Below are 72,089 nucleotides of genomic sequence, written 5' to 3'. Positions count from 1 at the left end.
ACGCGTTTAATGAAATTCATGCAGCACCCTAGACATCGAAAGATCGTATTTATTAATTCGTATTACGTCAAAAAGGGGTGAAATTCATACGTATCTCCATACAGTATATTATTTATGCGTGCGTATACGCATACCCTCCACGCATTACGCGCGCGCGCTGTGCACCTCTGTCTTTCTCTAATGGCAATTCAATGGTTATAAATGCCTAGCGCTAGCCGTTCCCTGTCAGCCGTTTATTAGCATAATATATATATATCACCATATGTATGAGTAAATGTGTGCGTGTGGAGCGCATTTTTCCCCTTTGTATGTGATGTCGACGACAGTCAAAAAAAAAAAAAAAAAAAAACAAAAAACAATGAGTTCTGCGGTAGCCGAATGTATTGTGACGACCCTGGGGCAGGGGAAATAGAACGTGACTTCGATTGCGGGAACCCATTCATATATATATATATTTATATATATACATTTTTATCACTCCCTACTATTTATAGGGATTGAAAAAACACGTGTTTTACGCACAGAGGGTAGATGGGGGCGTTCGTGGACACTATATATGTATACACATGGTAGTGCTACGTCACGGAGACGCAATTCATTGAATTACAGCGTGTAATTGCGTAATTGATCGTTTTCGGATTGACGTTAACGAGGCGGCGGACTGAGTGCTTAGGGTACTAAGTTCGACTATTCGATCTGTTACGATAATCTATAATGGTCCAATGTCTAGTCGTGTGGCTTTATGGTCGGCGGTATGTATCGCACACGAATTATCAATATTTCTATCATAATATAAATTATAGTATATTACAAGTATACGTACTGTAATCACGATTAATAATCATAGGCGCAACTATAAAGGGCTTGGGGAGGTTAGCACCCCTAAATATTTCAATAGCCCTCCCAGATGAAAAATATTGAAGCACTTCTTAGCAACCTTAAGTATAGATTCTCCAAAGAAAGTTTACTCATGGCAAGCTCAGTTGACTGTTTTATTAAAATGGATTTTGTTGAAAGCTTATATTTTATAAATCATTACAAGATTAATATTATATTTTTTTCTAAATTAATTTATTGTAATATTTAATTTTTTTTAGTATGTTTTAATAATAGGTATTCATGCTTTAATATCAGAAATGACTATAGCAAGAAACTGCATGGGAACTATTAAACCTGATTTCAATATCAATGATATTAGTAAAGTGATTGAAAACCATGTTTATCCCATTCTGAATAAGTTGTGACAAGTATCAATAAGTATTCCCTTAATTAAGCTCAGCTACGTGCAAAAGATCATTTTCTTTTATGAGGCGTATCAAAAATTGGTTACGAACCAGCTACATGAACCGTTTTACAAATTTGGCTGTTCTGAATATTGAGAGAGATGTTGTTAACTCAATAAATAATGCAGATATTTTAGAATTGTACTGTACTAAAGACAGAAAATTTGTTAAATTTGTTAAAAATTAAATTTTAATTTTAGAATTGAATTTGTATATATGTGTTATTAACTTGTGAACTACGGTGGATTTGTTTGAGGGGGGGGGGGGTGATAATGAAAACTAGCCTTGCTAAAATATAAACGGAACCTATAATATTTAGTATTAATAAATTTTGTCTGTATTTAAATTTATTTGACGGGGTGGGAGCATAATCACTGCGGGTCTGTGTTGTCTTTTCGCTAAAAAGCCCCCCTCAAAAAATAAACCCTAATTGTACCTATGTTAATAATATGTTAGCCGAATAATTATACAAAATTAAACTGAAAATGAAAATAAGTAATCGTAGAGCAAACATTTTCTTCAAACGTGTCTTTAGTTAATAATTGAAAAAAAAAAAACTGGAGTGAAATTTTCTAATCAAAATTATTAAAGTAAATTTTTTGGTTTCTAATATAACTAAAATGAAACTGATGGTATTTTAGTATCGTTTTTTTATTTTATTTTATTACCTATGAATTATTTGGATATAGTTCTAATGATATTTAACTCTTGATTATAAATTGAAACTAAATTGAAACCAGTTAATCGTAAATATTTAATATAATACATCCACAAGAAATTTATTTTTATTGATATAATTTGGAATGTTCTACAATACTTCGCTATTATTCAATTAGCATTTCTGTTAAATTCGTATAAGTCAATTTATTTAACACCTTTTTTTTTTTCATTAATTTGTAAAATTTCAATATCGAGTTATTATCAATATCTAGTTATTTATTCACTTTTACTTTATAGTAATGTTCTAAAAGCAAGATTTTTTAAATAATTTAAAATCTTTTAAGCTTTTAATTTATTTTTAAAATAAGTAGTACTCAAAAAGTTACTTGAAAATGAAAACAAAGCAGAAAAAACGTAAATATAGTGAAATAGAAAAACTAACAAATCGAAAACTTCAACATTCAAATTATAATGCAACTGAAATTCAAAATCAATTATCTGATATTTCCTTGAGTTCATCGTCGTCATCGTCAGATTTTGAATTCACACAATGCACTTGTATACCAATGACATTATCAGAAAAAAAAAAGGGGCCGCACAAATTTCATTTCTCTAAAGCTTGTTGCTGCATTAGATCGATGTAAATTAAGTGTACGGGACTCAGTTTATATTATTCAAGCAACAGATGAAGCATTGGGTAACAATGTTGATAGTTTGGTTATAAATAAATCATCTATACATCGATGTCGTGATGCTTTACGAGTTGAACGTGCCAATAAAATTAAAACCAATTTTCAAAGTTCTATTCCTAGTTATATAACTGTAAACTGGGATGGAAAAATACTACCAACGTTAAATGTTAGAGACTCAGGTATTGATAGATTTTCCGATTGTTTTAACCAGTAAGAATCAAGATTTGTTTATTGGTATCCCAAAGTTAGAAAAAATCAACGGGAAAAGAACAAGCTAATGCTATATATTATGCATTAGAAAATTGGGGCGTAACAGATATTGTTCAAGCTCTATGCTGTGATACCACCGCTTCAAATACAGGGCGTTTAAATGGTGCATGCGTTTTATTGGAGCAAAAATTGGGAAAAGACTTACTTTACCTACCATGTCGCCACCACATATACGAAATAATTTTACGTGGCGTTTTTGAAACTGTACTTCCTCATACAACGACAAGTCCTGATAACCCACTATTCAAAAAGTTTCGAAACAATTGGAATAAAATTGATATTAGAAATATAACTTCTGGTATAGACGACCTTGAATGTTGTACTGCTTTAGAAGATGTACGAAATAATATTCTCCACTTTTGTCGAGCTATGTTGCAAAATAAATGTTAAAGAGATGACTATAAAGAATTACTTGAGCTATCTATAACATTTTTGAATGGTAATTTGGACAACAAATTTAAAATACGTCCACCTGGAGCAATGCATCAAGCTCGCTGGATGAATAGAGCTATTTACTGTTTAAAAATATATATTTTCCGAAATCAATACTCTTTATCAACCTCTGAAAAAAACGCTATTCGTGATATTTATGGGAAAGAAATTGCATGCTCGCTAAATGTAGTAAATGACACAGCGGAAAGAGCAGTTAAACTTATGGAAGATTTTCACGGAACTTTAACCAAAGATGATAAGAAGTCTGAGTTGCTATTACAATGTATACAAGAACACAGAAGACTATATCCTGATTGTAAAAAGGAAACATTGAAAAAACAATTTTAATTAATAAAAATTCATAATATAATTTTGAGAAAATAGTACTTTCATACACAAAATTCAATATATCTTGTAAATTATAATAAATAAGAAGAAGTATGTAAGAACATAATTTATAGACAATTTTATTATATTTAAAATATATTCTGTAACAAGTTTTAATTTTCCTAATTGTAAATGAGTTATATATGAAAATGTAAAATATATCATTAAATTATTAATGAATTAATATACTCAAATTTCAAATTCAAGTCGGCACGGGTTAACCTTAATAGATTGACTTAAAACTTTTTGTAGTTCGTTTTTGTAGGCATATACACAAATTAAGTGGGTGAGACCAACAAAAATGCAAAAAAAAAAAAATTTAAGGAACACCCTAATGAATACTTAATAATAATTAGTAGTTATATTTTCAATATATTTGCATTATAATATTTTTCAATTACAAATTGAATTTTAAGTATATAAGTATTATGGAGGTTATTTTAAATGATTAATGACTGACAATATACAAGCACCTTAAAGTGAACGACATGAAATGTCATGACAGTTTATGAAAACCTGCTGAATATTACCGAAATGAGCAAACGAATAGAACAAACATATTCAAGTTCCCCTCAATATCGTAACGTTTAAACATTTGAAAACAACAACGTCCGATTTAAATTTTTATGATATAATCTTAACTTATTTTCTATGTTCTATAGGAATGGACTTCCAATTTTAGTTAAGCTATTTAATAAAATTAAGATATAAATTGTTTGTATTTTAAAAATATTAATATACGAATTAATGAATAATTAAGAAAAATAATAAAATTGTGATTTTTATAAAACTTATGGTACAGAAGCCTAGAAATTTAAAATTTTTTTTAAAACTAAAATCGAAGGACTAGAATTAGGTTAATTGTATTCCTTGATATTGGTCTAAAAACGTGAAAATAATAGGCTGCTCAAACGCCCTTAATGCTATTTTTTCTATAAGTACTCTTCATATTGAATTTATTACTAAATAAACATTAAAAGATTACAAAATGTGTATCGCAATCCTATTGTATTGTTAAATAATAATTGTATAGTAAAAGGTTAAAAAATTATTGTATGGAACTATCAATAATAAGTATACCAATCCATTTTTAAAATGTATGAAAATAAATATAATAAAAGTATTTTATGCCACCTTTAATCGTGTATAATTTGTTTATAATATCTTACCTCCCTTTTTTAGAGAGAAAAGGAGAAAAGCTGTAGAAGTTTCTTTTATACTTGTTTTTAATTTTTATTTGAAATTTAATGTCTGCAAACAAGGCTAATCTGGGAGGTCTAGGGTATCTGGACCCCCCCCCCTGAAATTTCTTCAATATTTTACGAATATTTAAAATACTTATTTATTTTTAATAACAACATAAATATTTTCAGTCAAAAATGACTTAAGCTCCAATTAATCATTGACTGCTTTTAATTTTATATCATAATATCATATGAAAATATGATATTAATTTTAGTAAAAGAAGATTAAAACTTTTTCTCTGTATTACATTAATGTTTTAACTGAAATAAATTGTGCCACGCGTTGTTTTACCTCCTTGTTGATCAAAAACAAATTGAAATCGTGACTTAATTTTGATCCATTAAAAAAAAATTTAAAAACATATTTATATAAGATGTTACTATAGGCGAACAAGTTTAGTTAACAGAAATATACCTATTAACTCTTTCTGTATCACTTGAGACATATTTTGTTTTTAATAATTTATTTGTTTTTTTTGTTTTCTTAATGACTATTATGGTGCACATTTGTACCTTTGTATGGATTATCTTTGGCGAAAAAAAAAATCAAATAATATTATTTAGTATTTACACGCAATAGGTTAGGAGTACAGGCCTATTTTATAATATTATATCGGACGTAATTATTTTAGAACTACAGGCTCAACTCAAATGATTTGGGTTTGTTAATTGCTTTAAGTAATCCAAATACCCAATACAATGTCACGGCTGTAAGTAAATAATATAAAGACAAAAAAGGAAAAAAAAATATAGTCAAGTACCACATTTAACTATCGTAGTGATTATCACATAAACAATATGAGCTGCCGAGTACCGACAAGCAATAATTCATTATTTTGTCTCTATTGTGATATCGCACAGCCCGTTATTGTACAATAACAATAATAGCGTCAATAACCTGGTATTATCACGTCACTGTTTCGGTGACGGAAACTCATGCAGTGTACAGCAACTTTATTATAACACTGTCTATCTAAACCGAATAATGGAATCGCGTTATAATCAAAGGTGATGTCATAAACCTGCGACTTTCCTGGACAAAAATAATAACCGCATAATTTAGTCTATATTATGCATCGGTTGGAAAGACAACATTTCAATTTTCTTATTAAAAGAAAGGTATTAAAAGAAATCACGGGATTTGAACTTGCACTCCTGTCCATCACAGATGAAACCACTACGCGCTGGGACACGAACAAAATGGTCCTTGGAGCGGGAATAGGAGGACTATATAACGCTACTACCTAGTCAACTTTGTACGTCATTAAGCGATGGGCAGACGTATCTGAACATCTTCTGTGATGGGAGAAAGCTATGAATACATCGAATATGCTGTTTCGAACCATATCTGGTGGATCCTCTTAGTTTACCGAACTTTGAACCATCGATCGCTGCAGTCGCAGCGAAAATCTGGTGGTCGGTTGATACCGGCCGATGGATGAAAATATGACTGGATTCGTCACCAAGGTCGTCGAAGACGTTTCGATTTAATCTTGACTGTACCTTTTGAATCGATCTCTAGATTGGGCGAGCCCTATTTTCCCTGTAGTCTCTAAGGTGCGATAGAGAACCGTTCACACGGTAGAGCGGTGTCATTACTTGCAACCATCTCGATCTTTGTCTAACCAGTGATGGTTTATGAATGGTACACCGGTAGATCGGTCATAGAGGCGTGTCAAGAGATTCATCTGCACGTCGGCCGATATTGTTTGACTCAGTCAAATAGGTTGAACTCGTCGGGACTCGTTCAGAGGTGCGGAAAATCCGGACATTACGATGTCATTGTGATATTAGCCAAACGGCAGGTTGATGTTGGCCTTAAATAAAGCGGTGCAAGAGTGACCCCGGTCTGTCGGGGGATATTCGTGAACTTCTGCGGCTCGTCAGTAGCTCTCAGAGCTAAATTGCATAGCACAAAAATCAGAAATATCAGATTTTTTTATTCTCGGTTAGGTAAGTTAGTTGATTCTAAGCGAATTTTACCAGCAGTTGGACAATTTCAAAAGTAGCATTACCCTCCACGGGTGCTTAAAGAAGTAAGATGTGGTGTATCCATGGTTCAAGACATTGATATTGACGAAAAATATTTGGTGTTCTGTAATCGCGGCGCCCCCAAGATATCAGACGTGTTTACAGGTGCCTCGTCGGGGTGGTCGTTCGGCCGATGACAGTGGGGGTGGAGTGCGTGATGAAGTCGACGCGGCCGCGAATTCAATAAACGGCGAGCGCATGACGGTGGCGACAACGGGACGGTGCGAACGAGGTGGGCATTAGTAGCACCTCGAGGGTCACTCGCACTGAAGTCGAAAAGCCCCGCGGCCACGCGCGCGCCCCATAAACGGCCCGATGTCTAAATGTGCCGCGCGCGTGCGAATCAATCGCGTACGGCGTGCGTGCGATTAACCGCCACGCGCGAACGCTAAGGCGGCCGCGGTGACGCGCGCGTGTACGATCATTATTGTCGCGGTCGTTCGAAAACCGCGTGCGATGTGCTAGTACACAACCGTGTCCGTTCGCACGCGGTTTTGTTCCTCGGAACCGGTACAACGTTTAATTGCCCGGGCGGCGTTGCAGCGACGGCCGTACGATTAGCACCGGGTAGACCCGCCGCCGTCACGTTTATGCTTGCGATGCATTTACTCGTATACCGACGGTTCCCGAACTCGGGGTCGCCTATATTTCCATTGCGGGTCGCAAATAATTAATTAATTGACATATTTTTACGTTTTTTATTTCATTATTAGTTTTTTTTTTTAATAGTGTAAAATTTAAGTTTAATTGTTGGAAAATTTAACGTCGAAATACTGATTGTTATACGGAATATTTTATTTTCACTGTTTTATATTTTTTTTTATTTTTTTTTTTTATAAAACGTTTAACTTTAACAAAAACTGGCGAACATAATTTACCTTTATGAAATCAAGATCTTTTGGTTCTCGAACGTTTAATGCGATGCAATGTGGTCACAGTACAAAAGTTTACTTTAACACTTAGGTGTCCAATAGCCTACTAATAGAAAAATCCTTAGTCGAGTTTCTTCTATCTTATACAGTCGATACATCACTGTGTTCAGAAATCCTATTCTGAAGAAATACTGAAAATTATTTTCATTATGTTTTTAAACAATACAATCCTTACACATTTAATATTTTTCGCCAATTTTATTATAAATTAAATGTATTTATTTTTTAATTAATTCATATTAATTTACAATTTATTATTTGATAATCTTAACTTGCCTATCCATGTCATATTATTTTTGGAAAATTAGTAAGTTTTGTGCGTCATGTGTTTGTTTAGAATCCAAACATTAAACACATGTTCTGTACCTTAACTGATGTGTAGAAAATTTGTTATGCATGCGTTAGTATAATTAAATCCCAAATTCAGGTTTTTTTCTAAATATTACAAGTACTTTATAGAATGACATTATGCTAGCTAATAATTTTTATTTTTCCACTCACTTGTCATAATCCTGACGGCAATAGAGTTTTGCGTTCCAAACAAAACACGACCGATCAAGCTTCAACGCACACGTCGAGCACTTGAGGCATCGTTCGTGGTAAGACCGACCGGACACTCTCATTATGTATCTATCTACGATTTTACATTCGCATTTAGCGCAGACGGCAGACACTGTCGCCGATTCTGATGCGTCGTCTCCGTAAATTGGTTCCATTTTCATTTTAACTACGCCCAAAGCCGTCTTCATCTCGATCCCTTCGAAAAAAGAACAAAAATATTAATTTAAACGTTGTCGAATAAAATATTATTTTATGTTTTACACACCCACAAAGCACTATTAAAAAAAACATACGCGTACCAATAGGCTTAGTCTAAATTCTCTAAATTCTACATGAATTAAAAATAATTTCAAAGATTATCAAAATAACATTCAAGTTTCAATGTTAGTTATTGTAATTAATTTATAAATACATATATATACAGTTGGATCACCTTAATCCGAACACAGGCTGATCCGAAACACGCGATAATCCGAATGGGCTTGAGAATTATCGATATATTATATGTACATGTACCTATATCATAATAATAATACATATAAATTGTACATCACACGTTTATATACGATTAAATACGACGAATATGTTCGATAATTGTGTGTCATATTACATAGTGAGTAGTTCACACCTTGTGTTTCAAATTAATTTGTTAAAATGGCCCCTCGTAAACATGTAACGTTAAAATTACAAGATAAGTCAGAAGTGATAAAGCTGATAATAAAAAGACCAGCTACAGTGCCACCTCAAGACGATTTGGAATAGGTGTATCTACCATCAGTGACATAAAAAAGAACAAGAACAAAATAGAGAAATTTATCAGTGAAACCGAAAATAGTCAGGTAAGCGTAAAAAATTGAAACAACCAATATATCCGAATGCCGAGAGTGCGGTTTTCATGTGGTTTATTCAATAAAGACGTTTACACGTTTCACTGAATGATGAAATGCTTTGTGAAAAATCCCGATGTTTTCACCACCAGTTCTCAAAATCACCATGCTTATAATGCGTGCAAAGATTAGTTAGACAATGTCAAAAAGCATAATTGGATTAAGCGTCTAAACAATTCTGGCAAAATAACTTTTGAGTGAAGAGGACTCCATTAAACCATTTCAGGAAAAGCTTGAACAATTTATCATTCAAAAAAAATTTTAAATCAGAACAAATTTATAATGCTGATAAATCTGAATTGTTTTGGTGATTGTTGTCTGACCACATTTTAGTGTCATTTATAGAAAAGATTGCTCCCATTAAAAAAATTATGAAAGAACGGATCACTTATTTAGCTTTGCACTAATGCAACTGACAACCGTAAGCTTTGTTTAATTGTTGTGGGAAGAACTCATAAACCTCATGCATTTAAATCGGTTGCACTTCCTGTGTGCTACCGTCAGTGTTGGAAATAAATAATGCTAATGTTATCAAGATAAGGATGAAATATAATATGTCCAAATTCATCTAGATAAAGATAAAAGATAATTTCATTTTTATCTAAATAAAAAAAAAGATACTTTCAAAAAATTTTATTTTTTGGTCAATATTTCATATTCTAATAATATCTATGAAGATTAAATTATAATCAGGGGCGTATTTAGAAATGTCTTATAGGAGAGGGGGCACAAACAAAAAGTTCAAAGTATACATAGTTATAACTTTTCCATCTCAAAAAACTATTGTTATTCATATACAAATAATCAAAATACAAGTGTTTAATAGAAACATAACATTTTATTACACAAATTCATAATAAAACATATTTTTAAATATAATTTTTGTAATTACAATAACTGAAGACGTCTGGGGTGTTTATTAGCATATGTATCAACTACTTCTTCAGGTTTTATAATTATTTCAGGGCGTATATTAAGCAATGCTAATCCGTTTAATCGGTAGTATCATATTAACATGATATATTGATATTCCAGTATTTCACCATGTGTCCGTGCGTAAAAAATAAGAGGGCCTACAATAATAAATAAAGCATAAAATACGGTGAATGAGGGGAGGGCATGGGTCCCATGGGCCCACCCCTTAAATACGTCTCTGATTATAGTTATTATTATTAATAGGTACCTAGGTGTTTAATGTTTATTGTAGTAATGTAGTGTACCATTAAGCAATATTTATATCTATATAATGTACAATATTTAATGACAGTTAATCACTAAAATTTTACCACAAAAAAAAAATGAAAATTGCTCTGGATAAATATACATAAAAAATTATTTTAAGTTAACAATATTGTTTTCCATATAGTATTAATTTAATGATTTTCATTATTTTATAAGTAGTTACGACATTACGGGTTTCAAGAGTGAAGTAATAACTATTCAGCGTATAAGTTACATGTGTATACTAAATTCAAATACCTGCTATATTTGAAACTTCCATGGAAAAATATTAAATTAAGTTTAAAAATACTAAAAATATTTTCCAGACATGAAAATACAAATAAAATGTCATACCAAGAAATAATAATTACTTATTAATAATAAACAAATTATGATTATGAATACAAAATGTATTTGTTCTAATGGACTGAAGATAACGTGGAAATATACAAAGAACTAATTCCTGTTGATGGAGTTCCTAATGTTGTTTAGACGTTTGAAGGACAAGGCGATACGGATAAGACGTAAGGAATCAGTGTTAAAAAAATAACTCAATATTTTAAATAACTTGGTATGTAATTGTATACACTTATAAATTAATAATAGTTATAATTGTATTCATTGTCTTTTTCAACTATTTATAGATAAATAAAAATAAATTTTAGAATTCGATTGCACAAAATTTTTTTTTTTTTTTATCACAGGTAAATGATGACTCTTTATCTCATTTGGATTAGGGTGACCTTACTGTATATAATATTATATATTATAATATATATTTATATTAAATGTATCACACCAAATTTACATAAATAATGTTGGATTATTAAAATTTTTATAATAATATATCAACTGTCTTAGTTAAAATCTCAAATATTTAGTACTGATTATTGACAGTGTCAAATTTAAATAATTCTTATGATCAGGGCTCGGGAATTAAAGCATTTGCTTATTTCTATGGATTAACTTAAAATGTAGCAGAGTGCTATAGAAGTGTATGTCTAGTTATAACACATACAATTATGAAATTTGAAAGTGCCTTTTTTAGCTTTTTTCAGCGATTTTTCAAAAAAAATGCTTATTTCCAGCTTTTCTGATTATTTTTGCTTATTTGAACAGTTTTTTTTACGTTTTTATAGTTTTCTCCTTGATAAAATTAAAAATTAAAAATAATTCTCATCTTATCTATGTTGTCACGTAGTTCATCGCCGTTCAAGGCATCGGTGTATGGTTAACAAAGATATTCCAACGTTGAAAATAGAACATCAAGAACAGAGAGAACAGTTTATATTTTATTTTTCAGAAAATGCCTTAGAAAATTCATAAAATCCTTAAAGTCTTGAAAGTGTAGATTTATTTTGATTGCGTTTGATTTTTTAGTTAGAATTTTATAGTTTTTTTTTTTTTTATAAATATTTTTGCTTAATTTAAAATTTTTTAAATGCTTATTTTAGTGCTTATAATAAATAATAATATAAAGCGCTTTTTTAAGTGCTTTTATTTATGATTTTAAGTGCTATAAGTCCCAAGCCTTGCTTATGATTCTTCAATTTCATTAATTTCTCTGATTAAATGGCTAAAACTTTTATCGAATTTCATAAAAAATTTTCAAACCTTTAACTTTAATTTTTCTTTTTTTTTTTCTTTTGTTAATTATTTTCACACATCTTAAAATATGAGATACACGATCATTTAAAACAAAAATAATTTGGCATAATATTAAATAAAAAATAAGTAAATTAATCAATTACACAAGTACCTATTAGTGATGGAAATGAAATCCGGATTTTGAATTTTAGAATTTAAAAATCGGAGATTTGGGTTTATTATTCCGAATTTCTGTATTCTAATTATATAACTTTCATTACACCTCTTATTAGTCGTTATTTCAATTATCGGACAAGATGATGATGATCTAAATAAGATTTCTTAATAATTGGTAAACACTTCAAGTCTTACGTACCATTATTTTTGGAGATACAACTAATAGGTAATAACTAAAATTAATTTTATGATATCCGACTTATATATTTAACATTACACAAAAACTTGTATATGAGATTCTTAATTAGTTTAAGTCAAAATATCATTTAATTTTGAGAATGTTTAATTATTTTATATTTACTATAAAGAGTTCTTGAAAAAATACTAATTCAATGTTTGCAAATCCAAAATCCGGATTTTAGAATCCGAAATCCGGGTTTACAGTAAAATCCGGATTTTAAAACTTTAGTGAATCCGGATTTTTCCCATCACTAGTACTTATATAATACATAATATATAAATTACCTTATGATAACTCGATTGATTCATCAGTCCAAAGTCAGTAATCAACTAAATTTAATATAAATTAAAAGTCATCATACATACTAACAGTAAATATGTGTAAGATTATTTGAAGATAAAAATTATTTAAATTGTTATGCAATAATACAATTGTATAATTGTCCATTATATGAATGGAAATTAAATAAATTATAAAAACTAAACTTAGCAGCCACTAAGCATTCAAAAACCATGCATTATATTATAATTAATACTTAAATCAATTTGAAAATAAAATTTTAAAAATCCTTACATTATTTTTTTATTTGCAAGATTTTTTTATAAACATTATGTATTATTATTAATAATATTTATATAAAAAAAAAAAATGCATGTCAACAAATAATAAAAATATCTTTACAGTTTTATTTTTAAATTATATTAAGTATTGATTTCGTATTTTCTTGCATTTCAAAAGTTGAAACCATAATTGTATTTAAATAAATTATGGTTGTACATAAAATATGAACTTTTTTTATTATAAAAATACTTTTGTTTATATTTAGAATCTTTACTCTAGATTAGTACAACGATAAAATTATATATATTTCATATCTTATTTTAAATAATCATGACCCAACTAACAGTTTTATTAAATTTCGTACAACTAATTAATTTATAGGTATGTTCGAGTGCATTTGCCACATTATTGCTTGAAATTCTTTCATGGTATTTTTGGTTCATGCTGATGATGGCAATAAAATTCTTATTTTATTATACTCACGATGATCGTTATTGTAATAGAAAATATATTCAACTATGTTTTGAACACACGTGGCAAACAGTGCACGTGCGGTCCCCCCTTGTAATCCTTTAATACAGACGTCTACCCCTTGTATACATATGTGACTTTATTAATTTCATGCCTGCCTAAAGCTATGGCCGAATTTCCCCTCAAATGGTGATTGACATTTATTAAGTATTAGAAAATCAAGTTCAAAAGTAATTTCATCCGAAAAAATGTATAAATAAATACTAACCTACTTAAGTAAAATGGTTTTTTTCACGTTAAAAATGTTCATTGATAGAAAAATTAATCACATAATGTCTATACATATTTTTATTTTATCTTATTGAAATATATAATATTTTCAACGAATTATATATCATTCTGTATTCTATCCATATACCTAATCCAAAATAAAATATGTTCTAATTATAAAAATTGCCCAAAAAATAAAAATATTATTATTCAAAGTTAAATCCAAACATTAATTTAATGATAAATCTATCGATTTTAATTCTTAAACCATAAGCACTTTCTTTACTTAATCGAACCTAAACGTATTATTTATATTTTTTTTATTTATTTATTTTTTTTTTTAATGTATATTTATATGCATAATAAATATTTTATATTAATCGTTTATTTTCGTGTTAAAAAATATTTCAATGTAATCACTTTTTTCTCTTAAGTTATCAAATGAACTTTTAACTGAATAATGGATACTTATGTTTAACATTTAATACAATATATGTCTAAAGCTAATTTAAAATAAATATATTTTACTTCACAAAAAATAATATTTTTGAAATTTAATTTAACCAAAATCATTAATAAAATTACTATAATAATTTATAATATAAAAGTTTTAGTAATCTGTTTTTCATTAATCGATTTATACAAAGTTTTAATTTAAAATCAAAAATTGAAAAATGTTGAAAAAGGTATTTATAAGATATTTTAACAAAACCTTTAAAACGAAATATGTTACAATTAATAGACTTTATATAAAAAATCAGTGTAGTCTAGTTTTTTAAATAAATTACATGATGATTTATTTGAGTAAGTGTAATTATTTCAACAACTTATAAGTGAGTAGTATATTCAATTTGTGTTATAAAACTTAATTATAATTCAGTATGGTATAAAATAAAAATGAACCAGTTGTTTATAAATTATAGTTTTTTATATGGAAACTATATTTTGAATACTTTATATGCCTTTATTCTTAATAACCCTAATTTAATTTATTTAATCACTATATTAAATATATCGTTGATATTAAATCACATCAATATATTTCCTAGACTTTTTCTAAATTCAGTTTTTAAATCTATTCGAAAGTCAAACGCTTGTACTGTAACCGTAATATCTAATTGAAAAAAAATGTCTTCTATTTATCTATAGAAATATATATTTATATGTTACATGTGTATTCTAAGTACCTAAATCTTACAATAATTCAAAAAAAATAAATCGGAGATCAGAACAATTGTTCTGGTAAATAAAACGTAGACATACTCAGAAAATAAAAACACAAATCGTAGTAAATGATTGATAAGCAAATTAAAACTTCCTCCCTTCGCTCAGAATCTAATATAGTATAGTGTTTATCGAAGATAAATGTATTCAATTCGTGCGGTGTTATATATTAGTACAGTCGAGTTGCAATAACTCGAAGTTTAAGGAGGATAAAAATTCACTTCGAGGTATGTATTATTCGAGATATCTAACTAATTTATAGAGGAACAATTTTCTAGGGGAATAAAACACAATTTGAGTTGTCAAGTTTTTCGAGTTATCATGACTCGACTGTATTTGTAAAACCAAAAGGCAATTATATTTCAAGTGTAAGCAGCATATTGTATACATTCAGAAGGGGCCGACTTTTTAAGACTTGTGAGTTTTTCTAAGTTGTCACGATAGACAAAAAAAAAAAAAAAAACATTGTCATTGAGAGGAGCAAAACTATGTTTTATATACATGCATATTGCATGTTACACTTCCTTTATTTCTTCTATATAAAATATTAATAAGTCATAATAACTATAATTTTACAATTTTACATATGTGTATTTTAGTATATTTCTCATCATTACAAACGAACGCGATAAATATCATTATTTAATACGGAATATCCATTAGATTATGTACATATATCTACATAGTTACTTGCTACATACATTACCTACTTGATCTCGGTGTATAATTTCGTTTTTCATAGTTATTTATTACTATTGTTATTATTATATATTTGCTGCATTAATTTTTATTAATATAATTATTATATTTGTGGGTTGAACAAAAATATAATAATTTACAAAAACAAATAAATATTTAAACTTTTTCCTAAAACTAAACTGTACTGGTATATTAAAATTGTGGAATAGTGTGATCGAATCGCGGGTACATATGTACAATTATTCTTATTTTTATACGGTCAATTATTATTTTACTCATAGTCCGCTTAAGAAAACTGCAGCACACTTAGAGTGAGTACCATGCAAGTGATAGTTTTTGTTGTATCACAATAATACGGACGAACGATCGAACAGAACGGTTGTCGGTGTGCAGACGTACTTGGACATGTAGTTTCAGAACGACCGACTTGTGGTTCGAACTGCGTGCCCAGCCCTAAAATTGTGGGTAGTGTAAAAAATAAAATATGTGTTACAACATTTGAAAGAGTGTGATACAATCTTATCCAACGAGACCACAAAATCCGTTACTTGTACATGAACAAACGTTATAAAATCGTTGGATACAGAAAACTGTATGTCATTTCCAAAATACGTTCAAATAAAATCACAGAGCTATAAGCTCATGTATAACCGCATAGCACGCCTAGGGATACAGATAATCGTTTAAAATCAAACGTGTGGAACGAAAAACTTAAAAATGTGTACATCCTATTCTGCGCAATACGCGCGTACTCGCGTTATGCTGTAGTACACAACAGTGCACAACATTATACATGCAAAACACGCATCGTCGAACAGGTATACCTGCTGCTGCACGTACGTAAATGATTTTTGACGTTCGTTAATGTTGTTTTTTAAATGTTTTTAGTCCCTAACGATTTCTAATGTTTACGTACCTTTTTTTTTGCTCAGCGACGTGTCCACTATGCTATACGCTCGTCAGCGGAGTCGGCACACTGTTGTAAATACAAACGGAAAGCCGATATCAAATAATGGGTATTACTCTAGCGGGAAGAGTACGGCGTTGTGTAAAATGTACCGCGGTATATAGCGGAGCACGACTTGACGCGGCCGATGTACACGCGGGGTGCAGAGGGATTTTTGCGCGTGACTTCGGCGCTCACGGGGCGTGTCCCTGATCGGAGGAGGCGCTTACGGAATGTAACTGGAAAAAAGAAGACGGATAGTGAACGTCTCCACCCGCCATCCGTCCGACGTCGATCCCCTGACGCGTATGACCCTTGAGCCTTAAAAATGGAAAAAAATAAAAGAATTACTAATATATATGTCGGACTTCGTGGAACGGACACACACACACACACACACACACGCTGATGACGTCCACTCGTCTCGCCTAGCTCACCTCAACGTGAACCGATGCAGCTATTGTACTACTGTGTATCGATTTCAATATCAATCAATTATATAATAAATGTAATTAATGTAATAAATAAATTATTGTCAATCGTTGATATCACTTTTCAGTAAACCAATAAAAAAATTTGAAAAATGTCCACATCAAAATCGCGACTTTTTAAAGTAATTCATAATCACTATAATCTCTAATCGTTGTCGATTATTATAATTGTTATGGCTTATGCCAATAATTGCTAGTAGGTTATCGAAATTATTATATTTTTCCATTTTTTAGTCATTGAACGTATAATTTTAATAAAAATGCATTTAATATTGATATTTCTGCAGACAACCGTGAACCGACAATATATCATTGACAAGGATTTTAATTGTATATTAAGATTATCCATCTGCATAATATATGTTTTACTATCATACATTTAATATGATATAATATATCATGTATAATATGTAACGTGGTATATAAAACATATTTAACACCATTCACTCTAGTGACCGAAGTTCGAGCTATGGAGTATAATTCAAACATTGTGTAAGCTATTACACTATACGTATGTAAATATAGTTACAGATAATAACGTTTAGATCGCCAACTTGGTAGTGTTATTCGAACACTTTTGAAATCAACAATATATCATTGCAAGTTAAAAAAAAAAAATTTGGATAGTGTAGTCAGGATGAATCTTGCCATGCGTGTATTTCTGTTAAACTTATTTTTTAAATCTAATTTTTACATTAGGTTTTTGTATAGGTACCTACTAAATCAATTCTTTTTTTTTTCAAACATTTTTACAATTTATACAAATATAATTTTTAATCACAGTGTTATTCAAAATAAAATTTCTGTACGGTTGTTCATTTTCATTAAATAGATATTAATATAATTGTTTATTTTTTAAATTTAAATTAAAAAAAAAATCTTCAGACATTTGTTATTATTATAATTATTATTATTAGATATCAGTATATCTGTAACTAATTAATTAAACATAATAATATATTATTACTATTTAAATTAAAAAAAAATGTAAGTACTCGAGTATCTGATGAAGATTGGTGATTTTACTTGAACATTCATAATAAGTATTAGCTACAAATTCTATAGATATCTTACATCACAAGCTGAACACAAATTGTACGAGTTGAAAAGTAAAAAAAATTGCATTTTAATTTTTTCGGTGAAAATTAAAATTTATAAGTCTAAAGCCTTAAGAGTATAAATATAGATCTTGAGTATTTATTATTTTTTTTTTAAAAGATTTTGTATTGAAAATGTAATAAATCAATTTATTTTTAATAATAGATACTAGTGGTGGCTCGAAGGAAGTATATTTATATATTTAAACATTGACGTTTGACAGCAACTGCATGAGAATAGTCTAAATATACACATAATAATAAACTCCCAATACATTAAGACACATCTATGAACTGCACTTTGATACTTAAGTAAAAGAAGCCTGTCTGCCTAACAGCAAAGGACCTTTTTGAAAACCAAAGCAAATAGAACATATCAGCGGGCACTACCCGATCCGAGATTTCAATGAAACAATTAATGATATCCACAGCGTTTCGAATGCGACTCTGGTATAATTGGGATCACTTGATATTCTCCTATAAATGATCATTCCATCATACAATAGTTACCGAAAGTTTGACCAAAAAATTTCACTAATTATATTATATCTTCATTATTTTATTTTATTTTTATGTTCTATTCTAATAAAGTTTATTTATTTGTTAATAATTTGTTATTGAATTGAATGCTTGTTGAATACCATACTATAATAATAATAGAGGTGGCTTGAAGAAGGTATATTTGAATCACGTGATTCACAGAAATGTAAATGAGTGGATCATATAATATAAGTATAATTGGTTAAGGGGTAAATACAGGATTATATATTTAATGTTTTTACCAATTTAATACCCATTACTTATCTACTAAAAACTTATGAAATCATTTTTTGAAGGGCGGTGAACATTTTTTTAGGGTGGACAGTGTAAAAATATTAAATTTGAGTCAAGAAAAAAAAAGTTCAAGCCGCCCATAACAAGTTAACTATACCAGTTCAATCCTTTGGGAGTATTGGTGAATCGCCCACCCTTGGCCTGTATTATATTACAACAACAATTATATACCTATTAATATATTTGATTTTACATTATTTTAAGTATTTTATTATAAGTCCGAAAAATTAATTTTATTTTATAATATTACATGAAATAAAATTTTAAATTTAACAAACTACTTTTTTTTTTTGTGAATATTATTTTTAAGAATTATATTTGATCACCTCCCTCCTGGAATCTTTCAAGGACCTCCACTGCTCTATATTTAAGTAAATTCAAGGGCGTATTTGAGGAGGTAAGGGGGGCATTCGCCCCTCCTATGACTCGTATTCTTTTTGAATATAATACATTGATTTATTTAAAAAATGTAATGAATAAATAATTAGGAATATAAATTACTAGTCTATCATTATAATATGATAATAAATTTAATAATATATCAATTTGATCGCAGGTATCAAATTTTGTTTATATTCTTATATCATAGACAGTGCCGGATCTAGTATATTTTTTACCCGGGGCGAAGTATAAAATTAGTGCCCTCTCCCTTTGTTATGCCCACAGTTATACTTATGTACCAGTTAAACTCTAAAGAAAAAAATCGAAGAGAATAAAAGAAAAAATATATCTATTTGCTAGATTAGAAAAAATATGTATTAAATAAAAAACTTTAAATACAAATTATTATAAAATACATGAAAATAATAATTATACAATAATCAAACAAATTATCATTAAATTTTGATTTTTCTTGCTTTTCTGGAGGCAAAATCGTTAATTATATCGTCATAATCTAAATTTTTGGCAATTTGATTTTCGATTGAAATAATTGAATTTGATAATTGTTACATGTCGAAGAAAAATTAATTTATCAGTTTTTTTAATCGGGTTTTAACATCATGTGTTGTCTGATTATCGTAATTTATAGTTTGTAGATATCCTATTAGCAATAAAATATACTACAATGAATCACAGAAAATATATTTGGTAGACAAATAATATCCATTAGGTTTTTGAGTTTTTCCCATTGTTGTTATAACCATAAAGTCAAATGGAAATAGAAATTGTAATTTGTATAATACTTTTACTATAAAATGAATAAAAACTATTAATATATATATACACAACTTATTTTGTAATTTAGCGCCCCCCGATCAAAACTTCCAGGACAAGTGCCTCGGTTCGCCCCCCCCCCCCCCTAGATCCGGCCCTGTTCATAGGTAACATTTTTGGTTGTGGAACGAATAGTGGTATTATCTTCCACGGATATTGCTACGGTTATAGTCATTTACAACCATAACTGAGGTATTTATCAAATAATATAAAGTAATTTAAAGTAACAATTTTTTTACTACATACCTATTTAATAGTCATTTTTTGGTACATTTCTGAATATTGTATACATTTGTATTTATTAGAGCTTCACAGATAATGTATTTTTACCGCCATCTTGCAGTTGAAAATACAACCAATTTGAAGGAAATTATTATCAAAATAATTTCAATATTAAAAAAATATTAAAACTTTCTCAAGTTATGAACAATAATCAATCTATTAGAACCCAAAATCATACTATTTATACTTTATTTGGAATCGGAATAGTTTTTACTTTATTTTTTTTTTGGTAATTTAAATATTGGTGTTGAAAGATTTTTCATTCTACTTTAAAAAATAAATAAATATTATTATTTCTTACTAAAGAATATAAAAACATATTACAGTTCAATATTAGTTCATATTACAGTGTATAGCAGTATAGGTAAAAATTTTAATAATAAAATTTCAATAGAAAAATTGGAAATAGTTTTAAGGCGTTCTTATCTATTTTAACTTGTGTTATCACTTTTCAGTTTGGATTATTTTATTATAATTTTACACATTTTTATACGGTTTACATGCACGATTATACCATTGGATAGTATTTAATTATAAATTAGCTTTAAATTTCATTATTGATCGTAAAATTCACAGCAATGAGTTTAATTGCAGCCACTAGATCTTTAATACTTATGGGCCGATGTGTTCCATCGGTGAAGCAGAACGCATCAAAAATTATTGTAAAAAAATTGGAACTAGACCAGAATCTTTTAATGGTGGGTTATTATTCAAAATATATTATAATTACCATTACTTCTATCGATTTAAACATCTTTGTTCGACTTTTTAGTATTTCAATAAAGATGAAGTATATTATGCTCATGATCCAGAGCAGCAGTGTAAAACAGGTGATGTGGTCCTGATACAAGAACTACCTGAAAAACTTACCACGTATATTACTCATAAAGTGCTCAAAGTAGTTTATCCTTTAGGCGATGTAACAGATCCTATTACTAATAAGAAAGTAGCTGGTCTCCGTTGCGGATCAGTTCGTTATAGGTTTGTCTTATCACTGATTATTAATTAGTATCTAAAAAGTTATTTAATTTTGATTCCATAAATGTAATTCGCATAAAATGTAAATGGAGTTATCAAACTCTAATAATGTCTTTAAAAATGATTTAGTCAAATTGCTACAGACATAATCATTTACAGTTATAATACAAAATGCATGTATTACTTATAATTAGTGCTGAAATTTTAATGTGCTTAAAAATAGCGAAAAATGACCATAAATAATGCAAAAATGGTTTTAAAAAAATTCAAAAAATGCATTGAAAAATGGCTTTAAAATTTAAAAAAATTACATTAAATGTACATAAATATTTTATTTTACTTTATATATTAATAAATAAAAAATTATTCTTTGTTGTTACAATAAATCACGAGAGCAAGCCTCCTGTTGTTCCTCGATAAGTTTTTGTAGATATACATATTTTTTTCTCGTTCTTCAATTTGTTCTATTCATTGTACTCCATTAATATGTTTGTCTCTTGATATATGTTGTTGTATGGTAAAACAATTTTTTACAGCAACTTTTACATTGCATACCTTACATATTAAAATTAAACCTTCGGTAGAAAAAAATCTATAATCTATAATTTTAAATTCTAAAACACCAATAATGACTTAAAAACCTCTAAAATGCTCTAAAAAATGAGAAAAATTACCTTAATATTAAAAATTATCATATAATGCAAAAAACGCAAATTAAATTTCTTATTTTAATTTAAAAATACCTATAACATATTTGTAACAAAAAAAGAATTGTACAGAAAGCTTCAGAAAAAAATGCAAAGTGCATCGAAATCCTAGCCCTACTTATAATGTAATTATATATTAATAATAGGTTTAACATATTATAATTTTATATAAGTAAACTATACCTAACTTATCAAAATAAGTTGCAAATGTTTTTAATTGTATAAATATTTTGACACATTTCAAAACTGTTTTTAGTTAACAATATTATTATATATGATTTAATTACATAAAATCAAACTTATTTTATTGATCTAGGGATGATTTGGATGAAATTGATCAACTTTATGGTCCAACCAAAGAACGTTTTGATTATAAAAGTGCTCCTGAAAGGGGTTGGCAAGAAGACAACAAAGATTTTAGTCATAAAGATAGCTACATCAAGTATCATGAATCAGGAGAAGAACAACCTTACTCAGTTCCAAGATAAAAGTTTCACTCGATTATCTCCTAATTTTTGTTGTGCATATGTAGGAAATGTAGTTAGTTAATAATATTAAAATAATTAAATTTGATCACAATTTGGTATTTGATTCAACTAAAAGTATGTAAAGTATGTATTGTTTTTACTAAGTACTAAATATTTTTTTAATAAAATGTTTTTTTTTTTTGGCTTATTCCGGGCCTTGAAGGTCCATCATAAAATGTTATTGATGTTGGTAATTGGTAAGATACTAGATATCAATCAAAGAATTTCAGTAAATTTTATGGTTATATTTAAATATTTATTTTATCTTAAAATTGAAATTTTAGTATTTAGTTGAATTCCAGTTTTAAGGTTTACCAAATCAATATATAATTAATTTTAAATATTTGTTTTAACTAATCAAAGTTATTTTTATCCAATTCTTCCTATATATGATTAGAATCAGACCTAACTTTTTTAGAAATAAGATTAGGTTTACATTGATTACCGTGGTGGCTTTGCAAATAATTCAAGCGAGTTAGGTGTGTATCATCAAAAGTTATATTTCATAATATGTTTTTCTTATTAATTCCTATGTGCTTAAAGTATTTCGAGTAAGGAATACTTCTAATATTATTATTAGTTTGTGTGTTTTTTTTTCTACTTGAACATTTTATAAGTTAAATTATTTAATAACTAAATAAACTTATACCTATAAGTTCCTAACCTATACCTATTATGCTTAATATCAGGGCCGTTCAGGAGGGGGGCAACGGGTACATTGTGCCCCATGCCCCCGGAATATTTTTTTTTATGGGGCCCCCTTAAAGTTTTGATGTATAATAATTAATAATGACGAGCTGTCATCGACCGGCTACCACTGTTATTGAGACAAAAATTATTTTCTTTGTGTCATCCACATAATAATATACAATTCTATTAGTGACATTATATTGTAATACCATTACAAAATAATTGACACATTTTTTCATGTGTTTACTATACAGTATACATTGCCCAGCCAAGACAATTTAAAGTTGAAGTGTTTGTAACAGCATTAAATAGGCTTTTATCTGATATTTATGGTATTCATGCAAGTATGAAGAAAATATCAAACACATTTTCTTCAATTATCAGCCCACCAGAAGAACCATGTGATGAATTTTTGTAAGCTCATGCTGAAATAATTTCAAGTTTATAATCTAATGATGTGTGTGCTAGTGTATTAAAAGAGGAACTACGCATTTATTGTAAAATACACAAAGTATCAACAATTATTTTTACTGATAGCGAAATTGCATCAATTTCTATTCTTAATCAAATATATAAGAAAGGACTTCAAAATACACTATCTCAAATATGTATTTGTCTTTGAATACTTTCTACCATTCCCACGTTTGTGTCAACAGGAGAAAGATCTTTCAGTAAACTGAAATTAATAAAAAGTTATTTACATTCAACTACAGAAGAGAACCACTTAAATCATTTAATACTTCTCTCCATTGAACACAAGTTAACAAAGACTTTAGATTATGATGATGTTATAGACAGCTTTGCTGAAAAAAAAAACAAGAAAATAATTTTTTTTTTTAATTTTCTTAATTTACCTTATCTATTTATTTAATCCAATAAACATCCAAGTTCATATTTTCCTTGAATAAACATAATTATTTAGGAATAAATTGTACTTTTTAGTATAATATATGGTGATGCGTTGTTTAGAATTTATTGAAAATTAAGTGTGTAATGTAGCACATGCATTTAAATAAGCTTGATTGGTTAAGGTTTGAAAAAATATGTTTGCAAGAATTTTTTAATTCTCATTGAGTATTTTGTTAATCATATCTTATTATTAAGGTCGCTGGAGGGCCCCCAAATGAATTTGTCCCAGGCCCCGAAAAACCTTTGAACGGCCCTGCTTAATATGGAAAAACAAACTTGGTCCATTAATAACCTCAATTAAATTAAGAAATCATGTTTTGTGAATAATTTGTATTATTAATAATAGCATTGATTATAAATATTAGTATTTTATTTATATCAGTGATAAATTATCACCGTGTAGTACTGTTAATTATTGCTAGGGGAGAGGACTTGTAGCATTTGCATATTTGTTTTGCACAATCAAAAATATAGCAAAACACGAAACAAATATGTTTCATGCTTTCACAAAGCTAGTCTTGAAATTTTATTTTATAATATAAACGCATATTTCGAGATTTTTTGTTTTAAGGGCATATTTCTTCAATTTTATACTTATAGATTTATATTTCAAATAATTTATCATCTCATCAATACTTTTCTGTCAACGTTCTTATTTCAAAAATTTGAAAAGATGAACAGTCTTTTAACAGTGAGTTAAAAAGTTATTTATCGGAATTTGGTACTGATGTGTTTACGACATAACGTAAAGTAGTGTGATGTTAAAGTATGATATAAAAAAACGATTAAATGCTACACAATATTTAAATGATTTATATATTTTATAAATAAATCGCTTTTAAAAATATAGAAGCCAATTTTTAGTGCATAAGTGCTTGCATATTTAGTGCTTAGTTAAACTAATATTTAATTTAATAATTGATTACTAATAACTATCAAACACATTTAACGTTTTAGTTGAGATTAATATTTCGTTGTATTTCAAACCCCAATTGTATGAGTTAAACGGGAGACATTGGAATTATATTCACACAGTTTGTGTTGTATTATTAATTTATATATTTTATTATTAATTATAAATTACAATTACTTTATATCTCATACATACGCCCTAAAATATAAACCATGTTTCTTAGCCTCTGTCCCTCTCGGTAAGTATATGTTAATTTATTGAGCTAAGTCGAGGAATAGGTGAATAAACATTCTCCCATCTTGGATTATGTCGTCCAAGCACATGATTTTTAAAAAAAATCATATTAATCTATGTATAAATGACATGAACTCAATATTATACAATGCAATATACATTTTATTTGTAGAAAAAATAAACATGAATTACAAGGATATCATTTGCACAAAATATATTTGATCGAATTTGTCTATAAAATGCACATAAAAATTTTGTACAATCATTCAGTCGTTCAAACGCGTACATAATAGCAAACGTTAACATTTAACTACACAAGACGGTGTGAACATTATAAATATATTACTATAAAAGTACTTCACAGTAAAACTATGAAAAAGGTAAGTAAAGTATTTAAATCATACTTGGAATCAAATATCAAAATAAGTAGATGAGAATTTGAATATCTTAAATACTTAAAAGCACTATCACGAACGCAGACTGACGTAAGCGCTGAACTCTCCGGGCGAAGGCGTCACTCCGTCAACGCCTAGAGTGCTGGGCGGTGCTTGTCCAGCGGGTACTGAGAAATCAAAGTTTTGTAACAGGCAGGCGGAAAACAAAAATATGTTTGACCTAGCGAGAGTTTGTCCCATGCAACGATGTTTTCCTATAATATGAACACATAAATATTTGTACATTATGTAAATAATTATTTTGCGGTTACATTTTAATAATCGAAAAGGTAATTTTTCTTTGCGTTCGAAACGCATGACTGATTATTTTATACTAATTACCGTATCCGAATGGCAAGTATTCGTCCGGAACAATTAGTTTGCCGTCACAGCCGATGAATCTATCTGGACAAAATCTGTCTGGGTGATCCCAAACATCGTCGTCGTTGAGCAAAGCGGCGAAATTTGCGATCACCATTGTGTCCTAACAAATAATATAATTTTACATACATTATTCCGCACGTTTTTAAAAACACGTCTACCATACTTTAGGAATATGATAACCCTGCAATGTTGTATCTTTGAGTGCCCTGTGCGGTATGCTAAAAGTTCTTCCCATGAAAACTCTGACCGACTCCAATACGAGGGCTTCTAAATAGGGCATGCTGTAACAAAATTGGAAACAGAGTAGTCAAGCGTGTCCATTGTAATTATGCATGGATATGCATAAGTATACGGTAGTGATGGGAATGAAATCCAGATTCTTCGAAAATCTGCCAAATTTCGGATTTCGGATTATGAAATCCAAAACTAGGATTATCGAATTCAAAATAGAAGATTTGGGTTTATTATTGAAAATTTCTGTATTCCAATCATATAACTTTCATTACACCACTTATTAGTCGTTATTTCAATTCTCAGACAAGATGATGATGATTTAAATAAGATATCTTCATAATTGGTAAACATTTCAAATCTTACGTACCATTATTTTTGGAGATACAACTAATAACTACAATTTATTTTATGATATCCGACTTATATATTTAATACTACACAAAAACTTGTATATGAGATTCTTAATTAGTTTAAGTCAAAATATCATTTAATTTTGAGGATGTTTTATTATTTTGTATTTACTATAAATAGTTCTTGAAAAAATACTAATTCAATGTTTTCAAATTCGAAATCCGGATTCAATGCAAAATCCGGATTTTAGAATTCGAAATTCGGGTATACAGTAAAATCCAGATTTCGGATTTCGAACTTCAAAAATCCGGATTTTCAAACTTCAGCGAATCCGGATTTTTCCCATCACTAGTATACGGAGATGACGGTACGCGTACTTGGGCCTGTCATTTAACGTGGGCAGTCTATCTCGACCTACAACTCTATCGATTTCTTCTTGAGCCTTCTTCTGGACTTCTGGATTCAGAAGAAGGTACAGAAAACCGAATCCCAACGATTTACTCGTAGTCTCGGATCCAGCCATAAACATGTCCATACAGATCGCTAAAAGCTGGGACTCTACGAGAATCATCAACACAACGCGACGGTTCAGTGATATATTATGATACAGTAATTAATATTTTACAGAGTAAACGTGCAATATTTACCCGAATAACTTTCTTTTTTATCATCAGAATGCAGCATTTGTAAATACACGTCCATCAGATCTCTGGGTTGGTTTAAAATAAACGTATCTTTATGACTGTCAAGTTCGGCTCTGAGGAACTTCCACACTTGTTGATGTATGTTTACGAACGTTTTGTACCCAGACGCTTCGGGAGCGATGTACCGTAAAAACGGAAATTGACTAAACAGAGCACCTACCATGTCGATGTTGGCGAACAGTTCGGTTAACAATGCTTGTAAATCCTTTAATTCTTTATCTTCCGAGTTGTATCTCTTGCTTGCCATCATTGACCACAGCGTGTTCAACACACCTACGCTGAAAGCGTCTCTCATCTCCATTATTTCTCCTTTGCCGTCTTTAGACTTCTTGATTTTTTCCTTGAAATCTTCCACCAACTGGACTGCTTCTTCTTGTACAAGTTCGGCCATTGTTCTTTTACCAAAACCGAATTCTCTTAAATGGCGCAACACGAACCGTCTTTGTTCCACCCAGAATTCTTCATCTGTCAGCAAAAGACCTGTGAAATAACGAATAAGACGTTCCAATCAAATCGTTTTGAATTAACACCAAATAAATGCAGTTTATACCCCTCCGTGTGCCCCATGTTCTCGTCTCATAGAACGGTCCTTGTGGTCGACCATCAAACTCTTCTTTGGTCAACATTTCTTTGATCGCGTTGTAACCACAACACACTACTTGTCTGTCTTTTCCTACTTTCAAACCAACAATTGGACCGTACGATTCCGCCAGACAAATAGTAGCACGGTACAAGTATCCGGTTTGTTTCCGAAGCGAACTAACGGTTAAAGCACTTCCCAAAATCGGTAACCACTTTGGACCTAAATTAAACATAGGAGGTAATTTTCTAGAAAAACAATCAAAAATTATCGTGTATATTTATCATGTAAAATCATAAAAAAAATACCTGGTGGATAGTTTTTTGGTTTTCTCATGTCCATGTACGACAAGAGCGCTACTACAACGCTGAACAATACTATTGCGAGTATCCACATCCTGCAAAAAATGTATGTGTAGTGGTAAAACTTATAAATTATTAAATCAATAATTCATAATATTTTTCTAAACCATATTCTGAATACTTTTGAAAATATTTTTCTTTCGTTTTTTGAATATTATCTATCGTTTTAAATTTATTATTATTTTATTAATTTTTATGATTTTAAATAAGTTAAAATGTTAAAGTAAATTGACCAATTATATATATCTGATCCGTAACACATTAAAGTTTTTCTTATTACTATCCAAAATAGTTTACATCATCCCATATAATTTTCACTTATTTTATTTTTTTGTGTTTTCAAATATTTTACAAGCTTAAAATCATGAACTGTATACACTAATATTACTATAAGGATAATATGAAGAAAATTAAATGTCAGACGTGTATTAAGAACTTGTTAAAGAATAGTTATTATAATTTTCTTATTAATAATTTTTTGAATATGTTATGAAAGTACATTATTTTCAAGTCTAATAATGGTGTTAAATACGTATTATTAAACTATTCAACTATCGACGAGTTCACGCATATAAAGTTTGACCATGAAAAAAGCATATATGTAAGAAAAAACCGGTAAAATACTTTACGACCTTAATATCATATTATGCACTTTATGCACCAGTACATAATAATATAAACATCAGTGAATAACTATGTTACGTATGTCAATTACATAAGTGAACTACGAGTAATGGAATTTTCATTGCCTGCTACTTTCGCCCATCGGAAACAAACGGGGGAACCGGTCATTCACTTTCCTTTTCCGATTCTCTCCTACGGTCCGACGAGGTATAAAACTGGTCTGGTCCGAACAAATATTGTGTAATACATATTACATCACATATCCTTTTTGAATAATCCATTTTGACTTCCCAGTTTAATTTTGATTACGGACAAAAATCGTGTGTTTAAGTTACATAAATAATATTATAGTATATTCTATAATGTAAATCACTGAACTTTCAAAAACATAACCATAAAAAATGTAGTTACAGATGTACCTAACTTAAGTTTTTTTTATTTTCATTAAATACTCGATTAAATATTAAAAAAACATTCTTAGTGCGTTAATATGATGTTTAATTATTAAACTATTATAGGTATCCACATATTTTTCTATAAACCGGTCCTTATAAAATAATTTATAATTCATTATCATATAGTTAATTTTCTATATTTTTAAACACGATGTTTTTTAGCTTATTTCTTAAAATGTGTTTTTAATAAATTTGTCTAAGATTAATACTTCTGAGATGTAATCAAGTTAAAATACATATAATTTAAGACATAGCATTTTATTTTATTTATTTGCAAATATGCTTTTTTATTATATTTCTGAACATTAGGGAATTATAACTAACAAAATATATCAATAAACAGAAGTGTTGAATATGTATGAATATTATTTTTATTGTTTAACATAATTTTTACTACAATTATTATTTTTAATAGGAATCTTTACGAATATTAAAAATCAACTTTTTAATTTTTTTAATTATATTTTGATTCAAACCGATAGTTTGTAATTTAGTGTTTTATTACGTTACAGTAAATTATTTTCTATAAAAAGTTTAATTTTTTTTCGAATGTTTGTATACAAAATTAATATTACTTGATGGCTTATGTATAGATAATCAATCATAATATCTTAAATAGTCATTTTATTGCAATTTAAAGTATAGTTTATAATACATATGCGTCTAATAATTTTATTAAAATCGTTAAACTGTAAAGTATTGAAAATTCTTGATTTATTGACAATATTCTTAAGAATATTAGACATTTACGTCGGGCTGAGAGTGTATAAAAACATTTTAAGTTGATATTTAAATTAAAAAACATGTATTTTTGATAGTACATTAAAAGAATATACTTCTATTATTATTTATAAAAGGTACTGAGTTATAACAATCCTTAACCTAATGGAAAAAAAATGAAAAACCATTCACAATGTACACCAAAAATATACTTAATGATAAAATACAATTTTAATCTACCAATAGTATAAAAATAAAATTACCTGCTATTTGGAGTCCACTTGTTCCTGAGAGCTGTGCAAGAGATTTTACTTTCACTCACTTCCGACACACTGATTTTATAGTCAATCCCACCGTAGTGGTTCTGTGATAACACACAGTGGATGTGGTTTTGGAAATGGCAATATATGAGACATGCATGTCATCACGTTTACCATTGCTGATGGAAAGAAAATAATTTTTTTTTATTTGTTGTATAATTTTATGTAATGCAATGCAAATATTCGCATTATAGATCGTAAGTGGAATGAATATAATATTTATTTTACAATCATCATGTATTATTTTGCGTTTCATTTTGGATTCTGAGTGAAACGCGGAATGTATTGGTTCTATTCAAATGTATATTTTCGTATATTTTTTTTTTTTTTGTGTCTTGATTTCGACCAGAAGGATTGCTATGATCATCACAATCATAAGAAATTTCTGAGAGGCAATGTTAACTAGTTGGTATTTAAAGGAATGTAATTACGAATAACTGACGAAATGTTGAGTAAAATTTACAGCACACCAGTTGTCGATTAATCAAATTTTTGTTTTCGTCGAAATTCAAAAAATAATAACAGTAGAGACTTAAAATTTTCATTGATGCCTTAAATATTGTTAAAATGTTGCTTATATAATAGAAAATATTGTTCGTTTCAGGTTCTATGATTTTCAAAAGATTTTTATGATATAAAATGAGAATACCATGTTTTACTAATTTCTTTTCGAAAATGTTGATAAAATCATTTTGGTCTGACAAAAGTCTCGATTACAAAGTTCCTCGTACGTATCTATTACTAATTAATAAAAAATATTGAGCTTAATTAAAAAAAAAAAAAAAATCAGTTATTAAATATTGATTAAACGATAAAAATCATGTACATTTATGTAATAAATAGTTTTATGAAATTTGTGTTGTTCTTAGGCACTTGACATTTTAATTAAAATTTGTGGTTTTCGATGCCCGGTGCAGAATTTTGCGGCACCCCAAATATATATCAATTTATTAATTATTTATATCATTGATTATATATTACTAATATAGAGGAAAGTAATATATAACCAATGGTGCTACTAAGACTATATTATTAGGCTTAAAGCCTGATTCACACCTGTCCGGCACGGCACAGTACCAGACTGAACCGTAACAGCACGGTTAATTCACACTTGTCCGGCACGGCAGAATACTGGACTGAAATGTAACGGCATATTATCATTCATGTGTTAGAATTTTGTAATTTGTTTTGAATTTTTTAGTAGGTGTTGATATCTGGTAATAAGAATGATAAAAAAAAATAATATAAGCATAGTAATAAGTTGATATTAAGATCCTTATTCCTTTAATAAATTCAATGAGTGAATTAAAATGTTGTATTTTTGGTAAATTAACGTGAGGATTACAAATTGTACTTGAAAAGGAATATAGAAAATCTAAATATTTTCAGTTCTAAATAAAATTATGTAAATTTGAATAGTTTTTCACCGATGTTTGTCGGTTTCTACGTTCACACCGTACCGACACTAAACGTACTGACACAGACCGGCACGAACCGGATCGTCAAAACATTCTTTCGAATGATGTATTTTTTCGGATTACACGAGTTGTGTCCGGTGGATTTTTTTTAGGTTACACGAATTACGTCCCAAAAAATAAAATACACCTACATAAGTCGTATACACAAATTTATACATTTTTCAATTACAATATTACACATATATATGTATATGTTAGGGCTAAAGTCTATACTGTCCGGATAATGTGCACATAATCCATACTAGTTGCATAAAGTAAACACTTAACATTTAAAATCATAGTTTCGTATATTTTTATGATATAAAAACTGTATAAATATAGTATAGAACTCTATGGAAATTGGGACACAACTCGTTAACTATGGTGGGGTACCAAACAAGTGCGGGACCCGGTGCGGTCGTACCGCTGGCTCCCCCTCCCCCATTCCACCCCTAGAGTCGGCACTGCTAGAATCCATCTCATGAAGACATTTTTTGAAAAAGTTCTAGAAAGATTTTGTTAATGTATCAAACATAATTTAAGTAGTGACCGTCAGTCACATACTATCCAATGAGTATGATAAAAAAAAAATGTACTAATGTGAATATTTATTGCCAATATTTTACTCCTTAAAACCTTTTAATTAATAAATAATTGTGTACCGATAAATCTAATAATAAGTACTAAACCGTGACGCCGAACCCTATATTCAGTTAGGGCCATAGGCGTGCGCAGAATTTTATGTTGGGGGCAGTGAATATTTTTATTGGTCCATTTTTTTCATACAAACGGCCTATACATGACTATTTAACTTATATTTGTAAATTTTAAGTCAAAAGACAAAATTTAACCTTTGACCTTTGATTATATCAATGTTAATAATTGATATAGTATACTTTATAACTCTGTAGTCACTGTGTTTTTTTTTAACCTATAACCTATTTAAACACAAAAAAAATTAGTATGGTAGTTCAATACACTTTTTGGATAAACAACTAATTTTTTTTTATTGATCATTATACCGTGGTCCAGCTTAGACTTTTCGGTACTTATAAATATATTTAAACCGGTATGAGGCAGCAAGAGCATACCCTGCCGTTTCTGTGCGTACGCCTTTGGGTAGGGTATATGCCCTATCTGATAATATTTCAGTAGTGGGTGAGTTGATTAAGTCTCGAGTGATTGGATCGGCTAGTCATTAGTTATTGTAAACAATAAACAAACAGAGTTAGTACACACTGCCTGGTAGATTAATCCACGTGTCTTATTTGTATAATAATATTGTTAATGTAATATAAATATTATTTGACTCTAAATCCTGTCGTGGCTCAATGGTTGGATCTCATCATTTTTTGAATACATGTCCTACCTGAGTTGTTTAATTTTAATACCACTGGAAATAAAATATAAATTTAACTTAATTACTCAAACCAATACAAAAAAATCCGATTTTACTTTAATACTTTTACAGCGAAGTATATTGTACATAAAAATAAATATTATACATATATTAAAAATAAATATAAATAATAAAATAAAAAATAATAAAAAAAAAAAATAAAATAAAAAAATAAAAATATAAATAATAATTTAATATAAATTTTATATTATACATTTATAATTTTTAAACTGTATATAACACAAAACATATGGAAGTATAATATACAATTTTTACTTCAGTAGATAAGTATAAATTTCATTAATTTTTTAATAAGTACATTTTACTATTGAATAAATGAAAATAAACAATTTCTTTTAATAAAAAAAAATTTCGATTTTTGTTGAAATCTTTTGCAACTTTTTCTTAATTAAATATTAGGAAAGCTGTCAATATATTTAAAAAAATTTTTTCTAAATATACCAACAAGACAACAATTTTAAAAAGTTATGAATTAAATTACTAAATTTTTCCATATAATTCCCTATAATTTCCCTATAATATGGTATAGGTACTATTTAATAATGTACCTATAATGTTATGTTATAATTGGTAATAAGAGAATTAATTTTGTTGTGTTATAAATTTATTTAATCTGAAAGGATAAAAGATGTTCATGTAACCAATCCCTTCCTCTTGAGATATTATTTTACAAACACTTTTATTGTAATTTTCATGCATTTTTTTTAACAGGTTTCAGAAATTGTTCGACATTATAAAGCATAAAATAAAAAAAAAAAAACTGTAGGTGTCAAAGAAAAGTATCCTCAGCTCTTCTTAGTATAAAACCTTGAAAAATCAATAAAAAATGTTTATGAAGAATTATCATATATGATATACTATTTGTATTCATTTTTTTTATCATTCATAGAATTTTATGCCATCTCCATGGAGGGATGCATCCTCGCTAAATGCAAAAAATCGATTTGTTATACACCCATCACCCAAAATGTCATATTATTTTTTTCCCCAACGATTTTCTACATTTTTTGTATGATACATATTCTTCTAAGTGTTTTTTTCTATGGTTAAAATTATAGCAGCTAAATAATATCTCCATTGATAAACATTTATTTTATTGATTTTTGAAATAAAGTAAATTATGCACTAAAAAATAATCTGATCTATACCACAATATGGATCAAATTCAATTGACTCAATGGATTAGGACAAAATATATGTTCAATTATATAAATGTTTAACGTAAATATACCGATTTCGTGTAATACTGAATTTACTTTTTAATAGCTCATTCAACTTTACAGAGAATTTGTCATTTTTCATTTGTCAATACTAACTAATTAGTTATTATTGGTTATTGTTAGTTCGACATCAACCGATTAACAGATATTTTAGTTCGGCGTATATCGAATTTTTGTCGATCAACAAAACATGTCAATGATCGATGTCTACTCAGTGTAATACTAGAATTACTCTCATTCGTCATCAGTCAATCGAAAAATATATCCGTATAATATTTGCCAACATTTTTATTTTGAAAAACTAGTATAATAGCTACCTAATACCAACTTGAGATACCAACAATTTGTATTAATTCTTAAAAATATATAGAGATATTAGTTGATAAATGAAATATAATAGCAGTAATTATCAAACGAATGTACGGTTATTATAGCCATATGTCGAAATATGGTTGAGTTTTAGTAGTTCTATGAGTCATTATTTTTACAACAATTTTGATATACTTTAAAAAAAAAATATTTTTGAGATAATAAAAATTAGTAACATGATGAATAGTGGTGATAATTGATATATTATCTTCCGCTTTATATTGACACAATTGTTGTTTTGAACTGCTGTCACTAAACAAAATGTATTTAAAACATTGCGATGTAATAATAATTACCAGTAGGTATTGTTTCAATGCTAATTACTGTATATAACATATGGATGAAAAAAATTATAACTTTCGACTGTTATAAATTTAAGACGTCACCATCGAACACCATCAAAACATTACAAAATAGTGTTATTCGAAAATAATTGAATGCAGTGGCTATATGTTTTAAGTGATACTATTGTTTAAAATTATAAAATGGCTAGACAATATTTTTCTTGCCAACTTTTAATAACTTTGTGTGTAGTGATTAAATCGTAAGTGCTTGAAAATTAATTTTTTATGATACATTTATAGGTAATAAGTTTAACATTAAAATATGATATTTAGGATTAAAGCCGAAAACCTTCACGATCTAAATAGAACTAATAAGGTACTTGGTCAGTTGCCGATAACTGAAGATTATGATGAAGAATCCGAGTCGCCAGAAATTAAATATTCGTCATCATCTTCGTCGTCATTTCCATCGAGATTATCTTCAACTAGTAATGATGTTTAATAATAAGCGCATATTATATAATAAGTACTTTAAATATTATGTTATTTTTAGTACTCTCGAATAGTTCTCCGAAAAATCCAGAACGTATAGTTCCTGCAGAGCTTAGTCAAAATAAAATTTCTTTGAAAAATTCTAACTTAAGGGGATTGTCAAAGACTAGAAATTCTAGAAATTCAAATGATAACAGTGTTACAAATCCGATTCAACCAAGTGCAAGTTATCTGCCTCAATATCCGAATTTTCAAGATAGTGGCTTTCCCATAATGCCAAATTATGAAACCAATCCTTTTGGTGGTATTTTTAGTAGTCCCTTCAGTAGTACACATCACGGCAGTCCATTTGCCATGAGAGGTTCGATAACAAACCCATTCGGAAATGGTGGTTTTGGAGGTATGGTTGGTGACAGAGTCTTAGTATTCAGAAAATGTTGTGACAATTTTAATAATTGCCGTATGCTAAAAGAAAACGAAGTTTGTGGTCCCGAAATATTCTCGTCACCACCATCATCACTGCCGTCTTCACCGGTACCACCATCATCTAGTAATTCACATTTTACAACCTGACGCTTGACACAAAATTTATGTATTACATTTATATTTCCATTCCAGAATTTCTCAGTCCCTATGACTCACCGGAAAATTCAGATCATAAACGTGATGAAAATATCTCCCCAGAAAGTTTAAATCGCAAACACGACAGAAAATATAGTGGTCCGGAAAACAGAAACTCCAAAACACAAAGTATGCCATTGAGTGCTTTTCCTTTAGATTTTCTCAAAAAACAAATGGGTAATTATGGACCACAAAATACCAGAGTTATATCATTTAGAAAGTGTTGTGTAAATGGTCAATGTCTTGATATATTACCAGATGAAGAGTGCGGTGACGCAAAGTTTATGGTAAGTGTTACCTACGTAGAATACACGAATTACTCAACATATTATTTTTAAATTTTTTTGCTTGTCAATATCAATAATAATTACAATAATATTATTTAGTATTAGTTATATTATCGTAATATTATATGGTTCAATACAACCGATGACGATTTTAATATAGGATAGCAGATGATACAATTTACAATTATTAATTTACCTATTAGGTATACTGGTTTGAATCGCATTTTATCAATTTAAATACATTTTACGTTAAGGACCAAAGAGACAAAGAAGATAAACACTGTTATGATTTATTATTATATATAAGCCACCGAAATAAGCAAATACTTAAATTATAACATTTCAGGAAAAACTAAAAAATAAACCAAAAACACATAATCAATACGAAGACAATGGAATGTCTAATTTTAATAATATGATGAATGGAAATTTAAACCAATATGGAAAAATTCCTTTCGGAATTATTAATTATTCGGATGACAACAGTGTCGAGATCCCTCAGTCAGGAAAACAAAATAAATCACCATCCGGTTCTAAAAATCAATTCAAAAGTGGTCAATCCAATGTCCCGGCAAACGGAATGTATTCTTACAATGACATGATGCAATCAAATCCAATAGTAGATTCAGAAAACTATCAATCTAAGGATAATGGAATTAATCCAAACGTGAATAAAAAAAATAAATCTAGAAAACATCCATACGTAGAATCTAAGGACTTTACTAAAGATGAGCTTCAACGGATCCGAAAACAAGTCCTGGACAAAACCAATGCTTACAGAAGAAAGCATGGCGTCACACCATTAAAGATGGACGTGAATGTAAGTAAACAATAATATTTTACTCATTTATTTACTCTATTAATAATTATCGTGGTGAATTACTTAATGAGTACATACAAAAACTCACAAATATATTAAAACTGTTATAACTTTGAGTGTTACAAATACTATGATTATGACTGAAAAGAAAGTTTGAGATATCCATAAAGTTAAAAAGTAATAATAATATAAAGATAAACATAAAGCTGCTGTTCAATGTGCTTAACTAAATAATATTAACTATCATATATTATGATTAATCATTTTTATATTAGATAAATATGTGTAAAGTATATAGATACTATTATTTACTTACATCGCAATAGGTGTTATTGTTGTGTTAACAATCTATTTGAACTTTAATAATTCACTAAATGTTTTCTTTATCTTATTATTATTATTGTTACTCTAAATAATGATGTAATTGTGCAGTTGAATAATTATGCTCAAGAATGGGCTAATACGTTAAAAAGCCGAGGACTTAAGCATAGAACCGATAATCTCTATGGAGAAAATCTCTACAAGACTTCGGACAGTGATAACATTGGTGAACAAGCTGTCAATTCTTGGTACAATGAATTGGCCCTTTACAATTTAAACGATGATGAAGATGAATTATACAATCGCAGTGCAGTTCGTAAGTAAATTATTTCAAATATTTAACACAGTTAAATAAAAATATGATTCCATACATTTGAAATTTCAGAAATTAATAATCCATTAATTGGAATTTATAAAGATTTCATATGCGTAGTTGATTTACATTTACTGATCTACTTGTGTTTCGTATGGAATTCGGAATTGTTCGAAGATTTGTTCTTCTTTCTCCTTCTGTCTACTTGAGCACTTCAAATACGGGACTAATCTTGTGTTACCTTTGACCTTTTAATATGGACTCTGCAGAATGTTAATGACATAGGTTATAACCGAAACCTTGATGATTTTTTTCGATTCCGGTTCCTTAAGTGAAAAAAAATCGATTTCGATGCCGGTTCTTAAAAAACTAAAATTTCGATTTCGGTTTCTTTTCGGTTTCAAAAAAAAAAAAAAAATTATTTTCAGCTTATAAATAATAAAAATTTAGCTTTCAGTTTCTTTTCGGTTCTTAAAAAATTAAAATTTCGTTTTCTGACCCCCCCCCCCCCCCCTAGCGGACGCCTATGGTACTTTATGTGACCTATCTGTAATAAGTACATAGTTGATTAGTAGTATACCTAGCATTATAATAAAAATTATCTACAAAAAATAATTAAATACTTAAATTATCTACAGTGCTCGTATAATATCAGTTTAATGTTATCGCGTTTATAACATTTAATCGCACAGCAACCGCGGGTAATCGAAACCACGGATAACGAGAAATTATTGTATTCACCGATCTTTTCTTTCATTACCGCATTCTATATTTATATAAGGATAGATTTGCGTTTGGGAGTTTCAGTAGATATTAAAGGTCTCGATTACCTATATAATGAACTACACGGGTACCTGTGTTTTTAAACAAGACGGGGTTAAGGCCCGTGTAGTAAAAATACCCGTTTTATTAATACCCATGTATCTAAATACCCGATAGCTAAAATGAAAAGTAGGTTTAACAAATAATACAGAATTTATTTATTTTTTTGTATTTTCATTCATTATAGATTATATTATTATATTATATTATTATATTATTATATTCATTCATTATAATTTCATTTTTTTCCAAAAAAAAGTTGTATTGCCTAATTATTAAATAACAATAAACATATGTATATATATACATAATCCAAACATTAATGGTAATAACAATAATAATATAGTATAAAATAAATACAAAATAATAATAATAATATTAAATTAATGAACAAGCAGTATGTACTATGTAACAGTGGCGTATTTACGGGGGGGGGGGGATATGGGGGATAGATCCCCCCCTTGACCTTTTTTTTTCCTAGGTAGCTATAAGTTGTCTCATTTTCTCTAATATTCTTAATATGATATTACTTTCAAGCATGTATGTTTTCTGTTTTCTAAATGTTCTAGTCGTGGTAATTGTACCGCTCTGATAGTCTGATATACTAATCGCCACTAATCGTTTATCGTTGGCGGCATGTACGACTATCAGGCAACAAAAACTATACCTATATTATGGTGTACTGTATTTTGTACGTTTCTGCGAATTATTTTTCATGCAAGAGTGTTTATAATAAACCCGATAAGCAATCGGTAAACAAAACAAAATGACCATGAGGACCGTGGATTAACCATAGGGCGGCCGGGCGGGTTTATTTTTAGAAAATTTGTTACTAGTAGATTTATGGCTAATGTATAGCTATATATATATATATATATATATTTTATCGTATGATATTGTGATTCGTTAAAAGTAGATATGTACGGTCGTTGGACGTTGACGGATAGCGACGCCGCGCCATTCCGAGTACTGACTTACTGCCGAATTGACTATTGTTCGACTTTATTTTTTTTGCGTCTTGTAAGTTGTAACTGTGAAGTTTTAAGACAATATGAGTAATACTCAAAAACAAAAATAAACTTTATTTTCTTATTTTAGTACAAGTAAAAAAATTTGTTTGGAAAATGATGAGGTAATTATAAAGATTAATTCTTATTTTGCCTTGATCCACACTAACCTCAATAGGTAACAAGTTAGGGGATTTTAAAAATGTATATTATGTACGAATTTATGGGTGTTAGGATGTATTATTATATATTTCATCCCCCTCCTAAATACGCCACTGCTATGTAATAACGCATAATATAGTGCAAAAAATACAAAAGCAATCACTCACGATCTAGGAAGTTATAATAATTGTTTGTTTTAGTAAAGAAAAATTTACATGTTTACCGTCTTGGGCGACAAACAACTTCTCTTGGCTGTCACTATGTTTCCAGCGGTTTAGAAACATATTTCCGAATTTACTGACGTTGCTGGTATCCCTAAATATTTCTTTGCCAAAGCAACAATTAATGGATATTTTGATGGACGTATCTTCCATCATTCTAGTGCATCAAAATCAAATTTTAACTGTGGTTCTGCCAAGTAATGTTGATACTGAATATCAGAATCAGATGTATCACAGTTTACTTCATCGCCAAACAAAAATTCAAGAGCATTGTTATGTTTAGCTACAGATGTTTCAATTTGCATATCGCGATTAATTTCAGATATTTCGTTTATCAAATTTTTAACCCGTGTCCGAATTTTCTCTCTTGCTTCAACCGTTTCATGCTCTAAGTCTTTGAACCTTGGGTCTAGAAAAGATGCTATTTGCCTAGCAGACACGACACTAGAAGGACACCACAGTAATTTAAAACGATCTGAAAGTTCCCTTATTACAGTGGTTTTAAAAAGTTCAGCTATTTCATCATCACTTACGATTATATTATGCTTTAAATGCTTTTGTATAACTGCGTTTAGAAGAGGCCTAACCATTAAACTAGAACAATATTTTTCCCCACAAAAAATAGTAGTCATCATTTGTAGAGGTTTAAGCAATTGTATTAACGTTTCAACATCTGTCCATTGGTGCTCCGTCACTTCAAATTTGTGTGCCATCGCTGCTGTAGTCATCGAACGATCAGCAATAACATTTGAAATTGGGCACCTATTTTTATAAAGGCGCTCAAGCATCATAAATATAGAATTCCATCTTGTTTTACAGCTTTGTATCAAGCTTTCTGTTGGCAAACCTAGTTTTTCTTGCTTATCTTTAAATATTGACTTGCTAAATTTGAATGCTTAAAATGACAAACTATTTTACTACATACTTCAATTAAATTTTCTATTTTATCATATTTTAGGGCATTGTTGACAGCTAGTTGTAATGTGCAGCACATATTAGATCGTTTTTTTCTGTGATATTATCCAGTAAATTAACTGCATTCAAAAGATTTTTTGTATTAACAGTAACTACTGACATAATTTTTTGGTCGATTTCCCATTTATTAAAAGGACTTGAATATGTTTTTTTGCTCGTGTGCCCGAGCTCCGTGTACCCGTGTATTCTAATACCCGTTCACAACCACGACCTCTACTAGATATCACATAGGAAAGTCTGTTGAACAAAATTTTATACTGATCACTAGGGCAAAGGACTTGTAACTCCAAAAAAGCACTAAATATGCAAGCACATGCATTTTAAACCCTATGATATGCACTAAACACATGCTCTTATATTTTTTTTTAAAGCGATTTATTTGAAAAATGTTTAAAAAAATAAATAAATAATTTAAATTTTGGGGGACATTAAATCGGATTTCACATTCTAATTTAACGTCACGATACTTACAGTATAGAACTTAACCGTCAGTCAAAAACACATCGACACCAAATTTAAGTTAAAAAATGATTTATCTTTATTTTTTAATGATAAAACAGAACATAAAAACGAAGCGTTGACATAAATTACGAATACACACGCATACCCAACCCAGATGGCAGAATTAAGACTAAATTAATAAAATGTTAAATCATTAACGGCCAACGATTGACAAAAGAATAATGAGCAAACAAAATTTAATATTTATTGATGACTTATTCATAAAATCAATAAAATAAAAAATTTTATAGTTAAAGAATAATAATGAATAAATAATAATTTTTGTAATATTTTTAAAATTATTTATAATAGGAAGGTATTATTGTTGTGTTAAGACGAACCACAATAATGAGGAATAAAAAATAGACGGTAAAGCTGGTTACACACTACGTGTTTTAGACGATTAACGTACACGTTTTAAAAACACCGAAAAATAAAACTGTACGGACTGCATACGAATTCCACACTATCGCAAAACGAACGCGTTTGGTAGCGGTCGATGCTTTAAGACGCATGTGTTTGATTTTCGGCGTTTAAACGATCTTTTATAAATCGTTAGCGTAAGTTTGTAGTAACAATGTTTCAATTTTAAAGTAATGATTTATAGACTCTGCGTTCAATAAATTATTCTGAACCAAATTTGGTACAGTATAATTGTGTGTATTTAAATTACAACATCGTATTTAAGCCGTTGCGCCATAATTAAAATTTGAAACATTTTATTAGAAAAATAAACAATACTCGTAGGTCGGATGAGCCTTAACGGTCGGGTGAGGTTCAGGAATGGGTCAATGATATTGTTGTATTCGTTTTTTTAACTTAAAACCTATATACCACTGATTTTGAAAAAACCGATTTTGAATGAAGAATAAATTAATATAAAGGTAAAATTGTAACTAATAAAATTAAAAATTAAGAATTATATCAAAAGTAAAAGTAAACGTTTTCGGGATAAATTAATTTTCTTTACACATAATAATTATGATATGATTATGTATGTGTATACTAATAGTTCTATTGTTTTTATAAAATTACAGAGCACATGACACAACTACTTTGGAAATCATCACAGAAATTGGGTGTTGGTGTGGCAAAAGATGACAGTGGTTACATTGTTGTAGCAAACTACGATCCCCCGGGAAATTTTAAAAGGCATTTCATAAATAATTTGCCTACATTTACTCAATCACAAATTAATGACGCAAAAAAAGCAAAAAATAGACGAGTCAAATGGATGCACTCATAAACCATTTACCACAATTAGAATTACCTAAATGAATAGATTCCAGACGCGTTAACATGGTCTAAACCGTGTTAAACACTCTTCGGATTTACATAAAAATACATAAACGTCTTATAGTATTATCATATTATTATCAAATACTTACTTGTAGTCCTATACACACTTTATAGTGGTTGTATATTTTATACTCCGATAAACGTTTATAAAAAAAAGAAAAATTATTATTGCTTATAATAAAAAAAGTAAGAATTTATTAAAATATAATTGTTGTATATATACATATTATAAATAATCAATGAAATAATTGACATCTATTAAAATAATTTGACAATAATAACTAAACGTTTAATATTTATTTATCCTCTACAATGTAGGTTCTCTTAACTTTTTCATTCATAGAGCCATACCTATATTACTAAAATAAATTCAAGAAGCCCCCAAAAACAAAAATTATCAATTTATATGGTTATTTCCAGTTAGTATACATCCAAATAATATTGGATAGTATAAAATCCGTAAAAATGTCACAATTAAAATAGTCATAATAATAATATCTATATGAATTTAATCCATGGAATGGTTTTAGGATCACTGATTTAAGTCATTGCAAATAATTAGCTTTCCAAGGAATCTAATAAATTATAAATTGTATTGTATTAGCAAGTAAATTTGGTTTGATTTATATTTATTAGTAGAAAATGACAATATCAACATTTATTAAGTTTGAGAAAGTACTAATAATGAATATATTTGAATATTATAATATATATATATGTATTATAATCTTGTTCAATATTAAACTATAATTTTAAAATGCATTATACTCTAGTAAATATATTTTCAATTACTGTGACTATGGTTTTTTTTTTTTTTACTTTTCAGTTGTGAATACTTAAAAAAAATGACAACTCCAGAAAACGCACCATTGTCGATATTTTTACAATAGCATCAATAATTTTCGTCGTCTGAAGGGAAATTAAAAACATAACCTGAATAGTTATACCTACACAATAATGAGGATAAGCTGATGAGAAATTTCTAACATTTGAAAAATTTTCAAATACATTTAATGAATGTGTTAAAGAAATAATTCGCGCGTCCATGTGAACCTAGCCTTAGTAGAACACAACAATGATATACCCAGCACGCGTTGGCGTTGGTATTATCACATTTCCAATGTGTTATCGGTAAATTTATCTGCTGGTAAATTCCAATAATTAAAGTCGAAAGTATGACGCAGATTACATGTTCCATTTTGTTTTCTGCTGTGGCATAAATTACCAAAATTATTTTTAGATGTGGCGCAAAATACACATTTAATTTTTATATTTTGGCGCAAATTACAAGTAATAAAATTGGCGCAAAATACCATCTCCCCATTTTTTGGACCGATTGATTGGCATGCAGGCCGCAGTGGTGCAAATTATAACCGTTTAGTCGCAGTAGGTATCCAGTCGGGCCAATTTTTTATTTAATATAGGTAAGTAGATAAAATTGATCTGAACCATTATTGTTATTAGATAATTTGCAGTGCTCGACTTGGCAAAATTAAAGAAGGGGGACTCTATTTACTTTAAAAAAAAAAGACGTCCCCAAAACTGGCTGAGCGTTATGATTATAGCGTAATAACAGTAGGGGACGCTAAAATGTATACTATTATTATTATTACTGTATAATTGTACCTAGTTAACAACAAATAGGTGAACCTAATCAAAATCACGAAGCTCGATGAAGATCAATCTTGAATCTACAAAGAACAAACAAAAATTGTACAATAATACGTAGGTACGTAGGGTAGTCAAAACTCAAAACTCTCATTTACATTTGATAATTGTAAATATATAAATATACTATTTTATCTACTGTAGTATCAATCACATAATCTTTGTATATACAATCAATAATTTTGGCGGTTCAACAAATTGAACCGATTATTAAAAAATGGGCAGCTTTATTTAGTATGCTGAATCTGCGATTAAAGTCTGCGCACGCTTATGAGCAAAAGAAACAATCGTATAAATAATTACGATGATTTAGTATAAAATTATAATAATCATAATTCAAATAAATATTTATAGCACTACTATATTATTTAAAATCTAAGAAATTGGTATACGACAAATTTAAATTAAATTGAAAAAAATAGTCGATTGTACATTTTTTTTTCCATGATTCATTTTATAATGAAATATTTATTATATTTATGCTTACTATTTATTTATATAATGACTATAAATAACCTGGACAAAATACTGAATATTCCATTTGTCACACAAATCGTAAAGATTCAGACCGTTTTGTACTTTGATATTAGTCTGCATCCAAGTAGTTATCATATTTTTGATGTCTCGGTTAACTCGTTCGACCAACCCTTGAGATTATCTGTGACTAGCTTTGCCATGGACTATTTCTACTTGAGGCCACATTTCACAGGCATAAGTAACAAATTTATTTACAAATTCCCCCCTCCATTATCAGAGTGTAGTATATTGAGAACTCATAATAGGATGAGTATATCAAGAAGTTGATATACAATTTCTTGTGCCCGTTTACAGAATGTGTATAGTAATACATTTAGTCACTGATATTGATCCTCTATAATGTATTTAAAACTATTGTTCTAATTTCATTGCTTGTCAATCAAATAAGTTTGACATCCACTATTCGTTTTATTGAGCAATATCAGTTTAAGAAGTCCCTTTTTCGACATACTACGATTTTTCTAGAATGTTTCACACACTTAAATAGCTATGTAGTCATTAAATCTTTTACATGAGCATTGTATTATTTTTAATTTTTTTTATGTCGTTTCTTAAGTATTATTTACTAATTCAATTTGTATATCTTAGGATCTACACAACGTTTTTCGTATAAGCCCAAATAAAATTATGGTTTTCAGATGTTGAGTCAACCTGTAAAACAGTAAATCCTAGCATTGACTTAAGCCGTGGTTTCCTACAACCACGCATCCGTGATTACGTGGAGCGCGATGCGTAATGGAAGTGTTTTGCTACGATGCGTGTTTACGACTGAGTGGTTTGGAGCAGAAAATTTTAGTCAGTTGATGTTTAGTAGTACATCAAAATGGACGTGGTTATGCTTTATACAATTTTGAAGTACTATTGCTACTTCCGAATAATTTCCGTAATGGAAATTATGAAATGTTTAGTCAACGGAACAGGGAAGGTTGTATCAGTACTTTAATTAGTAATAAAAATTAAATAAAATATACAATAAAATATAAATAATATATTGAAAAATATTTTAATAATGTATAAAATAATTTAATCCCGCACTGCGTTTTACACAAAAGTTACCCTCGTAGCGACTGCTACGCAATCGACGTGCGTGATTCGATAATCACGCGCGTAAATATTGACGCGCGTGAATTATTATTAAACATCAATACTATTTTTCATGGTTTCAACTTTTGCGTGATCACGCATCACGCACCATGCAATCACGGATGCGTGGTTGTAGGAAACCACGGCTTTAAATTGACTAAGTGATCAGGCTTAAACAGTTAATTAAATACAATATCAAAACTTGGGTTCTGGATTAGGGAAAATAAAATTTAATACTGTTAGGTATAAATATTATTTTTATTAATACATAATATTAATTGCAAACTTATTTAATACTTATAACACTTTGTAGGTTAAATCTATTTTTCTATTTTTGGTTTCTACGGTAAGATTAATAACTTCGTCGATTAATGTAGGATCTGCTCCTAGCTCTACTATGATATATATTTTAGGGACCAGGATATTTAATCGCGATATCGATACTTATTCAATACAAGCTATGAAAACTATGTGTTTTGCATTTAATGCAATTCCACTTTTCAGCAAGTGTAGGAACATCATTACAGATGATGAGGTAAAGAAAGTGCGTATTCATTGGAAAATACTAATTACAGCAAAAACCTATCTAGAATGATACATAATTATCGATTAAATTGTTCATGAGACTTTTTAGAGTCTTTTGAAATATCTTTTTAATTGCTTGTATGCAGAACCAATCCTTTTATCATCAACCACACCACACGTCCATCATAAAATGTACATTTTAAAAGTAAAGAAAATTAATCTGTGATACAGTTTTTGAAGTCGAATCACAAGAAGGAAATTTATAAGATAATATACTCGTATATTTAAGATTTATAGGTTAATAAAAAATATTAAGAAATTAAAACCTAAGAAAAATATCAAAAGCTGAATAGAGTTTAAAAAGTGGACAAGTATTCAAAAAAAGTGACTAACAGTAAATTAAATTATATTATTAATTTAAAAATTTAAATTAAGAACATACATTAAAACAAAATATAAAAATTAATTAATTTTTTTATATTTTATTTTTAGTATATATATATATATATTTAATACTTATAATTTATAATTTAATAAATAAATAAATTGATTAAGTTTGTAAAACTATTTAATTAAAAAATAACAAGTTATTTCTCTCTAAATTAAACTAATTCAGCTTTTTCATTCTTGAATGACCATTTTGTTATTGAAACATTATTTCGCAGAATATATTTAATATAATATATAATCAATATAATTCATATTAATTTTGTTTGATATATTATAGAAGCTAAATTTTAGTATTCGCATAGTTATGTTAACATTATTGCAAGTTTAAAAAGAATATATTCAGATGCTACTCAATAAATAAAACTATTCAATATATTCGGCTAATGAATTTTGATAAGTATATTGCGCTTAGAAAATTATAAATTATAGCTATTATAAAACTCTATATAATAATATTCTATTCAAAATAATTATAAAATAGCCACATTATTCAATCACATATTCTATTTTATGCTATTTTATTGTGTACCACGTATAGGATACTTACAGGATGTCTAAAATAGTTGAATATAAATAAATCCAACAGTTTAAATTAAATCAAATTTAATCAACAGTTTTTGTATTTAAATCATCAGTGTTTTCATTTCATCTCGTCATCGTCTGTGGCGGATTTCTTGCGTTTCATTTGCATGAATGTTAATTTTTTTTTTTTTTTTTAGTCCAATCGTTCAGGTAATTGCCTGGGAAGATGCCCATAATTTAGGGCCCAGACGAATCAAAAGAATTCGAAGTATCCGAGTCCCCTACTAAGATGTATGGATATTTTTCAGGAATCTTCATGTAACCTACACTCTTGAATAAACTCAAGGATAGATTGTTTTTCATATTGATGAGAGCATGGGGAGTGATGCCAGATTGTCCCATTTCCTTAGTGACCGCCATAACAATCAGCTTACCAAGTCCACGTCCTCTGTAATTTGGTTCAACAATTAGTGTGCTTAAGCCTCCGTAACTGCCGCACATCGCCCACGCCAATAGCTCACGACTATCACGGCTGAATACACCAAAACCAATGTTCAATCTCACGGTATCCCAAATGTCTGACTTCGGATAGACGTCACTATGAGCCCACAACGAATAAATTTGCTCAATGTTTTCCACGGCTAATTGATCAATATATACATCAGATGGGACTCTAAAAATAACAATATAATTGTAAAATACATGGATGTATATAAAAAACTTGAACTATTATATTCCGTGTTTGAATTTATTTATTTATCTATTTTTATCAACTATCTATATTTTTTCTTAAAATCTTAATTTTAAATTGATAATAATTTATTTATATCCGTATGACGTAGTTTTATTTATAAATAAATATATATTATAATCCAAGATTTAGTCAAAATATCATGTTCAACTTATTAGACTCATAAATGATAATCGCTCATAAATCACACACTGATATATTATATACGTATGCAAAAATCATAACTTTTCACTCCAATTTATTAATATTTTTATTTTTTTTTACATAATTTCATTGTTATATAAATAATAAGTAATAGGTAGTAAGTAATATTGATATTTCTTTTAGACGTGATATCTATTAACTTAATTAATTTTTCTCGAAGGTCAAAAATATATATTTATTTATATTTAACTATGCGTTCTAATAAGAATAGTATCAATACAATAAAAAAATAACATAGTACATTAATAACGTAACAGTTAATTTACTTAGTTTTTAAGTTACAATTCATTACTTTTGTTTATGTTATTTTTGTCTTTTATTATTTAATTGTAATAGGTATTACCACAGGCGGAAATCGAGGGGGGCTTAAGGGGACTAAGCCCCCCCAAGATATAAAGTACAGGTTTTAGGCCCCCTAGTCCTAAAAATTGTTAAGTGACTAAAAATACAATAATCATTATAATTGTAAAATGCATTTTTAATAACTGAATTAAAAAAATATATTCTGTGATAAAAAAAATATGTTAGTAAAAAAATATGTTATCAACAAATAAATTGTTGATTAAAAATGTCAAATTGTCAAACTTCGTAAATTGCCTTGTTGAAATAAATAATTGCGCACAGTGGTATCTATAGGTGTAATAAGTAAATAATGCTCAGCCCCCACAAATTTCACCAAATTACTGCTTATGAGTATTACTTTGTTTTTTTGATGATAATGCAGTTTCATTTGAATTCACGCAATTTAAAATAAACTATTCTCAAACTTTAACAATCTATACATTTAATACCTATCCAAAATAGATTAAAAAAAATACGAGCCAAAAAAATAAAACCTCGAGCCAAATAATGATCCATTAATTATGGATTATAAATACGCAACAAAGCATATGCAAAATTCGTTTAAAATTACTAATAGTGTCCAGCAACTATATATATACTTATATACAACTATTAATTAAATGGAATATAACTCCTGAAAAGAAGTATCATATTGTCACATAGTTTTAAATAATATAATTAAATTGCATAAAATATCTCACTCGTAGTCTAATCTGGCTGCTGTATCGGCCGGAATCCACTTAAGCACAGCATTCGAATACAATTTACCCTTCAAACCCTTTTCTTCGATCGTCGTGCACACAATATTCTTTATTGTGGATGGGATAGCTTGAAATAGCGGTTTATTTCTCCACTTTATGAGATGAGTGTTTATTAAGACTCTCTGGAATTGTTCTTCATTTCCCGGAGAAGTGTACGTAACAATAACTTCCGGATAATCTTTTTCCTGAAATTAATATTACTGTGCAATTCGTATAATGAATCTTCCGGCGTCATGGGTGAAGAAAAATTTCCTAGAATTAAAAAAGATTCTTAAAAAATACAATGCCAACAATAATCGGATACCCCGATAATAGAATCTAATCAAATCTAAATATTGGATTATTATCGAATATAAAAACCATTCGGTTTTCATTCAGATTTAAAATATTTATTTACATACATCTATATATGTATACATATTTTTTCATTGTTAGGCTGTTTGAAAATTAAATGGCTACTTTGTGAACATTTTGCAAATAATTAATTAAATAATTTCCTTGCACAATAATTACTTACAGGTCGTGATAGAAAACCAATGAATGTTCCATTTTCAATATCATCGGGGAGATAAAATAATTTATAACAAGATAACGCTGTACACTGGCCACGTTTCCACGCGATGGCATTTTTTATAAAATGATACACCTGGAACAAAAAAAAAAAAACCAATAACTATTTGTTGTATAGCTATATACGATATGTAATTTATAAATATATTTGTTGTTTTACTGATTGTATTGATCAAACTTAGTGCATTCTAATTGGTTCCAGATTTAAAATATGCAAGTATTCATATAATTACTTAGTGCATAATATAGAAGAGACAAGTTCAGTCCAAGGTTGTTTAAAATTCGTACTTAACTGATGTCAACTAATACTATGCAGTAAGGATGAGCAACTTTAAATTACAAGAGTGCCAATTTTTAGAATTGACGACTTTTAATAAAAATATTAATAAAATTTTTAATAAATAAAAACAACCATCGAATTTTATAGTATATATCAAATTTTTTTAAATATTTTTTGTCATGGGGCCCCTCTAAATTTAATGTAAAAACTGTCAAGACCAATAGTCAAAATTATTAATTATATATATGTTCATATATTGAATGTTACTACCTGCTCGACTTCAAAATGGTAAATATGAGAGAAGAAAAAATAAAGATCTGGAAGTGTTATTCAATAAGCCAGATATTAGACTATTTTTGAAAGCAAAATGTCTAGAGTGGACTGGTCACGTTTGGTGAGCGGCCAAAAGTATTACAAGAAACGTCTTAACCAAAAATCCCCAAAAAAACGACCAAGAGGAACACCTCGTCAGAGATGGTTAGACAGAGTGAAGGATATTTTAGATATCGACTACTCAAAATAATTGGATGACGCAATTGACCGGGATGGATGGAGATACTTGGTGGAAGCATACAAAAGGCTTCAACGGTCTGTATAGCATTAAAAAAAAAAAAAAAAATGTAATATTTTATTCCTACCTATACATACTAAAATAACTATTTCATTTTACACAAACCTATGCCTAATATGATATAGTAAGCCGAAATTGAATTTTGTTAAAATTAAATTAATGTTGACATTTGTTAAGTTTTTTAAAAATGCGTGATGAATATCTTATAAAATTTGAATCTTCCAATTCATTTTTAGTGTATTTAATAATTTAATTTCCAAAAGGTACATCATATTAATTAAGCTAATTATTCCCTATTAATATCACTTAAATACCAATTAAATAAGCTTTTAACAGGAGTATTTTAAAAACATAAGTATATGAATAACAACAAATTCAACAATTAATTTTTTTACCGATTATTTTACTTTTTTTATATAAATAAATTTTTAAATTAATAAATTAAAAGAATTGCTTTGCACACACACACCTACAATAAATATATATACAAACAACTTTTAAAAAGAAATATATGTTGTAAAAATGTGATATATCAGAAATTAACACTGAAATAATTTCACTACTCACTGTAAACAAATCGATATTTTAAACTTCATTATGAGTTATTAGCTTATGATCAATACACGGTACGTAAATATTCAATTAAATATATCATAACTATTGTGACGCAAACCAGCACATTATATGATTCACCAAACATAAGTTTATATTTATTTATGTCAATATAAGAACAATAAATACAATTTCATCAAGAAATTCGTTGATATCATCTTAAAAGAAATTATAAATGTCATAAAGATCAGATGACGAACCTTTGATGTAATATTTTCCAAATTATATGTTCATATAAATAATTAATTATGACTTAATAAGTATATTGGTTATAGCTATATGTTTAGGTTAAGTAAATACATATATCCAAATAGCACGTGTTACAAATAAATTAAATATTTTAACCATATAGCCATTTATGTTTTAAAAAAAGCAATTTATGAAATTTATTTTTATTAATTTTTTCATTCAGTTTCTAATATTTCAGTAATACCAGTAATAATGTCGTTTCTCTTCCGATTTGTTTGCAATAACTAAATATTTGATGAATATAGATATTAACATAAAAGAAACATTTTTATAACTATTTAGACATCTCTGAGACCAATACTATATAATGTATACATAGAATATGTATGCACATGACTTATGTATGAGTAAATGGCATTTTTCAGGTTATAAATAAAATAGTACAAATGTTGATCTAAAAATATCTGAAAGTTAATTAGATGTAATATACTATAGTAAAATACTACACAGTGTTTATCATCATACTATACTACTCACTTTATATTTACAAATAATAAATATTATGTTATTTTAATGATAATTTTTCTACGTAAGTATACTTACCACTCTTTAAGTTGCAAATACAACATGTAAATTGATTATTCCGAATTAACGCTATTTCATTTTAAATTATTAATTAATCTAATATAATAATCTGTAATATTTTATTTATATAGTCTATTGTAACAATTCATGACAAAATCATACAATATAAACGTATGTATAAATTTAGCAATTACTAATTATAATAACAATTGACAGTTTCGTTATAATTTCGTTACAATGGCACCAAGATTTTTCAAGGGAAGTGTCCACCAGTAGTATAATGTATAATATAATTTATAGGTACATCAGTACAGTTATTTTTTAAAAGTTAATAATTATAGAATTTTAAATTACTACTAGTTTATATTTATTGTATTATCTCATTCAAATCTATCACTATAATTATTTCTGTGTTTGCTAAACATTGGATAACCTATAAATCATTAACAACATTTATTTTCAATTATAAATCACATATAAATTTCAATAATCAGGTCAAATATAAAGACATTTAAGAAAGTTATTATACATATTACAATTAAAATAATTTTTTTTCCATGTTAACTCTTATGACGTTATCTGTAGTAACTGCAATTATACGGTTAAAATTTAACACTATTAATCAATTTAGTCTACATACTGATATTGAGTTTCTGATGTATGTTTTCAGTATTTTTAAAGTTATTTTAAGTAAAAAAAGTCGGTTATACTTTTATTAATACGTTTACTCATTCTATTTATTTGACGGTGACAATAATATCGAATAACTGAGCTGATATAATAACACGTAGACACAGAGAGTCAAACAAATACTATCTAGCTTTTGGCAACGATAAATCGAAAATATTAGGTATTTTGTACCCACTTGTGAGGCATTTCCAGGAAGCGGGTGTATTGCCGATTTTTTGAAAAAAATAAAAAAACACCCTTGTGATTTTCATTATCATCATAATAATATAATAGTTTACATGGTTATGATAATATGTTTATTTTCACAATAATTGATGATACATTTCAGCATTTGTTCTATATACTGTATGAATAAAATCGTTTTTTTTTTCAGTTGGTTAAAATAAATTGTACACAACCAAAAGTTAATTGGCCTAAATTTTAAAAGTTTTAAGAGTTAAACGATTATTATTAAGGATAAATATTATGATGCTTTTTTTGTTTCGGTCATGTGTAAAGCGGAAATGATTTATTACAATTAATACTATGATGATTTAAAATAATTAAATCCACTATTCAATAATTTTGTCAAGGACAGACAATTTAGTTAATATTTTGAAATTGATAAATTTAAGTAGATGATTCTATTTAAATGAATTCCATTTTAAATCATAGAAAATTAATTTTTGAAATTTGAAGCAAAAAACTTAAAAGAAATTTTATGAGATAAATTAAGTATAAATGTTATGGGATATGACCGCATAGCAGTGAATGTTGACAGTCATCGGTGTACGTTGACATTTTCCGATTATTTTGGTGAATGTTATCAATTATTTCAAATATCTCACAATGCGGACATTTACCAGTATTTGATGACATGCGCAATAGTTATTTAGTGAATATTGATATGTCTGACAATATAGTTTCGCCCTCCACGACCAGTTTTTATACGAGCTTCGTGCATAATGTGTAGTTCTTCGTTATTTACATAGTAAATAATTTCAGTTTCGCCTACTTTTAATGGGACGATTAGTTTATGATTATTCATAATATCCACAATGTCAAACCAATTAAATCGTCTGTAATCACTTCGTTGTTTATTTTTTTTTTTTTTAGTTTAACATTTATAACTTAAATTATATATTTATTATATTTTTCAGTGCTTAAATAAAAACAATTATCTTCCCTTTTTTTTTTAATAAAAGTGCATTCAATTTTTCATGAATTTATTATTTTTATCCTTATTAATTTTAATTCGAATATAATATTATAAACTGTTATTAAACTGTTTCGTTTGGTTTAGAATACGCGACAATACTAAGGAGATTTATATTATATTATGTTATTTAGCAAATGATTGACTATCGGATTTTCTCATGCGATAACATTACTAAAGTCCAAATATCTTGAATGCATATTGTGACTAGACGATAACGTCAAATTTAATCGAAAATGTTATCGATCCTACAAAATAATACAAAAATACCTTTTACATACATCGTGCTTCAAGTGTGGACAACATTTATCAAACACTGATTGCAAATGTCAACAACCACCGGTGTATGAACGCGTTAAGACCATTTTGTCGACATTTACTACGATTTTTGGTAAATGTGAACATACACCGGTAACTGTCAACATTCTCCTACTGCGGTCAAACACCTTAACATATACATATTCATAATACAACAAAATATTTCGAAAAATTGCTTATGATAAAAACAAAATAACAAAACCAAAATAAATTAAAATTAATATTTATCTACATACTTGATTTAAAATAATAAGTAACATTGAAAAATAGTCATATAAAATGGCATAAAATAAATATGTTAAAAACATTAAATGTTATTATAATTTTCAATAATTTAAAAATAAACTAAATTTATTTTAATTAATATTTATTACAAAAAACTAATTCTGATAAAAATAATGGAATTGGTTTTTATAAAAGGGCCTCGCTAAAAAATAATAACCCCCTCATATTATGACCATAATCCGGCCCTGCATGTACTGTGTAATAATTTACACGTATTGCATATACAAATATACTCGTAAAATATATAATAATCAATACAATTTATAATTGGATAGTGATGCGTATTGAATTTCAAAATTAAATTTTTAATTCTCAGTGAAATTAATTTAAGATATTGGTCAATTGTATTTTCATTTATACTTTTTATCTACAAACTAATTTTTTTTATCGTAGTTCAATTATTTCAAAGTAGTTTGAAGAAAAAAAAATCAAAATGTCATCAAGTTCATTTTAAAAATAATTCAAATCTGTTTTCGATATCTAGATCGATTGATAGAAATATAATTCGTCCTAGGATAAATTCGTTGTCATACGTGTGACAACGGACAACGTATCGGCTTCCATGATCCAACCTTCTAAAAAACATGAGAATATTTTCGTTATTTATTTGAAGTTTATTAAAAATATAAAAGAATGTCTATACTTATATAAAATAAAGCTTCGATAGTCCGGAAAAATAGACAGTATCTATCTGAAAAATTGTAAATTTTTCTAGAGTACCTACTAAAATGACTAAGAAATGTTGTTCCGCCATCTTAATTTGTTACATTACACAAATCACAATCAGGGACTCAATTTTAATGAAAAAACAGAGGATGGTCTATTTTTTTCGTGTTTCTTTATGATTATAGACGCCCGCAATCTGTACATTTCAACAATTTCTTAATTTAAATTGTTAATTTTGAATTTATATTTTAATTGCACAAATAACGTATTATCCATCTGCATACATAAATGTTTTATCACAGATAGTTTTTAAATTTATAAATAATACAATAAAAACTTTTTTTTTTCTATACATAATAAGTAATGACTATTTAAACGCAAGTTATGGTAAAATGAAAAAAAAGATCACAATAATAGTAAGTAATAAATATATTATAACATTAAAAAAAAAAATGATAAGAACTAAAACATTAAATACAGGGTTAGACAAAGGTTAGTATTACAAATAGTCGAGTCCGATTTACTAATTTCATAGATTATTGTGTTCCAGAATTCTGAACAAATGAACTATGGTACGTTGCAATTCATATATGCATTCCGGGGCTATACTATAAGTGTACTTTAAATATTTTTTCTCGAAAACTTTCGATATTATTTGATGTGGCAGTTATGATATTATAAATTGGTACATCAGGTAGGTATGGGAATTGATGCGAACGACTGTTGACATGGGGACTTTTGCCTTTAACACGTGCGTACGACGGATCAATGATGGAATGTACGTAGTCACGATATTACAGCCGTGGCAGATTTTGCCAGTTTGTTGTCGTGTTACCATATTTATGTAGGACGAGTCGGCCACAGACGACGAGGAGATTCATTCACGTAAATATCACGGCGAACCGATCACCATTTATCTTATATCCCGGTAACTAGGAAATCAACGCTATTCAACGAATACCCAATCCTTCCGAACACTGTGACTGGTTAGATTTCAAATCGCTATTTATTAGTCGCAATGCCACCACTGCCGCAGCGGAAACAATTTGAAATGGGCCGCGCTGCGGGGCGCGTTCGTAGATGCATGCATAGGAACCGCACCTTATTTGTTTTTATTTTTTCCTTCATTTTTTCGACGCCCTAGCGGTCAACATGCCTTACTATATCGCTCCCAGCATGCAGCAGTATTTCTCAATCTCACGTCTTATGGCGGTACAATGTCGTAAAATATTTTATACTCTATTGCACAACACACAATGTGTAAATTAATAGCGACGATAACCAAAAAAACTATGTTGATTTATTTTGTTTATACAATACACTTACCAAATCATACGGGTCTGCAGTAAAGTTCATTCTTGACATTTCATATATATATAAATAATAACTACTAAAAATGACTTAAGACATTTGAAAAAAAATCTACAAAACCATGTCGGATTGTAACAATAATCTTAGTGTTGAAGCCGTCCAAATATTGTATATTGTAATATTGTCCACGTCACGTTTATGCCAAACGTATTTCGTGGGAAACAACCTACGGCCTATACTTGTACCAACGAGCTGTATCGCTGCAATAGCCGAACGAGGAGCAACCGATTTGCTCGTTTGCAGCGGAGTCGGCCATCGTATATTGTACTATTTAACACACGGTTGTGCATACTTACGTGGATGCTGTTGGGCCAGTCGCGTTTCAACACTACTTCGCAGAAATACTCCGTCACGTCTTCGGGCATTTCGATAAGATATTCGTTCCTCATGGCGACTGTAGTTGTACCGGTGCTGTCGTAAAATATTTATGGTGTACTATGTTTTTTGCGTGTAAAACTCGCGGAATTAGTGAATGAGTGAGTGAGTTGGGCCGCAGTGTTCTAAATCAAAGCGACGGGTTATTTCCGTTGTGTGTACGTGGACCGAAACCGAATATGGTTGACAGGTACAAACGCCCGGGACGGTGGTAGACGGGAAAATGGACACTGCCAACTGCTACGGCCCGTTTTTAGTATAGCCAAGGGAATATAATAGTAGTAATGAAAACGTTGTATATGGTTTGGGTACGCTTGCGCTTGCGCGTTGGCCCCGAAAACGAATCCGCGCCGTATTCCACCACCGGGTAGCGACCGTTGGAACACGATACACCGTAGTTCGGGCCGTTGCCGCTGCAGCGGTGTAGACACGACGGCACATTAATACGTGTCCGTGTTCGACGGACCCGGTCCGAATGTTCAGATGGCAAACGAAAAAACAGCGGGAGTGGCCATAGTTCGAGTAGGTGCCGTTCGCGACGGAATTTGTAGCCCCAGAACAATTAATTAATGGACTATGGACACGGGTGATCGGCATTCGGTTGTATCCAGTGTTTCCCAATATTTTTTTTATTCCGCGACATCCTTTTCCATTTTATATTTTTTGTTTTTTAAAAAAAAATGCCAGCCTCTCTATAACCCGTCAATTTAAAATGAATTCGATGAATCTTTTTTTCTTTGGTTATTACTAGGGTCCGGAAGTTGATGCATTTTGCATTTTTTTATTTTTTGGAACTTTTTAGACGATGCTCTTCTGGTCATAAATGTGTTTCATTAGCATGTGAATCCGAATAACTAATTTTTATTTTCCCACATTTTTATCGATTTACTTACTTCTTATTGCTATTCTTATTTTTATTGTTTCTTGTCGACCATTATGTTGATAACTAAAGACTTGTACGATTTTCATCTCGCCGATTACATTCGTCATCGTGTGGTAGTGATTATTATAACTACATTTTATTATTTTTTCCTAATGTTCGATTAGTATACGATTTTATATCGTCGATTACAGTCGTCGCATCGTTATCGTGTAATAGTAAATAATACCTGTTATATTTAAATTTTATTATTTTTTCATATTTTCAAAATGGCGGAAATTAAAACGTCGGATAATGCTCGTCTGTATATCCCAGTCACTTTAGTGGAAATAAAGAAATGTTTTTTCCAAATATAAATATTTATAATCGTCGTTCATTTACTTTTGATAACATAAAATACGCTCTAATTGATTTTGATTTTTGAGTAATTTGTAAACTTTGATAAATTTATAAAACAAATCTTTATGCATATTTAATTTCATATTTTAAGGACAATTGTTGTCATTTTTGTCATAATTTGAGTAGTTTTTAAGTTTTGATAAATTTATGTAGAATGTTAAAGTAAAATAGAGTAAAATATTTAAAAATATGTATTTTTATTAATTTAAAACAAATATTGTAATTTTTTTTGTCATATTTGCATATTTTTTTTAATGTTTTTAAGGTTTTAACTTCCGAGTCTTAGTTATTACTAAATTCAGTAAAAATATAAAATGAATTATAAAATGTAAATCACGGAATAGTACGTTTTTAAAATGTTCTTTTATTTTAGAGATTGTAAATTTACGCATTTATTTTATATTTTAATGAAAATTTGACTATCACAATTTCATCACCACTTCGGTGATAGCTCATCAGGTGAGGTAAGATCAGCTCAGCCTCACCCAACTATTGTTTATAATTTATCAATTATTAACAAAAATCAAGACAGAAATGTTAGTAGAACGATAAAACCACAAATAAAATAAATTAAGATTTTAAATTTATCTTATCTCTGCTATAAAGGTCTAGAGCAGCGGTCGCCAACCTATTGGACCTCACGGACCATTAAATACATACTCTAAATTCTACGGATCACTTTTAGCTTAAAATAGCTTTTTACATGAATACCATTAAATAAATCGATGAGGTATTTTTTTCGGTTATATTTAACTTGTTATTTTCATTGTTTGCTGCAATGGATCTATTAACCACATAATACCATGTCTAGGGTTTTATTTTTTTTGGAAAATAACGACAAAAGGATTCTGTAAGTACCTACATTCAAATTTTTCTGCGAATCACTAGTTAACTGGTGACCGCTGGTCTAGAGGAATGGTGGGAAAAAGTAACCGACTTGGTAATATTTGGTAGTGTGGCAAAATCAACTACTCTATGTAGTATAATTAAAAATAAATTAATAATAAATAATAAATAAATTAATAATATAATTAATTAAAAATAAATCGTACAATTAATTTTTATTATTTGACTAACTTTGGTAATAATAAAAGTTGTATCTAGCTTTAGCATGAACTTTATTAAAAATATAAAATAGAGAAAACATTAAAACATAACCAATAATACCATTCACAATAACACAATATAAATAATAATACTACAGAAAAAATTTCGTATATACAATTACAAGTTTTTTAAATTTTTATTAAAAAATATTAACATATGTAAACTTTTTGCGTGTGTTCTATTTTTTTTTTTCGTTTATTATTTCTTAAAATAATCAATCTGTATATATTTTCTACACAGATTCAAAAACTCAGCGCAACAATATTGACTCCTATTGTAGACCTTTATGTATTATAATGTGTGTGTGCGTGCGCGTGTGTGCATAGATTAAATATATAATATAATAAAATAAATATATAATATGGTTCGGCTTCGGTACCCTGAATTCTGCGGTGGGTAGGAACTCAATTGTTGGTCAGTTATTTATTTATAAAACGATTAAATTAAGTTTTGGTCGAATAGGTAATTCAGTGGCGTAAGCATAGGAGGGGTTAAGGGGTTGTAACCCCCCCCCCCCCGAAATTTTCTCTGATGTCCAGGTTAAAATTTACAAATTTTACAAGTTTGAAATATGAAGAGCTAGTATTGAATATCTAGTATCATTGATTATAGAATAGTCTATTATATTATCAATGCTTTTATTGAAGTCGAAATATATTAAGGATTTGCATAATTTTGTTAATTGTAAAATGTGTTACATTTTTACCTTGACCCCTTCCCCCCCCCCGAAAAAAAAATCCTGTGTGCGCCACTGAGGTAATTAGTTGGTAGTGCAAAATTTAGTCGACTAACAATAATGATTTATTATGGTTTATTAAATTGTCACTCACATTTTAGTCGATAAAATAGGGTTTTTGCACAACATCGGTTAAAAACTACCAAAACATGTTTGAGCTCATGCGCTCCGAATATCGTTACGGTTATTTGATTATAATCATAGATAAATAGGGTAATGGAGATATTTTATTACCTACGATAAATATCTGTGTGTGGTCGGCCTCCGTCACATGCTCCATCACCGAAACGATACGCGATTGGCAATCGAGTTTTTCCGCTCTCTTCCGTGTCGTACGGAAAAAACTCGCTTTCCGACCGTTTTTAGCGTCGCACGCAAAACGTTTCCCATCGTCGTCCACTTTTCCGCGCGGCTGGTTCCGTTCCAGTCCTACACACCGAACCTCGATCTCGCTTTCGTTCGAACTTTTATAGCGCCACGATCTTCATTATGGGGCGTTCCCACGACTGTCAACCACGTTAGTGAACTTTTGTTCGTGACGCTCACGAAAGTGTGAATTGATGAAACGTTCACACGCCTTGTGTTTCGACTTTTTTTAGTCACTATCGAAACATCGACCATGAATAATCTGGTTGTTGAAAGTTGTGCTGTTTTAAGTTCGTTTTTTTCTATTATATTAGCAAAAGAGATGAAGCGCTTACAGGTCACAATTACAAAAAAACGAAAAAAAAGATGTTTTTGGGTTAGAGAATGGATACAGCGAAGAAATGTTGTTGATTTATGTAAATCTCTATCACGGTATTCCTCCTAACTTGGGTCATATAACACCTTTTCCATCGAATATAACTCCAAAAAACGCGTAGTTTCAGTCATTAAATTTAATAATTCCACGTTGCTGTGATGACAATTTTGGCTTCACGAACGGTATATCACGACTGAAAATCAAACACGTTTGATCTATCCACGCTTAGGTCGTGCGCCATTCCTTACGAAGGCAAGTTTAATGACTATGCGTTCACATAGAAGTGTATTTCAAGAAAGCGTGGTTTGACTGTCGTGATTAACGCTTCGTGAGAACGCCCCATTACGTTTTATGCACCCAATTTCGACCTCGCCGTTCGTAAAAGATCAATTTTTAATTAACGTCTCGTCGACAAACTGTCTCCTATATTTTTGTCCACAACGATTTGCGTTGGTGTTTTTTTATTCTACGTCTACGCGTGGACAGTGCCGGCCCGGTACAGAATTTTGCGGTGCCCATATATATTTATTTATCAATTATTTATATAAATCTACATTTATTTACTTTATTAAAAAACTAAATATGTACTAAAACTATATTTTGAGCAGTCATCGACGATAAACAATTTTACAAGTACATTCGTGTATAATATTGTATAGCTACATTCCGTTTCAAAAGAGAACATAGGTACCGGATTTTTGCGTAATATTTGTACGTGTGTCGCGTTTTACGGTTAGCACAAGAGTCAACATGTATAATATTCTAGTCATACTATTTAGCACCGGTTGTATGTGTTGACGTATACCAGCTGATGGCAGAAGCACGCTTGTCGCGACCAGCGATGCTTGGTGCACACCTTAACTTGACCGTTTTCCCCTCCAAACACCTTTCAAAATCAAATTTTTTTCAAATGTATAACCCCCCCCTCCCACTCAAAATAAATCCTGGTTGTAATCCTATGGATGTAACAATTCAATATGTGGATACTAAATAAACTTTTTAATACTTATCGGTCTAGTTGACAATGATGATTTCCAAGTTCATTAATAATTTTTCAGAAAAAAATTGATGTCTAACTTATCTAATTTTTTAAATTTCTTTTGTTATAAATTTCATAAAAACTATAAATTCAAACCATTTCTCAATTAATGGCATTTGTATGTATATATATATACAGTAGGGTCTCGATAATCTGAACGAAATTGGGGAAAATGGTCGTTGGGATTACTGATTTGTTCAGATTATCTATGGCTTAATAAAAACATTAATTTTATTATTATTTAAATTATGAAATTTATTTTTATCGTATTAATCATGTAAAAACTTGTAATTTAAAGACAATGAATACAAAAAATTATTAAAATTATATATGTGTGTATGTACAGCCAGTTAATATAAAATGAACCTTATTATTTAAAATATATATTTACTATTATTATGATACACAAACATATGTATTAATATAAAAATGTAATATTTTTCAAGCTCATTCGGATTACTGTGTCTTTTAGATTAGCCCGAGTTCAGATTATCGAAACCCTACTGTATATATTAATACAACTTGATTTTGTTTTTACACATTTTTATTATTTGGTATTTAAATAACATTGTAAAATTAGAGGTAACAAATTTTTGTCAGGAATATAATTTTACATTCACAGTGTTAGGTATAAAATCAGGTAGACAATTTCAGCCTGATGTTCAGCTTCAGGGATTTATTTGTGATGCTTTTTTGTGAATTACAGCACCAGGATCAAGTATATTATAGATAACAGATTTTTTAGCTGCAACAATAGTGTTTCGCATTAACATTGCTACTGTCATTGGTCCAACTCCTCCAGGTACTGGTGTTATGTACTCAGCAATTTCACTAACTTTCTCAAAATCAACATCTCCAACAAGACATGATTTGGATGTTCGTGGATCGATAACTCTAGTTATTCCTACATCAATGATAGCAGCTCCTGGTTTAATCATATCAGCTTGAATCAAATTTGGAACTCCTATTATCAATATACATTTATTAGTTTATTTTTCAAATAGTTTTTTCAAATATAACAATAATACCGGCTGCAGATACAATTATATCAGCATTTTTTGTGAATACTTTTAGCTGTTCTGGTGGTGTATATCGGTGACATATTGTAGTAGTTGCATCCATAGCAGATGTCTCCCCTTCAAATCAAATATTTATAAATCATTTCTATCAAATTGTACATTCATTTTAACTATAGTAAAATAGTATAAATAGGAACTTAGGAACTTGTTTAAGTTAAAAAATTACACTATTCATACTTAATGCAACTTTACAATCATAATAAATCTGTATTTACAAAATTTATATGTATTTATATAACTTTTATATGAAACCAAAAAATAAACAGATATTTAATGTGATTGTTTCAATCTGTATTAAATTGTTTTATAGGTACAAAATTATTTAAATTAACTGTATTTTAAGCACACTTTAAAGTATAACAAACAAAATTTAAATTATTCAGTTTTTTTACAGTAAAAATTGTTTTTTAATAATTCATACAAATTCTTATTGTTATTGACATGATAAATTTATATATTTATAAATTTTGATATCTTTAAGGGGATTCTATCCGGATTACGTTTTCTATCAAAATATACCTATATTCTGCCAATTGTACTGAACTGCCCAATGATCGGATAAGACTTATACAAACATATTTGAATTTGTCATGAAGTTGACTTGAAAACGACTTTTTTACTTTTTTGAATTAATATTTTTATACCCTTAAAAAATTGATTTTAAAATTTAAAATAATAATAAATTTATATTGTAAATAATATGAAATTGATAAAATAATTTGAAAATGTAAAAAAGTCGATTTCAAGTAAACTTGAAGTTATAAGATGTAAATATTTTAATTTTTATAGTTTCATACAACTAAATACCTATATGATGATAAATATTTTATTAATAGAATACATTTATTATGCAAACAAAATTATTGTTGGAAGGTAAAGAAACATAGTTATGTGCCAAATTATCACTTATAGTTTATTTTGAGTTACAAATATTGGATATATAATATAGGATCTATTTAAGGTCACTGACCCTGGCACCACAAAGTAAAAATTTTGTGGTCAAAATGATTTCAAAAATTAGTAACCAATTCGTAACCATAAGTTTGGAATTTATAACTTAAGTCTAACCGCCCAAAATCAATTTTCTATATTCTTGTGCATCTTGTCTTATTCTAAGGATATTTTCCAACTACACATTTTTTTTAAATAAGCCTATCAAAATAGAAATATGATCTTAAAATATAATAAAATGAAATATAATATTCAATTTTTAGTTACAAATAATAACATTTTTAGTATTTAGGAGGAATAATTTAAAATTTAATCTATTAAGAAGAAATAAAATAATAAACATTCTTATTTAAATCATCTTATTTTAATTAATATCCTCTTTACTTTTTTCATTATACTTATATACAATATATACAATATATACATCTATTTATATTTATACAGAGTTCGAATTGGGAAAAATTAAATAGAGGAGCTCCATCCAATGATTTAAAAACTGCGTTCCATGGGCGCAATTATTTAATATAGACCCTTGGGGGGCTAAACCCTACACCTCCTCCTCCAAACTTACATATATTTTGAATACTATTTTCAGTTACACAAATATTTAAATTCCAAATATTGATATCAATAATATTAATGACAAACCATACATTGGATAAAGTATATACCAAATAAATTATATTTGTATATACCATACATTAATATTTATATTTTTCCCGAAATTATGAAGCCGTCACTTATCATAACCACCATATATAATCTTCTATTATGAAAACGTATTTTCTTATGTTTTTACTATGGATTTATTTATATATAATACATACTACGATGTTAGAACATCCTTTTGTTAACTTTATTTTATTTTCTGTGTACAGTGTTCATCGTAGTTCTGTAATTCAAACAATGTACACCAATCAAAATCAGATAGTGTGTGACTACTTTATAAATCATTTTCTTATTGCAAAAACACCTCATACTTTAATACCTATAGGAAAAACTATTCATTTTCATCTTATTATTAAGGCAAAAAATTATAAAAATCAATTACACAAAAACTGATTATGAAGTGTGCATCTAGCTTATCCAAATATGCAAAATAAGTTCAACTGTGTTTTATAATAAGCCCTGGGGTGCATTATACTTAATACGGTTATACTTAAATTAAAAATTCCAAATTTGTAGATACGAATTATTACGAATTGGTTACTAATTTGTGAAACCATTTTGACCCCAAACTTTTTACTTTGTAGTACCAGGTTCAGTGACCTATCTATTTATTTTACCATTATGGTTTAACAGGGTTACTTTTTGACTTAAAGAGATTAATGTTAAATAATTTATAACATTAAACATTGACCAGAAGAATATACATACACAGTGGCATGATCAAGATTTTATTATGGAGTGGGATGTACTAATTAATTATAGATTATGTCCATAAAAGTCATAGATATTTAAAATTATTTATAGTTACCAATAATAGTATAAAAATATAGGCCAAAATAGAATATTACCACTAATAGTAAATCATAATATAATACACAATATTTAAAATTTTAAATACAATTTTGTATAATACCTGCATTATCTGCATGAAGCAGCATAGCAATAGGCATACCAACATTTTTAGATCTTCCACAAACTACTGCATTTTTACCTAATGTAGGTATTCCTATAAAATATTTTTTTTTTTATTAATTAAATTGTATTACCTTATTACTTTTATTTAAAATTACTAAGTATTACCAGTTCGTCTAATTAACTCATGAACACCCAATGGTGTGCATGGGCCTAAACATTGCATGTCTAAGCAAAATCTTCCAATATTAACAATGTTGAAACCATCAACATCCTTGTGTGGTGCAACGGCATTACACATTGTTCGTTCGGTAATGTGTTCAGGAAGTGGTAACTAAAATGCATGTATTTTGATAACAAATAATGTACAAGATGAAAGCATCTAGATTTTTAAGACTCTGATGTAAATTTAGAAATCATAATTTTTTAAATACTATCTATTCATTTTTAGCACTATCATATCACACCGAAATATTAATAAATAATATAATTGATTAAATCTCTTTTTATACATGGAATAATGAAAATATTAAATATCTGAAGTTAAAAAAAAATCATGATGCACTAATGACATTATGTTATTATTGTATACATGTGTGTAATGCCAATTGAAAAATCCACAATTTAGTTTTAATACAAGGTATAGAATGCCACTTTTATTTATTGTAAAATATGTACTAGTGAAATTTTCTACCAAAATCATTGGAAATCATATATGTAATTTACATAACCTAACTAAATTTTAGTTGTGTATAAAAGATTTTAATCAGCAAAATTCCATAAAAAAGGGATTATATTTTCAGTAATTTTGATCATGGAATGGCATTTATCTCATTATATATTTTTAATTTATTTGGAAAATGTTAATAATATTCATAATTTCTGAATTTCAAAATTGAAATTTTATTATTAATATAAGTTATGTATCTTACCTGGACTAGAATTCCATCAACATTTTGGTCAAAATTTAAACGCTTAATACATGCAAGGAGTTCATTTTCATTTGTTGATTCGTCAAATTTTATTGTTTCTGTTTCAATACCTAATTTAAATATATATATTAAAAAAAAAAAAATTATAATTTTTTATATCCCAATGATATTTCCATTAACATAGTGTAACAACCAACAACTTTAGCAGCTTTCATTTTGTTTGAAACATAAATTTTACTAGCCGGATCTTGTCCAACTAATACTGCTACTAATCGGGGTGCACGATGCCCTTGGGAAACCCATTCTTGAGTCTCAACGCGTAGTTCATTTAATATAGTACTAGCTATACTTTTTCCGTCTATTACTTTGGCTTTCAATCTAAAAAATATTGTTTAATCATTTATAACTATGCAACTAATTTATAGTAAAAAGTATCACATTTTAGTTTAAAACACATTTATTCTTGTGACACAAATATGCTAGTAGCTAGTAAGCTACAAAATATGGTGACACATTTATAAATATAAGCTCCTAATTCAAATTTTAATTATTCATAGTAAAAATTGTTATTTTATAAATCAATATATGATGTAAAATTAATAATTTTAGCTGTATTAAATATATTGCTAATACCTAATACATATCATAAATACAAGTCTTTCATACATTATTTTAAAATGTATAATATTATAACAAAGAAATTTTTTTATCACACAAATAAAAATTTAATTTTAGACATCTAATAGATTGTAGATTATAGAATATTATGTGTATAATTCTATAATAATATAATATGGTTGATGACGGTTAAGGTTAGGTTAAAGAGCGTCTTGGTGTAGCTTCTTATTCACCAATATACTCGACCAATTTGGTGTAAGTTTTAATCTTTTCAAAAAACCAAAGAAGAAAACATATAAATTTCAATTGCTTTCGATGAAGAATTCTTTCAAACAGCAACATCTTTATCAATTGTACAACCATAAAAAAAATGAAACTTAATTGAACTTTCAAGAGACAACGTTAAAAATTGAGTTTAAAAGAAATCAAATTAATAATTATTTTATGGATATTAAAAATGAATATGAAAGATATTATAATAAGGAAATTGAGTTTCTATTGCCGTTTACAAGTAAGGAGCCTGTCGAGAGAGCTTTTTCTTTGTACATATTTATAAAAAATAAATATAGAAATAAGCAAAATGCAGCTCAAATAAGTAAAATTATTTATTTATTTTTATTTTTAAATACAGAATGTAAAACTATTTGCATTATGTTTTTGTTATTTTTTACTTATATTATTTAAGAGCATGTTCAAATTTTAAAATTTATAATGAAAGGTACAATCTAGCAAAATATTTAGCTTAGGGGTATACAAGAAAAACAATTTAGTGGTTTCTTATTATATATTTCTTGAATAATTCGTGTTAACATAAACACATAAAGAGCTCTCTTTCTAAGCGCAGTCCATACTTTATACGTCTATGTGTGTTAATAAACGAAAAATAATCTTGATTTAATTTAACCTAAAAAATAGACGAGTATTAAATGAATTTGTAATTATATATATTATCACAATGATTCACGCATTTTAATTAAAATTTATACGATTTTTTTTTAATGTTCAGACTTTACTAACAATTATATCAACAATTTACAGGTAAGAACAATTTAGGTAAAACAATTTTATATAATTCACAAACATTATTTTCTAGATTATCATCACAACAACTTTCTAATCCAATGAACTATGAAAAAGCAAATTTTGAATTGAAAGTCAATAAAATACTAGAATTCAGTAAAAAAATCAATTAGTATTCTAAATACCATGAAGTGATACATACATATACATTTTATACAGTAAATTAAATAATAAAATTTAAATTGGAAAAAATCAAGAAATATATAATCAAATGCTTTATTAAAAATAAACTTTATTTAATTGTAATAGAATTATAAATTAAGGAGCAAATAATTTTTTCACGTTTGTAGATCCGTTTAAATGCATACACATATTCATAAATTGTTAAATCGCTTTTATTATATCTTGACCTACATCGTATAAGTATACTAAGCAAAAAAAAATCAATACGATTTTTTCGGTACTGCTTTGGCTAATTATTTAGTGTAAATAGGTATTAATGAAATTTTACACTACAATTAATTAAAACAAATAAAAATTTAAATCTAAAGTAAAATATTAAATATAAAATTTAATTATTAAAATTATTTAAGAGTAAAATATGATACTTATTAATTAGTTTATTAATTATTAGTTTTATTTCAAGATGTTTTAATTAAATTTTAATTATACTTTTTTTAATAATCTTTTATATTTTATCTACTTTTTAATAAACACATCAGTCCAAAGTATTTAAAGATTATTAATTTTTTTTCAATAGAATATGATTTCGTCTTGTTTTATTCGTTTTGATGTACGTAATATTTTGTTATACATATTGTCATTTTAAAAAATGATTGCATATATTTCAAAAATCATAATTTCAATTTTGATAAATATATACCTAAATGAAATAAAAAAAATTATTTGTATAGTTTGTCAAACTCGATTTTACAATTAAAATTAAATGATTGACTTATTATATTGATTATTTATAAATTAACTAACTACGATCCCAGACCGAATAAAATTTAAAAATATATAAAAATAAAATATTATTTTTTATATTAAACCCACTCATCTCACTTATATTACTATTACACTTGAAAATAATAATGAACATCGAGTTTAAAAAATTAATATATAAATAGAATATATAATATATTAACATTTTCAAAAACATGTAAGACTTTTTAGAAAAATTTGGTTGATGTTTGTTTTAATTTTGAAAAGAAAAAAAATATTTTCAAACATGTGCACAAAAAATTCAAGAATTATTTTATAGTTCTCCAATATATTTACATTATACCTGTATACCGTATATGCTATCTAAAGTTTAGGCAATAGCAATAATAATTAGTAATAAAGGTTAAAGTATAGATTCTATATTGTTAAAACTATCCGACTCTTTTTGTAACTTCATATAATTTAAGATTTTCATGGAAAATATAGCATATTTTTATATCATAGTCCAGCTCAATAAAATCATGAAACTCAACTCACCAATTTTCAGAAAAAAAGCCGCTGTTAGTGATATTTCCCGGTAAATGTCGGTAATTATAACGAATCATCCGAATTCTTATCGTGAAATACGTATCAATACGAAAAACTTATCCTATAAATTCTAAATTAAAATTTATGCGTCAAGAAATGGTACGAGTTTCCGAAAATTCGAGTAATCGAGATTCAAATTGAAAAATGATTTATTGAATTATCATTTAGGGAACTCTGTAAAATATAAATCAAATGATTAAATACTGGTTAAGCAACAAAATCATTAAATAAGAATTATGCATTTCAATATTTACCACTATTAAATGTATATATATATATATATATATGTATATTATTAAGTTTAATAAAAAGAAAGAATAAATATCATGTTGTAAATTTAGAATTTTAAAGATTAATGTAAACTCTCAAGAGTTTATAAAACGACTATTACTGTGACACATCAACGTTACGTCAATAGACTAATGTTATACTTTATTACATCTATACTCAAAAATTAATACTCATATATTTATATTAGAAGAAAGGTCCATCTATAGATGTACTATAGGGACTTCTTAACTTTAATTTCTGTTAATAAAAAATTATTTTATTTTGGAGGTTCAAAGTGAAATGCTACATAAGATTCTTAACGTGTACATAGATGTACATAAGGAATATTTTGTCATATTTAACAACAGAACAATCTAACAGGATTGACATCACTTTCATTGGACAATTTAAGTATGTAATTTTCATTTTTATAATATACAATATATATATAAGAAAAAATAACTATTTTATTTTGAGAAACATAAATCACAATTACTTTAAAATTCTAAAACAAATCATAATATTTGAACAGAACTCTACTCAAAATTCAAAACTATCTGCTAAAAGGGTAAATAACAAAAATACTGTTGAACGTCCTACGGTCTTAGTATTTTTATATTTTTTTATAACTAATAAGTATAATATTCTAAAATTATTAAATTGATGATATCTCCATTTCATATTTATTATAATTTACATGTAACAGTAATAATTATAGGGAAGGCAAAAAATTGTGAATACTTATTTCATAACTTTAAATTAAAAATAATTAAATTACAACTTTATATTATTTTTACAAGAGGGGAAAGGAATAAGTGTCCATGATCTCCATCTATGCTGTAGAAATGTCCAACATATTATAGAATTGAAAACAATAGTTTCTGTTTTTCCCCTAAGGAAATTTTACCTGTTCCCGGAGGTATAGAAATTTTTTGCAAAGACTTTGACGACGCCGGTCCAGCAATTGGTACGCATTTCGGTCACCAGACAATGAACTAGTGGAGGTTAGTACGTGTCGAAAATAAATGATTATTTCAAATGGAGCTAACAGTTTGAAATTGTACGTGACTGTGATCGATTGATCCAACTTCTCCGGCAAGCGAACTTTCTTTTAGCGTATGCAGCACGGCGATGACTACGTATCAATCCCGTAACGGATTATGGAATGGAATTAATTATTTTCTTGTCACTGTCACTCGTATTATACATTTGCCAACGAGAATGTTTACGGTACCATTCA

General features: G+C 28.3%; 6 protein-coding genes and 1 long non-coding RNA gene across 9 annotated transcripts in view; 3 read left to right on the top strand and 4 right to left on the bottom strand.

Annotated features, from left to right (window-relative positions):
• LOC112692671 (LIM homeobox transcription factor 1-beta-like) overlaps window positions 1-16,952 on the bottom strand; it is a 34,515-nt gene extending 17,563 nt beyond the window's left edge. For 2 of the 3 annotated variants that reach the window (XR_003149425.1, XM_025567408.1), the window contains exons 1-2: window positions 16,751-16,952; window positions 8,433-8,691 (exon numbers count right to left, since the gene is read on the bottom strand). Coding sequence is in view for 2 of the 3 variants with exons in the window: in XM_025567408.1 (XP_025423193.1) it covers window positions 8,433-8,680 (248 nt within the window). In the remaining variant the exon portion in view is untranslated. Of the gene's footprint in view, window positions 1-8,432; window positions 8,692-16,746 lie in introns of all 3 variants that reach the window. The other variant, XM_025567409.1, reaches the window with a different exon arrangement.
• A 4,198-nt stretch (window positions 16,953-21,150) lies between these two features.
• LOC112692670 (28S ribosomal protein S17, mitochondrial) lies at window positions 21,151-23,035 on the top strand. The gene is made up of 3 exons (XM_025567407.1): window positions 21,151-21,393; window positions 21,468-21,676; window positions 22,697-23,035. Exons 1-3 carry the CDS (start codon window positions 21,274-21,276, stop codon window positions 22,866-22,868), a joined length of 501 nt encoding a protein of 166 aa, XP_025423192.1. The 5' UTR covers window positions 21,151-21,273; the 3' UTR covers window positions 22,869-23,035.
• Window positions 23,036-25,841: 2,806 nt separating this feature from the next.
• LOC112692669 (probable cytochrome P450 303a1) lies at window positions 25,842-30,868 on the bottom strand. Its single transcript, XM_025567406.1, has 8 exons — window positions 30,765-30,868; window positions 28,649-28,737; window positions 28,311-28,562; window positions 27,704-28,240; window positions 27,434-27,614; window positions 26,635-26,752; window positions 26,430-26,571; window positions 25,842-26,302 (listed from the first exon to the last, which is right to left on the bottom strand). The coding sequence occupies exons 2-8, from the start codon at window positions 28,734-28,736 to the stop codon at window positions 26,121-26,123; spliced, it is 1,500 nt and encodes a 499-aa protein (XP_025423191.1). The 5' UTR covers window position 28,737; window positions 30,765-30,868; the 3' UTR covers window positions 25,842-26,120.
• A 4,721-nt stretch (window positions 30,869-35,589) lies between these two features.
• Window positions 35,590-43,591, top strand: LOC112692819. Its single transcript, XM_025567615.1, has 7 exons — window positions 35,590-35,831; window positions 35,905-36,059; window positions 36,125-36,613; window positions 36,682-36,971; window positions 37,318-37,791; window positions 38,224-38,428; window positions 43,151-43,591. Exons 1-7 carry the CDS (start codon window positions 35,773-35,775, stop codon window positions 43,357-43,359), a joined length of 1,881 nt encoding a protein of 626 aa, XP_025423400.1. The 5' UTR covers window positions 35,590-35,772; the 3' UTR covers window positions 43,360-43,591.
• Window positions 43,592-44,230: 639 nt separating this feature from the next.
• Window positions 44,231-46,536, top strand: LOC112692818. The gene is made up of 3 exons (XR_003149436.1): window positions 44,231-44,836; window positions 45,057-45,141; window positions 46,256-46,536. It is a non-coding gene; the product is annotated as an uncharacterized LOC112692818 (long non-coding RNA).
• Window positions 46,537-48,261: 1,725 nt separating this feature from the next.
• On the bottom strand, window positions 48,262-58,251 carry LOC112692816. Its single transcript, XM_025567613.1, has 4 exons — window positions 57,884-58,251; window positions 50,773-50,901; window positions 50,196-50,440; window positions 48,262-48,870 (listed from the first exon to the last, which is right to left on the bottom strand). Exons 1-4 carry the CDS (start codon window positions 57,974-57,976, stop codon window positions 48,435-48,437), a joined length of 903 nt encoding a protein of 300 aa, XP_025423398.1. The 5' UTR covers window positions 57,977-58,251; the 3' UTR covers window positions 48,262-48,434.
• Window positions 58,252-63,513: 5,262 nt separating this feature from the next.
• The window catches only part of LOC112692815 (bifunctional methylenetetrahydrofolate dehydrogenase/cyclohydrolase, mitochondrial), an 8,663-nt gene continuing 87 nt past the window's right edge, over window positions 63,514-72,089 (bottom strand). The window contains exons 1-7 of the mRNA XM_025567612.1: window positions 71,757-72,089; window positions 67,602-67,786; window positions 67,409-67,518; window positions 66,645-66,810; window positions 66,478-66,570; window positions 63,894-64,001; window positions 63,514-63,829 (exon numbers count right to left, since the gene is read on the bottom strand). The exon at window positions 71,757-72,089 is cut by the window's right edge and continues 87 nt beyond it. Coding sequence (XP_025423397.1) covers window positions 63,534-63,829; window positions 63,894-64,001; window positions 66,478-66,570; window positions 66,645-66,810; window positions 67,409-67,518; window positions 67,602-67,786; window positions 71,757-71,824 — 1,026 coding nt within the window. The 5' untranslated portion in view covers window positions 71,825-72,089 and the 3' untranslated portion in view covers window positions 63,514-63,533. The remainder of the gene's footprint in view (window positions 63,830-63,893; window positions 64,002-66,477; window positions 66,571-66,644; window positions 66,811-67,408; window positions 67,519-67,601; window positions 67,787-71,756) is intronic.

This window comes from Sipha flava, unplaced genomic scaffold (genome assembly GCF_003268045.1).
Source record: "Sipha flava isolate LNK unplaced genomic scaffold, YSA_version1 76_pilon_pilon, whole genome shotgun sequence".
Classification (NCBI taxonomy): domain Eukaryota; kingdom Metazoa; phylum Arthropoda; class Insecta; order Hemiptera; family Aphididae; genus Sipha; species Sipha flava.
The sequence above is the reverse complement of the archived record's forward strand: the minus strand, read 5'-3'. Positions and strand labels throughout refer to the sequence as shown.

Bases quoted from the DNA above. Each gene is read 5' to 3' on its own strand.
- LOC112692819 (XM_025567615.1), top strand. From the start codon at position 35,773: ATGGCTAGACAATATTTTTCTTGCCAACTTTTAATAACTTTGTGTGTA. The intron at 36,060-36,124 runs GTAATGATGTTT...TGTTATTTTTAG, and splicing joins ATCGAGATTATCTTCAACTA to TACTCTCGAATAGTTCTCCG. The intron at 36,614-36,681 runs GTAATTCACATT...TTTCCATTCCAG, and splicing joins ACCGGTACCACCATCATCTA to AATTTCTCAGTCCCTATGAC.
- LOC112692670 (XM_025567407.1), top strand. From the start codon at position 21,274: ATGAGTTTAATTGCAGCCACTAGATCTTTAATACTTATGGGCCGATGT. The intron at 21,394-21,467 runs GTGGGTTATTAT...TCGACTTTTTAG, and splicing joins TAGACCAGAATCTTTTAATG to TATTTCAATAAAGATGAAGT. The intron at 21,677-22,696 runs GTTTGTCTTATC...TTATTGATCTAG, and splicing joins TGCGGATCAGTTCGTTATAG to GGATGATTTGGATGAAATTG.
- LOC112692816 (XM_025567613.1), bottom strand. From the start codon at position 57,976: ATGAGGAACGAATATCTTATCGAAATGCCCGAAGACGTGACGGAGTAT. The intron at 50,902-57,883 runs GTAAGTATGCAC...TTTTTGTTCCAG, and splicing joins ACTGGCCCAACAGCATCCAC to GTGTATCATTTTATAAAAAA. The intron at 50,441-50,772 runs GTAAGTAATTAT...TATTAATTTCAG, and splicing joins TTGGTTTTCTATCACGACCT to GAAAAAGATTATCCGGAAGT.
- LOC112692669 (XM_025567406.1), bottom strand. From the start codon at position 28,736: ATGTGGATACTCGCAATAGTATTGTTCAGCGTTGTAGTAGCGCTCTTG. The intron at 28,563-28,648 runs GTATTTTTTTTA...TGTTTAATTTAG, and splicing joins ACCAAAAAACTATCCACCAG to GTCCAAAGTGGTTACCGATT. The intron at 26,572-26,634 runs GTATGGTAGACG...ATTATTTGTTAG, and splicing joins AGGGTTATCATATTCCTAAA to GACACAATGGTGATCGCAAA.